This window comes from Pteronotus mesoamericanus, unplaced genomic scaffold, assembly GCF_021234165.1.
Source record: "Pteronotus mesoamericanus isolate MK-2021 breed Mesoamerican mustached bat unplaced genomic scaffold, CSHL_Meso_final contig_90, whole genome shotgun sequence".
Lineage (NCBI taxonomy): Eukaryota > Metazoa > Chordata > Mammalia > Chiroptera > Mormoopidae > Pteronotus > Pteronotus mesoamericanus.
This window is the reverse complement of record NW_026555277.1, coordinates 244,920-317,008: the sequence shown is the minus strand read 5'-3', so window position 1 is coordinate 317,008 and position 72,089 is coordinate 244,920. Positions and strand designations below refer to the sequence as shown.

At 41.9% G+C, this 72,089-nt stretch overlaps 1 protein-coding gene across 1 annotated transcript; it reads left to right on the top strand.

The window, feature by feature from the left end:
* Window positions 1-38,071: 38,071 nt before the first annotated feature.
* Window positions 38,072-71,729, top strand: LOC129080574 (nuclear body protein SP140-like protein). The gene is made up of 12 exons (XM_054586110.1): window positions 38,072-38,159; window positions 39,111-39,167; window positions 39,883-39,966; window positions 41,179-41,232; window positions 53,148-53,249; window positions 55,319-55,461; window positions 56,589-56,636; window positions 68,895-69,010; window positions 69,699-69,807; window positions 70,109-70,186; window positions 70,397-70,540; window positions 71,307-71,729. The coding sequence occupies exons 1-12, from the start codon at window positions 38,072-38,074 to the stop codon at window positions 71,421-71,423; spliced, it is 1,140 nt and encodes a 379-aa protein (XP_054442085.1). The 3' UTR covers window positions 71,424-71,729.
* The last annotated feature ends 360 nt before the right edge of the window (window positions 71,730-72,089 follow it).

Below are 72,089 nucleotides of genomic sequence, written 5' to 3'. Positions count from 1 at the left end.
ACAAGAAATACATGAAAACAGGTTTAGTTTCAACAAATAGTAAAGGAACAATTAAAATAATATCATTGTCACAATCAGATTAATGAGTATTAAAAATATTGGTAATATCAGGTAATGGCAACTGTGAAATGACCTAGATATTCATAGAAACATTTTCTTCATCTTAAAGCAGTCCCTTTAGCATATTTTGCAGTGCTGGTTTGGTGGAGGTATATTCTTTTAGCCTTCTTTTGTCTGGGAACAAAAGGAAGGCTTATTTCGCCTTCCATTTTAATTGAGAGCCTTGTTGGGTAGAGCAGTCTTGGCTGCAGACCTTTGCTTTTCATGACTTGGAATATTTCTTGCCATTCCCTTCTGGCTTGAAGTATTTCTGTAGAGAAGTCAACTGCTAGCTGTACCGGGGCTCCCTTATATGTTCCTACCCCTTCTCCCTTGCTTGCTTTAAGATTCTCTGTTTGTCTTTGCTATTTGCCATTTCAATAATGATGTGCCTTGGAGTGGGCCTCATTGGGTTCCTCTTAAATGGGACCCTCTGTGCTTGCTGGACTTGCGTGACTTTTTCTCTCCTCCAATTAGGGAAGTTTTCTATCATGACTTTTTCAAACAAGTTCTCTATCCATTCCTCATCATCTTCTCCTGCTTATATCCCTACTTTACTGATATTATTATGTTTCAGGTTGTCCTACATTTCCTTCAATGCCTCTTCATTCTTTTTGAGTCTTTTTTCATTTTTTTGCTCTTTCTGAGAGCTTTTTTCTACCTTATCCTCCAGCTTGCTGATTCAATTTTCTGCTTCATCTAGCCTGCTTTTGATTTCTTCTACTGTGTTCTTCAATTCAGAAATTGTATCCTTCATTTCCTCTTGCCTCTTATTGATAGTTTCTATGTCCTTTCTCATGCTGATATAGTTTGCAGTAAGTTCCTCATAGTTTCCCTGTAGGTTTTGGTAATTCTTTCTGGGTTCACTGAGCTCATTGAGCTTCCTTAGAACTGTTGTTTGGAACTCAATATCTGATAGTTTACTTGCCTCTATTTCACTTAGTTCTCTTTCTGGGGATTCCTCCTTTCTCTTTCATTGCGGGGTATTTCTTTGTCTTCCCATTATTTGTGAGACCCTTCTCTTTTGCTTCTGCCTCTTTAGTTGATCTGTCTTGATTTCCTAACTTAGTGGTGTGAACTTCTATGGTTGGAGACCGCTGGTTTTACTTTCTGGATCTGCCTCTGATGATGTCAGATGTTGACCCTGCCTGACCTTAGGCAGTCTGTTCAAGACTTCCAGTAATCTACTGTTTGTGGCTGTCTCCTTCAGCTGTTAATCTATTCTCTCTGTACTCAGCAGGCCAACTTAGACAGCTCCAGGGCAGAGTCCCTCCTTGGGGTGGGGTTATTGGGTCCTTTCACGCTGCTGCCATAAGGAGGAGGAGTCTGCACTGGGATCCCGCTGGCTACTCTCTCCGTTCTCTCCCCAAAGCCTCCGTCCCCAGTCTCTCCTCCAGTGTCACCAGACCTCTCTGTGCCCCCTTTAGCCAGGGTTCTACTGTCCGTGGCTGACACTCTGCACTCAGCAGGCAGCTTAGACTGCACAAGGCAGGGTGGAATCCCACATGGGGGTGGGGCTATTGGGTCCTTTGATGCTGGTGCTGCTCAGGGGGAGTGGTGTCTGCCTGAGGGAGATGGCTGCTGTCGTAAGGGGGATGAGTCAGCACCAAGATCCTGCCGGTTACTGTCTCAGTTCTCTCCCCAAAGCCTCCTTTCCCAGTCTCTCCTCAGGCGTCTGTAGACTACTCTCCCCCTCCTTTGCCAGAGACCAGGGTAAATGGCTGCAAATAAAAAATTTATGCGTTGGCCCTTTAAGCAGTTTTTTGCATCTCCAGCCGCCTGTCTCTGGCAGAGAGCAACCCTGCTGCTTTTCACAGCTGGCTGTTTCCCGTGTACTTTTTGGGCTCTGGTGCTGTGGGCTAGAGATCCCCACTTTTGGTTTAGACCCCGCTCTTCTCAGGGGGATCCAACTGGCCATTTCAATATCCTTCTGGTGCTGCCTCCTGTGGGTGCCCCACCTCCCTTCTCAGGTCTGTACCTCGCTCCTTACCAGCTAGAGCGCACTGAAGCAGATTCTTCTGTCTCCGAGGTTACAAGGCTCCTCTCTCACTATTGTTCAGTTGTTTGTTCCAGGTGATTTCTTCCCAATTTAGTTGTAATTCCAGGTTGGTCCTGGGAGTAGGTCAGTGTGACTTCCATTCACTCCTACACCATCTTGGTTCCTCATTGTGGCTTTAATTTGCATTTCTCTGATGGCTAGTGATGATGAGCAACCTTTCCCATGTCTCTGGGCCCTCTGTATATCCTCCTTGGAGAAGTGTCTGCTCAGGTCCTTTGCCCCTTTTTTAATTGGGTTTTTTGTCTTCCTGGAGTGGAGTTGTGTGATTTCTTTATATATTTTGGAGATCAAACCCTTGTCTGAGGTATCATTGGCACATATATTTTCCCATATGGTTGGCTCCCTTTTCATTTTGCTAATGTTTTCCTTAGCTGTGTAGAAGCTGCTTATTTTGATGAAGTCTCACTTGTTTATTCTTTTTTTTATGTCCCTTGCTCTAGGGAACATATTGGTGAAAATATTTCTGTGTGGGATATCTGAGAGTTTCCTACCTATGTTTTTCTATATGGCTTTTATGGTGCCACAGCTTATATTTAAGTTTTTTTTATCCATCTTGAGTTTATTTTTGTGTATGCTGTCAGTTGATGGTCAAGTTTCAACTTTTTGCATGTAGCTGACCAGATCTCCCATACCATTTTTTGAAGAGGCTATTTTTCTCCATTTTATGCTCCTGTCCCTTTGTCAAATATTAGTTGACCATAGAGACATGGGTTCACTTCTGGGCTCTCTATTCTGTTCCATTGATCTATGTGTCTGTTCTTATGCCATTACCAGACTGTTTTGATTACAGTGGCCTTATCATATAGTTTGATGTCAAGTATTGTGATCCCTCCTACTTTGTTTTTCTTTCTCAAAATTGCTGCAGCTATTCAGGGTCATTTATGATTCCATATAAATTTTTAAATGTTTGTTCTATATCTGTGAAATATGTCATTGGTATTTTAAAAGAGATTGCACTGAATCTATAAATTGCTTTGGGTAGTATGGACATTTCGATGATGTTAATTCTTTCAATCCATGGACATGGTATATGCTTCCATTTATTTGAGTCTTCCTTAATTTCTTTCTTCAGTGTTGTATAGTTTTCTGTGTACAGGTCTTTTACCTCCTTGGTTAAATTTATTCCTAAGTAATTTATTTTTTTTGTTGCTATAGCAAAGGGGATTTTTTTCTCCTGATTTCTGCTTCTCATACTTCAGTTTTGGTATACAAAAATGCCTTCGATTAATGAATATTGACTTTGTATCTTGCTATTTTGCCAAATTCACTTATTAGGTCAAGTAGTTTTTTGGAGGAGTCTTTGGAGTTTTCCATGTACACTATCATGTCTTGTGCAAATAATGATAGTTTTACTTCCTTATTTCCAATTTGGATATCTTTTCTTTCTTTTTCTTGTCTGATCACTGTGGCAAGGACTTCCAATACTATGTTGAGTAGAAGTGGTGAAAGTGGTCATCCTTGTTTTTTCCTGATCTTAGTGGGAAAGCTTTTAGTTTTTGCCCATTAAGAATGAGGTTGGCTGTAGGTTTTTCATATATGGCCTCTATTATGTTGATGTATGCCCCCTTTATTCCCACTTTTCTTAGTATTTTTATCATAAATGGATGCTGTACCTTATAAAAAGCTTTTTCTGCATATATTGATATGATCATGTGGTATTTGTCTTTATTTTTGTTTATGTGATGTATTATGTTTATTGATTTGCGAATATTGAACCATCCTTGCATCCCTGGGATGAATCCCACTTGATCATGGTGTATGATCTTTTTAATGTATTGCTGGATGCGTTTTGCCAATATTTTGTTGAGGATTTTAGCGCCTATGTTCATCAGAGATATTGGCCTATAGTTTTCTTTCTTTGTTATGTCTTTATCTGGTTTTGGGATTAAGATGATGCTGGCCCCATAAAAAAAGTTTGGGAGTCCCCTCTCTTTTTGATATTAAATGTTAGCTCTTTCTTAAATGTTTTGTAAAATTCTCCTGTGAAACCATCTGATCCAGGGCTTTTGTGTCCTGGGAGTTTTTTTTTATTACTGCTTCAATTTCCCCAGCTGTTATTGGTCTGTTCAGGCTTTCTGATTCTTCTTCATTCAGTGTGGGAAGGATATATTTTTCTAGAAATTTGTCCATTTCTTTGAGGTTTTCAAATTTCTTAACATATAGTTGTTCATAGTAATTCCTTACAATCCTTTGTATTTCTGTGGTATCAGTTGTTATTTCTCCTCTTTCACTTCTGATATTATTTATTTGGGTCCTCTCCCTTTTTTCCCTTGATGAGTCTGCTTAAAGGCTTGTCAATTTTGTTTATCTTTTCAAAGAACCAGCTCCTGGATTGGCTGATCCTTTGAATTGTTCTTTTAGTCTCTATGTCATTCAATTCTGCTCTGATCTTGATTATTTCCTTTCTTCTCCTCACTCTCGGCTTTGTTTGTTGTTGTTTCTCCAGTTCTGGAAGCTGGAGGGTTAGGTAGTTCATTTGAAATGTTTCTATCTTTTTTAGGTAAGCCTGTATTGCTATGAACTTCCCTCTCAGGACTGCATTCTCTGTGTCCCATAGGTTTTGGACTGTTGTGCGTTCATTTTCATTTGTTTCCAGAAACTTTTTGATTTCTTCTTTGATCTCACTGTTGACCTATTCATTGTTTAATAGTGTGCTGCTCAGTCTCCATGACTTTGAGTGTTTTTGATTTTTTTCCTTGAGATTGGTTTCAAGCACCTGTGGTATGAGAAAATGCTTGTTATGATTTCAGTTTTCCTGAATTTGTTGAGGCTTGTTTTGTGTCCCATCATGTGGTCTATGTTTGAAAATGTTCCATGTGCATTTGAAAAGAATGTGCATGTTGCTTCTTTGGGATGCAAGGTTCTATATATGTCAGTTAAGTCCATTTGATCCAATGTGTAATTCAGTTTCACAATATCCTTATTGATGTTTTGTTTGGAAGATCTATCCATTTCAGACAGTGGGGTGTTAAAATTCCCTACTATCAGTGTATTACTGTCTATACCTTTCTTGAAGTCCTCTAAGATTTGCCTTATGTATTTGGTTCCTCCTACGTTGGGTGCATATATGTTTACAATGTTTATGTCTTCTTGATGGATTCTTCCTTTGAGTATTATAAAGTGTCCTTCTGGGTCTCTTTTTATGGCCTTTGTTTTGAAATCTCTTTTGTCTGATATAAGTATTTCTACTCTTGCTTTTTTTTCCTGTCCATTTGCTTGGAATGTTTTTTTTTCCATCCCCTTACTTTCAGTCTGTGAAGGTCCTTTGTTCTGAGGTGGGTCTCTTGTAGGCAGCATATGTGTGTGTGGTTAATGTTTTCTTATCAATTTAGCTATCCTATGTCTTTTCATTGGGGCATTTAATCCATTTATATTTAAAGTTATTATTGATAGGTACATATTTATTTTTTCCCTTTGTACCTGTGACCCTCTCTTTCTCATTCTTTTTATTCATCTTCTTAAAGCAGTCTCTTTAGCATATTTTGCAATGCTGATCTGGTGGATGTGTATTCTTTTAGTCTTCCTTTGTCTGGGAAACTCCTTATTTCACCTTCCATTTTAATTGAGAGCCTTGCTGGGTAGAGCAGTCCTGGCTGCAGGCCCTTGCTTTTCATGACTTGGAATATTTCTTGCCATTCCCTCTGGCTTGCAGTGTTTCTACTGAGAAGTCAGCTGCTAGCTGTATCGGGGCTCCCTTCTATCTTACTACCTCTTTCTCCCTTGTTCCCTTTAGGATTCTGTTTGTCTTTGATATTTGCCATTTTAATGATGATGTATCTTGGAGTGGGCCTAATTGGGTTCCTCTTGAATGGGACCCTCTGTGCTTGCTGGACTTGTGTAACTTTTTCTCTCCTCCAAATAGGAAAGTTTTCCATCATGACTTTTACAAACAGGTTCTCTATCCCTTGTTCCTCTTCTCCTTCTGGTATCCCTACTATACTGATATTATTCTGTTTCAGGTTGTCCTGCATTTCCCTTAATGCCTCTTCATTCTTTTTTAGTCTTTTTTCATTTTTTTGCTCTTTCTGGGAGTTTTTTCTACCTTGTCATCCAGCTCACTGATTTGATCCTCTCCTTCATCTAGTCTGCTTTGAATTCCTTCTACTGTGTTCTTCAATTAGGAATTGTATTCTTCATTTCCTCTTGCCTCTTATTGATAGTTTCTTTGTCTTTTTTTTCACACTGATATAGTTTGCAATTAGTTCCTCATAGTTTCCCTGTAGTTTTTTGTAATTCTCTCTGAGCTCACTGAGCTTCCTTAGAACTGTTGTTTGGAACTCAATATCTGATAGTTTACTTGCCTCTATTTCATTTAGTACTCTTTCTGGGGATTCCTCCTTTCCCTTTCATCGAGGGGTGTTTTTTTGTCTTCCCATTATTTGTGAGACTCATCTTTTGCTTCTGCTTTTAAAATTGATTTGTCTTGATTTCCTGACTTTGTGGTGTGAACTTCTGTGGTAGGAGACTACTTCTTTTTTTCTTTCTTTCTGGATCTGCCTCTGATGATGTCAGCTGTTGACCCTGTCTGACTTTAGGCACTCTTTAAGAGACTTCCAGGAATCTACTGTCTGTGTCTGTCTCCTCCAGTTGTTAACCTAGTCACTCTGGCCTCAGCAGTCAGAGCCTGACAGAGTCCCTCCTGTGGGCGGGGCTATTGGGTCCTTTCACACTACTTCCACTCAGGGGAGTGGTCTGCCTGAGCAAGATGGCTGCTGCCTTATGGGGGAGGAGTCAGCACCAGGATCTCCCCGGCTATTCCCTCAGTTCTCTCCCCAAAGCCTCCCTTCCCAGTCTCTCCCCAGGCAGCTCCTGCTCACTCTGTCCCCGGAGCCCAGGACAGCAGCTGCCACCACAAATCTTTGCATTGGCCCTTTAAATGGCTCCCCGTATCCCCAGCCACCTGTCTCTGGCAGAGAGCACCCTACCATCCTTCACAGCTGGCTGTATCTGTGTGCTTCCTGGCTCTGGTGCTCTAGGCTGGAGATCCCCACCCATGGTTCAGACCCTACTCTTCTCAGGGGGATCCAGCTGGCCATCTCAATGTCCCTCTGGCCCTGCCACTCATGGGCGCCCAGCCCATCCTTTCAAGGCTCCACTGCAGTCCTCACCAACTAGGCTGTGCTAAAGCCAATTCCTCTGTCTGTTTGAGGTTTCAAGGCTCCTCTCTCACTACTGCTCAGCTGCTCTCTAGGTGATTTCTCCACAATTCAGTTACAACCTCAGATCGGTCCAAGGAGGCAGTCAGTGCGGCCCCCACTCACTCCTCTGCCATCTTGAAGTTCATTGTCCTGTTTCCTAACTTTAATGAAATCCATTGGAGCAACAATTTGCAACCCATCATCCAGATGAACCTGTCTAGTGGACAGTCCCTCCTGGGACATATATGAAACTATGTACTACTTCATGAGCTAGGAAACTAAGAGCACATTTCTTTTATGACTTGTTTATGATATGTTTGTTTTATGATTTGATTGATCCTCTTCCATATTTCAATAAAATATACACACAGACATACATAGTTCTTTCTGAAGCAGAAATTACTGGCAAAGTTTTCCTAGGGATGGTGCTGTTGGGAAGGGAGACGGATGTAGCCTACGAGAGGGGCTGGCCCAGAAAATTGTTTCCTTTTATGCCCCCGCTTTGGCTCCACCTCAGGGGCTGTGCAGGCCTCCTTTCTGTCTGTGAAAGTGGTTTCTCCCTCTATGGAGGAAGGCTGTGGGGGCAAAAAGCAAATATGTAATGTGCGGTGTCAATTCAGGGCTTAGTGGTAGTGTTTTCAAAACTGGGTATGAATGAGAACTTGAGAAGGAGGGGGAGGTGGGAGGGGCTGTTCTCACACTTCAGGTAGAAATGGCCGCCCAGGACTTTCACAGAATCCTACATTAGCTTACACAGAGCTGGCCACCAGGACTTCATCTGACACTGGGAGTGTGAGGTCCAGGCCTTTACCTTGTCTGATGTGCTGGGTCTTTTGAACAACCGGACCTTGGGAAATTTCAACCACTGCATTTACTGAACAGAAATTATTGTTGGACCTATTTGGTGGTTACTTTGAAGAGCAGTGTCTCTACCATTCTCCATGTGCCTAGAGTTACTTTACTGGATTACTCAGAAGAGCTACCAACGTCCAACCCACACGTTTTATCCTTGTCTGTGGGTGCAACTGTTTGCAGCAACAAGGCTCAATTGCCCATATATTTTGTCTTATGATTTAGGACAAAAGCTTTGCTAATTGGCAGATTTCAGGACCCATTACTACCTTGGTAGATCCTCTGTGCCTCCAAGAATTTCTTTTTCTCATTGCTCTGCTGGTTTCTTAAAAATTCAGTGTCACTCTTGGCACCACATGACTGTTTCCTGTCTCCTGTTGTGGGCTACTTATATATTCTAGTGACAGCTGCTAAGTTGTTATATAATCTGAAATATTCAGCCAGAACAATCATTTATTGTATGTTAATATTTGTTTAAAAAAATAACAAGTAATCTCTTTTCCCAGGTGAAACAATACTCACTTATTTACACAGTCAACATAGAGTTACTTAGTGCATAGAAATGCCCAATGTCCATAAAGAAGATTGAAATAATATCCCTGAACTCAAAGATTCTTTCAGCTTCATTGTCTACCATAGAAGTATTCCTGGAAGCAGGGGATTCTAGGGTACCCGAGAGGCAGGCAGTACTGTGACCATTTCTCAGGTCACTTTATAGTAGATCACACTTGTCTATGACCTCTGTGCCCTAGCTGGAGAAAAAAACTGAGGCTGCCTTAGGGGAAGGAGGTCAAGTGATTCTACTGAACATACACAAGCAATGCAAATGAGGTGCGCAGCGGTCTGTTTCCTGTGAAAAGTCAGCCAGGTTTCATCCTGGGATTTGGATGGAAGGGAGATGAGGGTGACCTACTGGAAGAACAATTTCAGTACCACAGACTTTAGAGTCATTTTATCTTTGGTGTATGGCCGAGAAAAGCTGCAGGAAGTTGTGGGTTTCTCCTCTGGGACAGAGGCATGGTTCCCAGGACCCTGAATAAGAGATGCAGACCCAGAAGGTGCTGACATACTTTCAGGAGCCAAGAGTCTGTGCAGAGGAGGAGGCAACTGTTCCAGCGAGAGTGCCCTCACTCTCGTTGATGACAATGTTTCCTAGGATAGATATTACAGGCCAACTCATCAGTGACTTATAACATCCTCATGTATTACTAACCATGCTGGCTCAGGCTAAATCTCAACTTAGGCTGTACTGGTATCCCCTGAAGACCTTTGAAAAAATAATATTGCCTGAATCCCACTCTAGACAAAATTTCAATTTAATCATTCTGAGTCATGACTCGGACATTAGAATTGTTAAACAGTCTCCAGATGATTTTAATATACAAGTTACCCCTTCTTTGATTTAAGGAGAATGCCAGTGCTTATGCGCCACCCAGATCAATTGATCAGATTCTCTGACATTGGGACCAGAATATTATTATTTTATATACTCTCTTCAGACAATTAAAATGTGCAACTGGGCTAAGAAAGGAAGAGTTAAAGAGATAAGACCCTACTTGAATAAAAGATTAAGAATGTTAGATTCTTACACACTCGTTACATTTATTATTTCCTTGTTCTTCTGTGAAGAGGGCCGCCACTTTCTGGAGAATGAGGATGGTCATCTGTGAGCCATTAGAGTGAAGAGAAGGAAAATGTCCCCAGGCCTCAGGCTGGAGCAGTCTCAGTCCCCACTGGACAAGTGATTCAAGATTTTCCCAGAGCACTGAGTGATAGCTCTTGGCAAGATGTCCTGTGGCACTTGCCCTTTCTCATATATGGATATTTTTTTAATTAAAAGAAATGACCAGAATCCTGATTCTCCCAAGTTAAGACTATTCACCCAAAATCCCTGAACAAGATTTAAAATAATTCTTAGTGACTTTTCATCTTTTATTACTTTCTTCAATAAGAGAAATAACATAGTTGTGTTTCAAATTACTCTGCCCATCAGTTTAAAGTACATTTCTGATCTTTGTGTGTTGTTAACCAAGATGTAATACAAATTTTGAGAAACAGACATCTTTTCTTTATGTATTAAGGTGGAAACATTCATTAGGGTCTCGGCATCCCTGTATGCCGTGGACCCTACCGGAACAATGGAACTAACAAAGGAAGCTTAAAAATTACTGTGAGAAGAAATTGGGATAGATTTGGTTTGGGATACAGTGAGAATATAGATCTAAAGGTGGATTTTCAGGTTTGTGGTAGAAGGTGTAGATTTTATGAAATGGAAGCATGAAGAAAGAACATGTAGTGGGTGTGGGTACAATAAAATACATTAACTTTTTATAAGAAGATTTTATTTATTTATTTTTAGAGAGAGGGGAAGGGAGGGAGAGAAATATCAATGTGTGGTTGCCTCTCATGCGCCCCTTACTGGGGACCTGGCCTGCAACCCAGGTATGTGCCCTGACTGGGGATCGAACCAGTGACCCTTTGCTTTGCAGTCCAGCACTCAGTTCACTGAGCCACACCAGACAGGGCAGAATACATTAACTTTTGACTGGATGAGTTTGGGGTGTGGTTAGAGGGCCCAGGAGTGATGCTGGGTAACCACAGGGATGAGCATGAAGGCAGAGGACAGGCTGGACATTTGGGAGCTAGAGACATGGTGATGAAACTGCAGCTTTGACTGTGATTTGAGCATCTGGGGCCGACCGAATGGCCAAAGAAGGAAACCCGAGGGATTTTAAGTGTTGGAGGAGGAGAAGGAGAGGAAGGGGAGGAGATAAAGCAGTGAGGCTGAGGGAGTAGCCCCAGGGGAGACATGGCACAGACCACACGGGTTTGGAAAAAGCAGAAGGGGTCACAACAGAGGAAGGTGGACGCTGTCACTCCTGCCTCCTCCTGCTCCTCATGGCCCACCTCTCTGCAACCCAGCACTCATCAATGGGTGGGCCAGTCCCCACGCTAACCTCATTTGTGTCACCTCAGATCGTCACAGGAGGGAAGGTATGTCCCCAATAGACCATGGGATAGACAGGATGTTTCCATCTGGGAGAGAACTGCCCCCAAGTGGTTCTCAAACCGTCTCGATTCTCTAACAAGGCAGAACCAGGAAAGCAACCAGGGACTTATATAGTCCCTGATAGTTCCTCATTCATATATAAATGCTGATTTTGACTTCTTTTTTAAAGTTTTTTTCTTTAATCACCCCCGTTCATCCTATTGATAATGGAGGGATGTCTACTGTACTGTTTTGGGGATGGCAAGTAGTGACATTTGTCACTGGGCAGGTGGATTGACAGGTGTTACAAGTCCCATCTACTCCCAGACCAAGGAAGGAGGGCAGTGCCCCCCGTGCAGGCCTCAGCAACCTCACCCTCAGGAACTGAGTGAACAACCAGGGGCGGGGGGCGGGGCCCCCTGGTTTCCACGGGAGATTGTGGCTGGCTTGTGTGAAAGCTTCTGTGGCTGACAGGGAAGTGAGACTTGACATTCCAGGATGGGTAAGGTTACTGGTAGTTCTTTGGAAAGGAGCATTGTTTAGTTGTGGGACCTTATCTGGGGAGCAGAGAGGGGAGGGGCACATGCAGATAGGTTGTGTGAGACCATCTCAGTGATAATACAAAGAGAGAAGCAGCGTTACAGGGAATCTGATGTCCTGATGAGGCGGATGAAGCCTGAGAAGTTGGTGAGTTGGATTCAAACCCCAAGTCTTTTCCTGTCTGCTCACATGTGAGAAGTTGGTCAGTCACAGGGTGAGGGGGAAGGTGTCACACAGTGCCTGTTCCTCTTGACCACACCTCAGCCACACTGAAAACTCACCAGAACATTTTGCAGGGGGAAAAACCCCCATCATTACCTCTTAGTGTCTAAGAGCAATACCAGTTTGGCAAAACTTCCAGAAGACTGGTGTGGGCATGTGTGAGTCGGGGCATGCCTATGGGCTCATTCTCTCCAAGATGTTCTTCATTCACTGCCTCCTCCTTTTGCAGAAATGTGAGTTCTTTCTCTTAAAGGTCTCTTGCCATTTATGGAGTAAAGTTTTTCTGCAAATTCCACATGAAAATTATGTGAGTAACAACAAACCATGAATACAGGCCGCCATGATGTTACTTGACCTTGACATGGGCTCCTGTGGGATTTGTGATCTGGAGCCCCCCGGGAAGGAGAGCATGAGCTGCCTTTATTTGCACCTTGGGTTTTGGTGGGTTTGGTAACAATCCACAGAATTCAGAGAGTGAACTGTGCCAGTAACTCTCCTATTGATCTACTTTTCTCCAGGTTTTGGAGGCTTCTCAATGTATAAAGAGACTGAGGATGTTGGACAAAATCAAGATGAGTCTAAATGAGAAAGACTACCCCCAAGTGGAAGGTTTTGTGATGGCCATGGACCTTTGCTTTCAAATCCCCAGAGTAAGTGGCTCTTCCTGCTTTGGTTTCATTTTCTTTCCATTGAGTCACTCTGCCTTCATTTCCTGGTGCTGGGGAATTTTAGTGTGTCCCTCATCTTATGACAAGCCTATACAAGCAACGTATCTGAAATTGAGTTGGTTTTTTAATGAAGGATTTAAGCTCTCTGGGGAGACTAACAGTGAGTCAGGGGGTGTGCCTGCAACCAGACTTAGGCCCCTGAGAGCTCATTCTTCTCAAAGGTGCCAGGTGCCCATTGAGAATAGTCACTTCCTTTCTGCTTCAAACCTAAGGAGAAGATCGCATCCTAAAGTCATGTTGTTCCTCTTATCTCTCCCCAAATACATTGTCAGACCTCTCAGATCATAAACTGCAGAGTCCTTTGAAATGAGTAAACCATATAGTTAACAGGGGTCTCCAGAGGGGAATAGAAGTGACAGTGTGAAAGGAAGATCACTGGTTTACTTCGACGTCTGTGGTATTTGATAGTCGTTAAGATCTTAGATTACTTTTGCAACTCTCACTAAGAGAAACAACTCTAATCTAAGGAGTAAGAAGAGTCCTCAAGTGTAGTAATGATTTCCCATTTCTGTCTTGTCAACAAGAAGTAACCGTGCTCTTAGGAAACAAAAGTTGCTGTTAGCGGCATGAGTTATTAAAATTCATCTGGTTAATGTAACTTAGGTGTTTAAGACAAGAGACCTGGTCATTCTCAATTGCAAAGTATCTAATGACACTGATAATGAGTGTCATTATTTTTGTCTGTTTTTCTTTTCCCAGTGCAATTACTCCGACTTGAGTGAAAACATATTTGAGATGAATTTCAGAGAAGTCTTTACTATTCAGGAAACAAATTAGAACAGTTTGCTGGAGTAGTGGGTGCTGTTGGTATCCTTAAAAGTCCCACTTTCAGGCAGATTTCTCATCCCCCTGCTGTTGTGAGAGTTGGCTGCAGATATTACCTCTCCCCCATGTATTGCTTTGGGTCAAATGGAGCCAGATTCACCTGAATGTTACAGCTGTTTGGTGTGGGGGTTGGTTCCCACCCCAAGGCTGAACCACTCATGTGGAACAATTCATGTCCCCGTGCTCCCCAAGGAATCAGACTAGAGCAATTGTCCAGCTATGAGTACATCCTTGCTTAGCTTCCCCCACCAATATATCCTCCTTCCCTTACCTCTCCTCCTCCTCCTCCTCAGAGAATTCTCACAATAAATCACTTACTTAAGAGACTTTATCCCAGGCTTTGCTTTTAGGGAACGCAAGTTAGCATAATGGTCTTAGCAAGCCAGGCCAAAGGGTAGAAGTTGTCCGCCCAATGGAGTCCTGAGTTGGATCACTGTCTAGCTAGATAATTACAGGCAGAATATTGATAGTACCTGGGGTGCTGAAGCAGTGTGGTTGCAAAAACATTCACCTGCAGGAAATGGAATGAGGTATAGGGGAAGAGGTATACTGATGCAATCATCTAGCATTAACAAATAAATGCATAGTATCTATAAGAACTATATAATTTAGTGGCTCTTTCTAAGCACCACAAATTGGTTAAAAATTGAGTACATGACTTCCTTAAGTATATTAATTATCTCTTGTACCTGGAAGGCAGACAGTAGGGAAGGCCTGGCACAGGCTCTAATTTTAAGAACAGCAGAAATTCAGAGAAGGCTGAATTCTAATCTGAGGGTGTCCTGTCAAGTTAAAGTCAAGGCCCTGATAAGAAAGCATGAAGCCCTGAAACTCAGGAATAGGGCTTTCTAGGTAGATGCCCCTGAGAACTCTGAACTTTAGATCCTTCTGAACCCAACAGTCTACAAACTCATTCCCTGTCCCTGTTGATAGACCACTTTCTTAACCCCATCTTGCCCAAATTAAGAATATGGAGCATTCTCTCATCATAAACACACTAGGAATATACTAGATGAGCCTTCCAGCTGAAGACATGGTTTACTCCCGCAGGGCTGCAGAACTGTCCACGTGTACCAGCAGGTGCTAAGAGATTGTGTGTGGGAGTGGATCCTGGAAAAACAATGTTGGAAGGTAGCACTGGTGGGGAGGAGTGCTACTCACATGGATGCACTTTCCTGGCTACGGAGTTTACTTAGCTCGGCAAGGTCCAAAGCCTATGATTCTAATATGCTCCTGGGTAGCTTCTAGAGGCTTGCTATAAAGCACAGTGCACACTAGATGAAATGAAAGAAGAAATACCAGATTTATCAGAGCCAAGAAAAAAATAGGGTGAGAAAGCCTTAGGAAGATGGCACAGCCCTACTCTCTGCAGCTGGAAAACCCACCCACCAGGGTACTGTGTCCTCAGAAGGCTTCAGAGACACCACCTTCACAAGGCATATAAGCAATGCACTGTTGACAGGTCAGTTGGGACCGTCCTCTGTAGGCTGGGATAATGTAGGAATGATGTGCAGAGTTGGATTCCTGAGTAGCACATGAAATGATAGGATTCCAGAGCAATCGAAGCTATGTGGCAGCATTTAACTGTCAGAGCAAGGTGAGTAATCTTTGTAATGGGCAGCATGCTTAGAATGACAACCAGGAACCCTGGCCCATAGGAAATAACGAATAGAAGATGATGTTCTTACAGGCAAGGCAGAGCAGCCAACAGGACATTGCTTCACACTTATCATCAAAAGAGACCAAAAATAGTTGATCAGATGGTTCAGCTGCTACCTCAATGAAAAGACAACATTCCTAGCCCACTTCCCAGTCATGAGCCAATACTTGCCCCAGAACATACTGATGGAAGTGGAGGCAGTTTTTTACAAGAAATGAGTGTGCAAATGTACACAGTAGTAATTCCTTAGTTCTTCACCAAAGGAAAATAATGGCCAATTAGTCAAGTAATCATATGCAAGACAAATGAAATACACAGAAACATTAAGGGTTTTTTATACAGTATATCAATTGATACATGGGGACCCAGAACATCATACCCTGTTAGAGAACATTTATAAGAGTAAGGTAATGTCCATCTAACAGTGAGTCTACTCAATCCATGGAAACACAGAGCAGCTATTTCCCAAGATTTTAAATGTATAATCAGGACATACATAGGAGTTGGCCAACCTGTTTTTTTCCCCATCATTCCCTAACCTATAAAATAACAATGACTGTCCTGGGAAAGACCAGATGGAAAGCCCTGAAACTGAAGTTTTACATGATAAGAAAAGTAAGTTGAAAACAATGTCATGTTTGTGGAGAAAGAGGAAATGACAGAGGTTGGTGCCATCTGCAAAGATTTGAGGATGCAAGGGTTATAATACCTGTTACATCTCCATGTGATTCAGTAGCCTGGCTTGGGCAAAATTTGAGGTGATTTCTGGTTACTAGATGACTACCAGAAACTCAAGCAAAGGTGGGGCTTATAGCACCCTGCACTCAGACCTTGGTGGACTACATTCATCCTTGTAGAAGTCCCCCAATAGAGGGCCCAATTAGTGGTCTGCCCTTTTGCAGAGCAGAGGCAGTGGTACCATCTGGTCAGAGAGATCATTTGCCAGTTTTACCTGACTTGGTTCCCCGGAGAGACCATACCAACCATGGAGTCCGTTCTACTATCCTAGCCAATAAAAGAAGCAGTTTTGCAGGTCTACTCAACTGTTCCAGTCTGAGATATTTAGAATCCTTGGCCTTAGACCCCTGGCTCCCATGGCAACAAGTCTTTGTTTCAGCTGATCCATGGAGCCAGTCTATAACTCTATCTAGCAGGAGAGCCCACCCTATGACCCTGTGCAATTGATTAACACAGCCTGTGGCCTCACCCATTCATGGAGCCCAGCCAGTGAGCCCACAAATCATAGATCATATTTGTAACCCCACCCAATGAGGGAGGCAAGAGAGTGACCCTGCCCAACTATGGAACAATCTCTATCCCTACCCAACTGTAAGATGCAACTGGAGACCCTTCCAGTCAGAATCTGGCCAATTACCATATCCAACAGCAGAGCACAGCCTGTAATTTAACTAATTTTGAAGACCAGCCTGTAGCCCTGACACTCCAGGAAACAACCGTTGCTCTCAACAGACCTCAAAACACATTCCAAGGCCCAGTATAACTGAAGCCCTTCTTACTGCCCCAACTGAACACAAAATTCATCCAGAGGCAACATCTGGCTAGGAAACATATGGTACTGACACATAAAGAACACATAGACAAATACAAAATACTGGAAAAACCAGAAATATATCCATGTATATGTAGTTCACTAATATTTGACAATGGAGCCATAATGATTAATGGGGAAAGGACAGCCTCTTCAATGAGTAATGTTGGGGAAAATAGATATTCATATGCAAAGGAATCAGACTTGACCCTATCTAAAAAATTAACTCAAAATGGAATTAAAGACTTATATATAAGGTGGAAAACGCCTAGAAGAAAACATAGGGAAAGAGTTTTCTGACATTGGTCTTGACAATGATTTTATATAGGGTCTGGCACAAATAACACCCCCTTTCTATTACAAAATATTTTATTACAAAGTCATAAGCATATAATTCTATAACATAACAATATCACCCTCAAGCACACTATAGGACATTTTAGGTGAAATGTTCAAATTAAAACTATAAATTATAACACCCATATTATGACCCTACCAACCACACGCAGGCAGGCGTTACTTCTGCCGGACTGTAATGGCACCAAAAGCACAAGCAACAGCAGTAAAATTAACCAACTGGGATAACATCAAACTAATAAACTTCTACACAACAATAAAAATTAATCAGCAAAATGAAAAGGCAATCTGTAAGATGGGAGAAAACACTTGTAGACCAATGTGCACTGAATGAGTGTTTTCCAATTGTTTTTACCAACTGCTTAACGTACTTAATTCAAGAGTCCAAATCCCCAAAGAGAGCCTGTCTGGCCAGCTGAAGGGCCAGTGCCTGGATTAATGTGCCCTCCACTCCTGCACACAAAGGGTAGAAGTTGTCCACCCCATGATACCAGTGTTTTTGGAATGGAGGGGAGGAAACTGGAGGGCCAGGGAAACCATGATCAATGGGTGACACCCACCCAGAGGACCCCAGCGGCGGGCCCTGCTAACAGAAGGACTGGGCCAGTCCCGGGCCAGTCAGAGGGGCTGCAGAGCCTGAGGCTTTTTCAATGGAGCAGGTTGCATGTGGTCCCATTGCCCTGTGCTGTGGAGATAAAGGCTGAGATGGTCACCATGCTTGAAGGGAGAGTGTCCACCCCACCCCACTGGACAGTCAAGAACAAGGAAGGTCACTAAGTTGTCTTACCTGTCTGTCCCGTTTTCCTAGTCTCAGATGTGGGCTCTTTGCTGAGATGCTGGGAGCTCAGCGGTGGTCGTACCTGGGGGGAGTGTGGCTGCAGGGGGACCTGGAACCCCCGAGGCCCTGGGGCTCTCGGTAACCACTCGTCACTGAACCTTCCAGAGGGGCTCCTCTGGGCGTCAGCACACACCTGCTCTGCTTTGAGGGAGAGAAGTGCCTTCAGTCGAGAGGAGGGGAGAGGGGTTCTCCTATGCTCTATGGGGGACTCAGCCAGCAAAGTCCCCCCATTTGCCGCGGATAGAATGAGTCATTCCAGACATTGTTTTCCTTTCAAGGAAAGGGGAAGGGGATTCCCGCTAGTGGGGAATGCACCAAGCTCCTGTGCTCAATGGCTTTTATTGAGAGGGTTGCAAGTAGGGGATAGGTAGCAGGAATGTATTGGTAATCTTATTACATAAGTAACTTAAGTTTACAGAGAATGGGTGATGTTTAAAGAAGACAATGGTGGGAACACATTGAATTGCTTGGGTCTGAGATGAGCAAACATTATGGTGCCAGATGGGATTTGGGTCAGGGTCCAGGAATTTTGTAAATTTCCTTCCCAGCCTTGAGGTGGTTATCTGGTATAAGATTAACAGAGCTTGAGGGAGAAAGAAAGCCTGCTTCAAGGAGTGTAATTTATTTCAAGGCCTGATTTCCCCCGGGGGCCCTTGGAGTTATTATTGGGTCCTGCCTGTCTCCGCATAACCAGTGTTCTGGCCAAGCCTTATGGAGCCTCTTCCAGGCCCCAGCTTGCACATGACTATAGTCCCCAATACCACTCAAAGCGCCCCCCTACAATCCACTCTGTGTAAACTGGGTGGGGAGATGGCCCTGCAAAGTTTCACAAGAGCCCGTGTCAGAGTTTAGCAACTGCATTAATAAACCATGAAAACAAAAAACAAATTTTATAATCATCACTCAATCTCTTCCTTTAACAAAGAGCAATTATTCTTAGACTCCTCAGCAACAACTTATATGTCTCACACTTACAGAGAGTTTGTAAAGTATTAACTTGAATTGCAGTTCTAGAATAAACACTGTTTTTTTCTCCAGGCATATTATTTGCTCTGTTATTTTGTTGATAAACAAGCCCACTCTAAGTAGGCATGTGTCTGTGCTCCGGGAGCAAATGACTACAAAGTGTATGTAGCCTGGCTGCATGTCCCCTAATAAATAAGTGCCTCTGGGGCTCTGCACAGCAGCATCTCTCCTCCGTGGTGGGCAGGGGCTCAGGGGTCTCCAGAAGCCAAAACAAGGCTGGGCTGGGACTGAGTAGAGCTGCTCTGCTGCTTATAAGTGAGGATGAGAGTTCTGCTTCCGATCTGCAGGAGTGAGTCCCTAACGAGCCATCCTCTTGAAGAAAACAGCTGGAAGCTCTGGGCAATAATCAGAGAACCATGCTTGAGACTTCAGAACAGTGAACAAAGACAGGACAATCCTGCAGAGAAATCAAATCTCACACGCGGCCAACACAAGAGATGTGTCCAGTTCACTGTCTCTGGGCTCTGAGAGCAGCCACAGGCTTGTGGAGTGGTCAGCACTTTGGCAGAAAGTCCACTTCCCCTGTGGTCAGCAAAGCGAGGCAACCAGGCTTTCTGGGGAGCAAGAGGGTAATCCCAGAAAAAAGAATGTCACAGAGAAAACTGTTTTGTCTGTTAACTCTCCCCAAGTCTCCCTACCTGAGTTCCAAACCAAATGACAGGCAAAAAGGTGAGACAGATGATTATCTACATTACATACCAGTTCTCTTCCTGGTAAAAGCTGGATCAGGGTACCACTTGGTTTAGATGTATGCCAAAAATAATCCCTAAATCTGAACCCCAGAATTGGACTTCTCCATATAGCCTCACACTGCTACAATCAAACGCACACGCACACACACACACACACCCACCCACCCACCCACCCACAGGCCAGAGGCCACTGTTCCTGTGTAACTGAGCTTGGGGGAGCACAGAGTCCTGGCCTCTCCAGAAGGATGAGCCCAGGGAGACCACTAGGTAGCAGACTCACATTTCACAGAACTCCCAGAAAGAGAGTCTCCCCAGTAAGAAGGGTGGGTGGGGGAACCCAGGGTCCTGCTGGTTGTGGGGCCACCTCCTAGAAGGAGACATTCATTCAGGGCCTGAGTGTTCCCACTTAGGTCCCAGTGCTCCCCCTCCATTCCTGCATCCACAGAGGCACCTCGGGTCTCCATCCTCAGCCCAGTGGCTGCTGTTGCTGCTACTTTGCTTCCTCCTGCCCATCAATTTTCAGATCTGAACTCCCTGCCTCATCTCAGGGACAAACCACTGTCCCTGCAGGGTCTCCGAGGCTGGAGATTCAGCCCACCACTGACGTCTGAATGGAAGCTGCTCCGGGTGAAGTAAGGAAGCCTGTCCCCTCACTGCATCCTCTGCCCCATGTGCCTCCTCAGTCGCTGCCTCTACTGCTTCCCATGCTTCCAGGCCCCGTAGCTCAGGCAACTTCCATGAAAGCACGAATTGTCCCTGTTGGCAGTGCCCCTTGCCCCCATGGAAAGTGCCCCAGGCACTGCCTTCTTTCCTTCACACCAGCCTAGCAGGACTGTTCAGGGGTCCACCTGCTTCTGAAGATGGTCTTGTCTGGGTCCTAACACTGGTGAGTCTGACCCTGTTTTATGGATAAAAAAAAATCTTTGCTTCTCCACAGAGGCCTCCTGACCCCACAGAAACCAGTGCTGTTCACTGAGTGGGGTGTGTGCCCCGCTTTCTCTGGCCCCAGGAAAGAGTCTCCTTCTCTTCAGCCAGGGCAGCCCCAGTATGGGAGTGTCCATCCAGGAGGGGGCAGCTGTGGATTTCTGTGGGGAGTAGGACCAATAAAATGGCAGTGGTCCAATTAAGACAGTATGAAGTATCTAAAACAAAGTGGAGTCACTTATGTCAAACAGAATGGCTTTCAGTCAGCCGTGACACTTTGGTTTGAGAGGAAAATTAACTAAATCAGAATAAACACATCTGGCAAGGAGACATGTCTGCCTACATGGTCAGAGCAGACACGTCTGGCAAGGAGACACACTTAAGATATCTGCACGCATGGTCAGAGGAGCCTTGTCTGCAGAGCAGAGCCAGTCATAGGCCCCTGGGGAAATTCCACACTTGGCATCAGGGGCGCCAAGACAGTTATTGAACAGATCCATAAGGGCGGAGTCCACCACTCTCAAGGTATAACTGAGGCAGACCACTGCTGAGACCGCTGAGCTCCACGCCCCAAAGTGCGGCTCCATGCCACTCTCATCTCCCTTGGCATCGGCTGCCTGCTCTGCTGGACTGAGGGCTTCGCCTGCCCTGCTGCCCACCTGGCTCCCTTGCCCGATGCTGATGGCTCCCTTGCCCCCCGTGCTGTCTCCCAGACCTGCAGACTGAGACTCTGGGACTCAGTTTTGCTATGCTCCATTGACTGCTGTGTGTGTGTGTGGGATGTTCCCTCTTAGATTGTTAGAATGTGAGTAGGATATTAATGTATGTTGATGTTCTACTTTGAGTGGCCTGTGCTCCATAAAAGCTGAGTGAATGACATAGCTACTGTGTGTGACTCTTGTCTATTCCTTGGTGCCAGGCTGCTCACAGGCAGCCAGCCAAGCGGTTGTCTTATAGGAAAGACTGTATCATGAACAAGACACTTGTGACAATTTCGCACCCCAACAACCGCTACCCGCCTCTCATTCATGGGGTGATCTTGGTGACTCTAAGCAGACTCAGGGCAAAGCTGGCCCATTTATGCCAACACCCAGCATGATGGGGACCTAGTCTGCCTGCTGAGGGGGTGCAGGTCCTGAAGGTCCCTGTTTGGGCCCCAGCTGAGGCTGAAGGTGGACTCTGTCCTGCAGAGGCTGCTCCAAGTCATCACGGATGGGGAAATAAAAATAAGCTCTTCCAGATATTTCTCTGTCTGCCAGGAGAAGGGGTGTGGTGACTCCTTCTAGCAGAGAATACCCTGAGCCCCTGTGTCCAATGGCTTTTACTGAAAGGGTTATCAGTGGGGGCTAGGTAGTAGGAATGTACAGGTGATCTCACTACATCAGTATGTTAATGTTTACAGAGAATAGATGGTGTTTTGAAGAAAACAAGTGACAGGAACGCACTGATTTACATGGGCCCAAGACAAGACGAGTAAACATAATAGCATAAACATAAGAGCACCAAATGGTTTAGGGTCAGGGTCTGTGAATAATGTAAATTGCCTTCCCAGCAAGAGCTGGTTATCAGAGCTTTTGAGGGAAAAACAAAGCATGCTTCAAAGATTTTACTTCTAGGCCTGATTTCCCCCAGGAACTGCCTGATCCAGTTTAGGGCTGTCTCCAGTATTGTTTCAAGCCTGAGACAGGTAGGGGGAGGGAACTGCCAAGAGACAAGGAGAATTCTTTCAGATAGAATGAGGACTCCGAACTTGTCCAAGCCGAGGGGTGTGGGTCTTTTGTCTTTTCTCCATGTTTCCCAAGTCCTTCCCATTATGGCCCATGCAACTGTGCCTGTCTTAGGTTGCCCCTGCCTTCGAGGGGTCTTGCCTGTCATTGACTAACCAGCCATCCTTTGGGGCCAAACAGGGTGATATGAGGGATGCAGGGGCTGTGCCCCTGCTGGGGGGAAAGGCTTAGTCTCCACAATGGCCTATTTTCCCAAGGCCTCCTTGCTTAGCTCCAGCCTTGGGGCCCTCGGCAGAGCTACAGTTCCTGAAACCAGATGGGATGATTCCCAACAGCTGCTGCCCAGGCACAGAAGAGAGAGAGAAGGGGGACACTGGAAAAGACAGGCGTCATCTATGTCCTATGTCAGACTATGTCTGGGCAATGAGTCCTACAGAGGTCGAGAGCACAGGACAGCCATGTCCTCCAGAGGCTCAGTTTTCTAGTCTGCAGGGAGGGGGATCCCAGTGTGTGCAGCATCCGGGACACACTGAGACCCTGCCCACTGGTGGAGGGCTTGCTTCATCAATGTTCTGGAATCTTCCCAAGGCGATTAATATTCACTCTTTTGGGGGAAAGAAAGAACATGCATAGAGAGAAGGTAGAACCTTCCCTGTATCTGACATGTAATTGGGTGAGAACCCTTAGTCTGGAGGGAGTCAGACTCAGGGACCAAACATGGAAGCCATCGCTCTAAGAATTATGCTTCTCCAGCACTGTTTTTGAACACCAGGACCAGCTCAGTTGGCTCTTGGCTTTCCATAAGCCTGGGTGAAGATCTGAAGTTTCTCTCTTTCCCAACAGCCTTCTCCACATAGACAAAGGGCAGCACGGAGTTCATCCCCACCCCATGCAAGCTCTGCACCCTCTTGGAAGGTTGGTGCTGCCGAGGACAGTGGGTTCACAGGTTGTTTCGGTGTCTTTGCTCAAATAAGGGGCCTACAGGGCACTGGCTCTGCTCTCTCTGGAAGACCTCGTCCCTGGCCTTCCAGGTCCTGATTGTCCCTCCTTGTCCTCCATTCCTGCTGCCACACATCCTGATGGCTGAAGACCAACACTATGGGGCTATAGAAAGGGAAAGGCCCCATAGGGCAGCACGTGCTAGTTAATTTCACTTCTCTTTTTGCCATTTGGGTGGAGCCTTTCACGGTGAATCAGTTACTTCCTGCCCAGAGCAGGGCAGCTGCACTGAAAATAGGCAGGAGACACTGGAGGGATCAGAGGTCCTTCCAGGGCCCAAGGCAGGATGATGGCCACACCAGGCAGTGACCTCAGCACCAGGTCAGTCTCTGTCTTCTTTCCTTTATCTTCCTCTCCAGCTGTCCTGCTGCTTTAGGCCCATCATTGGACACTCATGAAAACCTTGACCTTAGTCCAGGTGTACAAGAACCCTCACGTGCAGTGTAGTGAAATGCAGGACTACGTAGTGATGAAATTGGATCTTTAACCTGCAGAGGGACAGTCGCCGGTGTGAGTGCAGCTGCCACCGCCCACAGGACCCTTGTCTCACACCTACTGCTCCGCTGGAGGGCCACCTGGACTGGATTGTGCTTCCTGAGGTTTTGAGGCAGCGATTTCTTATTTTCTCATGACCTTTGAACCCCCTTTGTCCCTCAGACCCCCTCTAAATTCACCTAGGTCATTTCAAAGAGGGTACTTTAGAAAACATAAAATTCAGGGTAAGCGTCTGACTCTTCAAATCTGGGAGCCTTGGTCTCCTCCCTGACCTGGGGACGGGTCAGCACTGGGCCTGTTCCCGTCTCAGGCTGGGGGTCTGGCTCTCCCTCCAGGGACCCTGGTCTAAGGGAGTCAGAGGAAGAGGAAGGACGGACATGACAAAGACAAGTGCAGGCTAGTGTTTCATTTGTACTTTCATTTCTTTTTCTGGATGGGTTCTACCTCTGGCAAGGAAAAGGCTAGAAATTTTTTCACATTAATTACCCTGTGGATCTATCTCATTCTTTTTAAAGGCTGAATACTACTGCATGGAATCCATAATTTTTATACCAACAAGCACTGAAATATAATTTTATGTTTCCATGTTTTTGCATGTATCCAAGTCTGTCTAATTTCAAAAACAAAGTTGTGAAATTGTTGAGGGTAATAATGCTTACTTGTTTATACAGTAGATCCTGCTAAATTGCTTTTTGTTGTTGTTACGGCTGAATCACTCTGTTCTCCAACCACTGGCATCTCTCCACTCCCAGACTTCAGAAAGGAGCTGGACACAGGGGTGCAGCCTGTTAATTTGCTTTCTCTGACTACAGGGGAAGTTGAACGGGTTTTCCTGTTTACCATCCATTTACATTGTTCCTTCTCTGAATTGTTGGTTTATTTTTGGCCAATGTTATTAAGATGATTGTCCTTCCTTCAGTGATAATGGAGGGTTTGCTACTTAGTTTGAACTTTATAAATACATTTTTCTTGTCTTTAACTTTATTTATGGTGACTTCTATCATATTAAAGCTTGAAAATTAGAGTATACAATTATAGTATTAATTTTATAAGATGGATTCACTATGATTATTATAAATAAATAAAAGCGATACAGAAAGTTACTGGTGAATTCCATGCAGCTCCATTTAAACACAGTTCTTGTGTTCTATAAGGTGGCAGATTCAATTTCACCTCTATTTCAGGGATACTTCTTTCTCCAATATGTTTGAAAACTTCTTATTTTTCAAACTTCGGGCAAACTTATTCTTTCATTGATGCAACTTAGCCCTCACAGCTTTATCTGCCCCCTAAACTTTTATTCCTTTAGTTTTTCATTTTGTGTTCATAATGGTTGTCTCAAATTTTTCCTCCATGACAATCATCTTAATTTTAGCTTTTTTTGTTTCTTATAATTTTGTATTTGAAAGAATTAATTGTGTTTGTTTTTGAGAGGGGGTCTAAATTTCCTTCCATAGCTCTGAAAGCTCAACTTTATACCACTTTTGTTACTAAATCAGCCCCTCTGCACACTGTCACCTAATTTATGCAGGTGTTTGTGTGACGCTCAGTGCCTTGGGGACGGCCTCCGTGACCCCTGGGTGTCCCTCCAGGTCGACCCTGTCTGCAGGTTGGTGTCTGTCCTTCACTTTCTTTCTCACCTGCCTGCGTGGCTGTACCGTCCATTTCTCTCAGGCTTGCCCTCGGCACCATCCTCACCTGGGTGAATTTTTTTACATCTCCTGTCTTTCTGAGACTGAATTTCCTGGCATCTAATACATAGTTAGAAGGCCTTATCCTTTCCCTCATCCGTTTTTCTGAGGTGCCACCCTTGGCTAACCACCCTCGTGCCCTCTGCTCTGCCCCGCTGCCCCGTCCAGTGCCCAGCGCCCACATGGGCAGGGTCTGCTCTGCGCTCTCTCCCTGCCACTGGCCTAGGAGAGCCTCTCCTTGTGCCGGACTGACTGTCATCGTGACGGCAGCTTCATGTGAGCGCGCGACAGCTGGCAGAGTTCGTCTTCCCATCCCCTCCTTCTTCAAAGGGTCCTGGCCCTTTGCATGTCCAAACCAGCTTGTCCAAATGTTGTTGAGATTTATTTCAGGATGGTAGTGAATCTGTGGATCAATTGAAAGAGATTTGACATCTTTATAATATCATTTTCTATCTCATTAATTTAGTATATGTATACTATTAATTAAAAAATTATTTTCTAATAAAATTTATAGCTTTCCCACTAGAGGATTTATATTCATTCTGCTATATTTATTCATAGACATTTCAAACTCTTAATCTGCATAATTTAAAATCAACTTTCAAGCTGCCAGCTATGAAAATATAAATATAATTTAAACTTTGCCACTTTATGATTTTAATAACTTATAATGTTATAATATATTAATCTATACTTGATGTTTTTATTAATCAATATAACTATGAGCATCCATCTAAATTAGTAAAAACAAATAGGTATGTACTACTTTACTAGTATGGATTTACTATAATATAGTCAACCATTTACCCAAATGGAAAATCAGATTGTTTTCAGGTTTGGTGGTCATATTAAGTTTTTATTGTAGGTTTTTGCTACTGAAACAATGTTTCAATACATGCTTTTGTACCTATGGGTATCTAATCAAAAAAATATTTATTTGTGCCTTGTGTGTGTCTGGTACTCAAGAAAATCAATAAATAAAACAGATAAAAATCTCTGTGCTAATGCAATATAAACACACATTTGGGGGAAAGATGACAATAAGAAAATAAATACTAAATAAAATATCGAAGTAATTAATTTATTATGTTAAGGAGGGATAAGACACGGTCAAAAAAGGAGAGAGAGCTGGTTTAAGGGATGGGGGTGTGTGGACAGGGTGAAGGGACTGTGGTTTAGATTTCAAGTAAGTTGGTCGAAGCAGGTCTCATTGAGAAGGTGATATGGAACAAAGACCTTAAGGAGATGAGGCAGTGAGTCCATGACATGGGCAATGAACATGCTATGCAGGGGCAACAGCCAGAACCAAGTTTCTAGGCCTGAAATGTGCCCTGTACAGTCAAGGAACAGCAGAGAGGCAGGTTTGGCCAGAGGAAGTGAGCTAGGGGAGAGGGGAGAAGGGCTGGGTTATTTCAGGCCCCTTGAGTACTGTAAGAACGTGTTTTACTTCTGGGAGAAATGGGGCACTGCTGAACGTTCTGAATTCTAGTTTCTATAAGATACACACTGGTGTTTTTTTTTCCCATAGGATAGTTCCGAAAGTGGGTCTGACTGCTGGACCAATATGGAGCGAATCTTAAAATTTATTGCCATATCTTTCCTGAAAAGTCTGTAGCAGTTCCTGCTCATACCAGCAATGAGTGGCTGCTTCTCTGAATCTTCTCCCATGGTGCATTGCCACTCATGAGATCATTATTTGCCAATCTAATGGGGAAAAAAGATTTCTCTTTGATGTTTATCTTGTCTGTATGCATGTGTTTATTGGACATTTTAGTTTTCTCTTCCCTAAATTGCCTGTTCAGGTCCAGTTACTCTGACATTGTAAATCATATTTTATGAACTAACAAGTGAAACAGATCAAGGACAGGCTGACAGCTGTCGGGGAGATGGGGCTGAGTTGGGGGGTGGAATTGAGCAAAGAAGAAAAGAAGGAGGAAAAACTCATGCCGGGGGAAGGGAGGTGGGTTATAGGGCAGATACGTGGTGATGGACAGAGGTGTGACTTGTTAATGTCTTAACTTTCAGGTGATTATGAATATATGCAAGTATATTCCTGTTGCGTTAGAAACAGTATTTATTGTTTTCAATATGTCATTGCAAATAAAGTCTGTTAGTTTCATATTCCTGTTTATTAATTCATGTCCCTTGGCAAATTCTTTCTTTACTTCTTAAGGATTTTAGTCAGGTCTCCAGGGTTTCTCTGTATGTAACTACACAGCATACAATGCATCTTACTAAGTATTCATACCAATGACTGCATTTTATTATCCTATTTCATTAGCTTATATATACAGGGATGGAAAAAGTAGGTTTGTGAGTACAAAAAACAGATTTTATTCTTGTATTATTATTAATTATTATGGATTATATATTTATTTCATATTATTTTCCATATGAACCACTGTAAACCTACTTTTGCCTATCACTCTATGTGTGTGTATATACATATCTATACACCTTTTTTTATTTGAATGACTATCATTTTAATGTTTAATGCAGTATTTTTACTGCTATTTTTAGAGACTTTATATTGTGCCAGCCTTCATCTACATCACATACTTTTCCGAAAAATAGCTGCTAGGTGTTTTTGAAATCCTTTTTAAAATTATTTACAGATAAAATTATGTACTTCTCTTCTACTTTTGTATATTGTTGTAATAAACTATATAAAGAGGTTTCCAATATTCAACCATCTTTGCTCAATCTCAGTCTATTAGTTCCTTTTTTTCTTCTTTTTCAAAATAGCCTCTAACTGCAAGTTCCATTTTGTCTCTTACGTAACAGAGTGCTTTTGTTTTGTTTTATAAACTCTCTTGGTGCTTTTATTCCCCCACATACAGTCTGTTTAGCTTCTACTAATTATAACTTTTTGAGATTTCTTTTGTGACCAAGACTGTGGTCTGTATTGATACACATTTCAAGGATATGGAAAAAAATTGTGTTTTCTCTTTTTAGGACAGAAGAATAAATAATATCTTCCTTGATAATTTCTTCAGAACCTGTATATATTTTTCTTTTCTAAAAGATTTTAATTATTTTAAAGAGAAGGGAAGGGAGGGAGAAAAAGCGGTAGAGAAACATGGGTGTGAGAGGGAAACATCCATCTGTTGCCTCTCATATGCAGTTGACTGGGGGCCATACCTGCATATGCCCTGATTGGGAATTGAACCTACAACATTTTGGTGTGTGACTGATGCTCCAAACCACTGAGCCTCATGGCCAACAGTGGCATTTTAATGAGAAAGGACACGAATGCTTTTCTCCAGTCTTCAATCTTTAACCAGAAACTTGTTTGTTACAAAATTTGATGTAATAATATAACATTATTGTCCCTGATGCATGTTAGATACTGGGAAGAAAGAGTAATTTTCTTATGGTTTGAAAAAGGAAGCTTACGGGTCTTCATGACTTTTAGGAACACAAAATGTCTATCAAAACATTATTTTCAGAGAAATAAAACGACCAACTAAGAAGCAGAATTACAGACTCAGATCTGCAACTACTTTCACATGAAAGAGCAGCCATTCCTGAAATTCAGATGCCTAAAAAGATTCATTATATATAACAATTGCACAGATAGATTATATATTTGCAAAAAGCAGAAGTCCCAGGAGAAATGACTGATATTCTTAAAAATATCAGTTTGTGCCTTATATATAATTATAAAATCATATCTTGTCATTCTAAACTAGTTTTATAATTCAGGCTGGTATTTCTCTTAACTCTGTGAGAGAGAATGCACATTGTTTTTATCTTTTTGATATTGGTTTCTCTTAGCTGGCAAATAAGATGCATTGTTAAGCTTAGATTTTATTGTTATTCCATTGTTTCTTATTCCTCTGTGGATGATCTGTTTAGTCCATTTCACATTTGTACAAATTAAAATACTTAAAAAAAAAAGCCTAGGTATGTTTAAGACAAAATAACTTGAGACTTCTCGCCAAGATGATGGTGTAGGCAGATGTGTTTTGCCCCTGCACTCAACCATATCACAATTACAACTAAAATAGAGAAGAACCATACTCAGTACTGTCTATAATCAAGTTAAATGGGAGTCTGACAACTACAGAATTAAAGAAACCTCATCCATCCAGACTGGTAGGACAGGTGCAAAAAGGAATGGGTTGGTCCCTCACCCACATGTGGTGGATAAAAACTCAGGAGGGATATCTCAGGAGTGAGGAGTCCCAGTCCCATGCAAAGCCCCGCACCGAAGCCCAGGACTCAAGTGCCAGGAAGAGAAGTGCCCACACCTCCTTCTGCAAAGCCCAGCAGCAGTTGAGTTGATGAAAGAAACTGCTAGAGCCCTGAGTGGTTTCTCTTAAAGAACCCACACAAGGACTCAGCTTCTCAGACTCACTCCCTCAGCTCCAGCACCAGTGGCATAAATGGAGGAACTAAAGTATCTGCCATCAAGGCAAGCAGAGACAATTGTCCCTTTTCTAAACCCTACCCACACAGAACCAGCAAGCTGGTGCCATATCTGAGACTCCACCAACCTGGCTAACATTGTCTGACCCCCTTTGGAGACTCCCGGTGACCCTCCCCCACCCAATTTAGAGGCTCAGCCAAGATGATCTTCCATATGAGTGGCTGGTCGTGGCTCATGCTTCACAACTTCCTCAGTCCTCCCAAAGAAGCGACAGCTGGCCTCAGTGAGCCCCAGGCCCAACACTAGCAACAGCCAGCCTGGATTCACAGCTCGGCTTTGCCTGGGAATCTCCAAGCCCAGCACACGTAGTAGCCATCTCAGATTGCTTTACAGCTTAAGCAGGGTGGCCCTGGGAAAAACACAAGTGGGCCCTGACCGTGACCTGCACCACCAGAAAACCCCAGGGCCAGCGCACCCAGTGGACAGCGACAGACCGCTTGGAGGACCACCACTCTGCCTCTGCACAGCTGATCCTCCACGGGAGGTGGAGGTTGTTGGTCAGTGGTCATAGCCAACCCTTGCAACTGACTGGTCTGGGTAAATCCCTCCAGTTGACTTGCCAACTAACGAAGGCTCAACTACATGAGGAGGGTATACTCAGGCCCCACTACAGTGCACCTCGAGTACCCTGCTCAGAGGGTAGGGGAGGCTGTGCCACTGGACCCTATAGGTCGCTTAGTACATTAGGCAACACTACAAAGACACCGAGTCTAAGCAGCTCTACCTAATGCTTAAAAACAAACACAGGGAGGCTGCCAAAACAAGGAGAACATGGCCCAAAAGAAAGAACAGATCAAAACTCCAGAAAAAGAGCTAAACAAAATGGAGATAAGTAATCTATTTGATGCAAAGTTGAAAACACTGGTTATAAAGATGCTCAAGGAACATAGTGAGGACATCAATGGTTGGAAAAAAAAATCCAGTCAGAAATAAAGGATATACTAATTGAAATAAACAACAATTTACAGGGAAACAGCAATCATGTGGATGAAGCTGAGAGTCAAATCAATGATTTGGAACATAAGGAAGCAAAAAGCAGCCAATCAAACAACAAACAATCAAGAAGAAAAAAGAATCGAAAACAACAAGGATAGTAAAAGCAGCCTCTGGGACAACTTGAAGAGGTTCCAACATTCACATCAAAGGGGTGCCAGAAGGAGAAGAGAAAGAGCAATAAATTAGAAATGTATTTGAAAAAATAATGAATGAAAACTTCCTTAATTTAGTGAAGGAAATAGACATGCAGTCCAAGGAGCACAGAGAATCCCAAATAAGACGGACACAAAGAGGCCCACTCCAAGACACATGACAATTAAAATGCCAAAGGTTAAAGATAAAGAGAGAACCTTAAAAGCAGCAAAACCCAAATGCTGGAAGCAACCTAAGTACCCATACGTAAAGGAGTAAATCAGACAACTATGGTACATTTACACAATGGAATACTATGCAGCAGAAAGAAAGAAAGAAAGAAGTACTACACTTCACGACAGCATGGATGGAACTGGAGAGCATTATGCTAAGTGAAATAAGTCAGGTGGTAAAAGACAAATAGGATATGACCTCACCTATAAGTGGAACCTAACCAACACGACAAACAAGTAAGCAAAATATAACCTGAGATATTGCAATAAAGAACAAACTGACAGTAACCAGAGGAGAGGGTGGATGGGAATAATGGGGGAAAGAAGGGGAACGGTCATCAAGGAACATGTATAAAACCCATGGACAAAGCCAAGGTTATTAGGATTGAGGATTGGAGATGGGGGCGGGTGGGCAAAAATGAAGAGAACTGTATTTGAACAACGATAAAAAAACAAAACAAAACAAAACAAGCACACAAGAGAAAAGCATTTAGTTACCTACAGGGGAGTTCCCATAAGACTGTCAGCTTATTTCTCAAAAGAAATCTTACAGCGTAGAGGGGATTAGCGAGAGTGATTCAAAGTCATGAAAAGTGGGGACCTACAGACACGATTGCCCTACCCAGCAAAGATATCATTTAGAATCGAAGGGCAGATAAATAGCTTCCAAGACAAAAAAAAAAAAAAAGACTCTAGCAGTTCATCATTACCAAACCATTTATATATACAATGTGAAAGGGACTTATTTAAGAAAAAGAAGGTCAAAACTATGAACAATAAAATGGCAATAAATATATATCTATCAACAATTGAATCTAAAAAACAAACTAAGCAAACAAGAATCGAGACAGAACCATGGATAGAGAGAGCTTTTAGATAGTTGCCAGAGGGGAGAGGGTATGGCAGAATGGGTAAGAAGTTGCGGGGATTAAGGAAGACAAATAGGTAGTTACAGAATAGTCATCGGGATGTAAATTACAGTATAGAAAGTGGAGTCAACAATGAACTAATGCGTGTGACCCATTGAAATGAACAATGGTTGGGGAATAGCCTGAGGGATTGGAGGGTGCTGGATGGAGGGGGGCAAAAGGGGAAAAATTAGGACATCTGTAGTAACATAACCAATAAAAAATGATTTGGAAGAAAAACAAATAAAAAGACAAAAAGACTTTCAACAGCATTGATAATGACAGACTGGAAGTTTTCATTACTATGTACGTCTTTCTTATCACCATGCTTCACTTTGCAGGAGCCGTGGCGATCGTTTCAATTCTATTTGTTCTAATCTGAACTCTCAACCCCTTATTTTATATAGGTTGGTTCTTCATAGCCTGTCCTTCATATATAAAATGTTACGGCATATAAAAACCTTGATGACCATTTTATCATGGAATCCTTTCTCCCTAGGATGTCTGCAGAAGAACAGGTCATATATAACACCGTTAAGGAGACTGCAGGCAAGCTCTTCAAAAAATATAAGGTGGACATTTCAGGTGCAATAAAAACAACATTTCCTTTCCTTGAACTTCTCCGGGATCGTGGACTCATCACCAATGAAATGTATGCTGTAAGTGAGGTTTACTTTTTCACGGTCTGGTAAACCAGCCGCAAACTAAGTTATGCTTTGATATCCTGGAATCAAACGTCAGAGCACAATGGTGCACCTGGGGAGTCTGCTGTGAGTGGGGACCTTCTCGTGTGCTGCTGTGAGTGTTCCCATAAGGTCAGGAGGGAGGAGAGGAGCAGGCGTCGCTGTGGAAGGAGCAGGGCTCCGTGTGCCTCCTACGGCGTCTGGGGAATAGCCCTGCAGAAAATGCTGGGTCCACAGTTGAATAATGTGTTGCAGGAGTCATACATACAATAGATTATATTAGAAAACAAAGTAATTTTAATGAATGGATGAATAAGCTTTATGATTTCATTTAATGAAATAATAATTGACACAACATTCCATTTCAATGAATATCAATTCGAGTATTTAGATGTGAGAGCATTAGAATTCACAGAGATTTAATGTCTTGTTAGGACAAATTTGGAAGTAAATGCTTGCTATTTTTTCTCCAAAATGTTCAGTTCCCTTTCCTATCTTTTTCTTTTCTGCTGGGATTTCCGGAGTATTGGAATTTAGGTTAATTTTGGAAGAGATGTAGGTGGAGATGCAGAGATGCAAGGCTTCTCTTTCTCTATGACTAGGCTTACTTTATGGCAAAGTCCACAGGAAGGGAAATCACCACCTGGTGGCTTCCCTGGGCCCTTCCAGGCCAAGTCGTCCTGGGCAAGGGACAAGGGTTGTCCAGTCCCTAGAAAAGTAGCTCACCACCTGCTAAATCTGTTCTTAAAACATTCGACCAGGCTCTGGAAGGGCTACACATCACTTAACGTGAACCCAATTTTGTTCTTCAAAATTGCTCCTTCCACCTACTGTAAACAAGAATAAGAAGATCAAATGGGTATATTCAAGAAGCAAGGGTTTAGTTGTTCCACTTAGTAGTCATACAAATATGGACAAATTCTAAAATTTTACATCAGAAGATACTATCTAGGGAAATTGTAATACATTAACAATAAAATCACTTTCTAAGGCTCTTCCTCGTTTATATTTTCCCATTCATTATGTTTTAAGGCGTCTCAAGAATGTTGCAAAACACGGCGTTCTATAGACGAAATCTTATATGATCTTCTGAGTGAATTGGAGGAGACCTTTGACCTGCCCCTTCTGGATGCTTTGTTCAGCAAGGTCATCATGGAGAAGTATCCTGATTTAAAACACATTTACAGAATCTTCAGAAATGGTAATTAGGTTTGTTACCGACTTTTTGATATCCAGGACCAATGTTTTCCCACAGGTAAATACTGAGCTTCTACCATGTGTCACATACAGTGCTGAGCAGTGGGGCTACAGCGCTTAAGAAAACAGACCTATTATTCACTTCTCAAAGCTTATGATAGAATGGATACAGTACAACACCCACCGAGAGGTCTACTTAACTTGGCAGTTAGACTCACAGGACAAAACAAAGCCACAGTGGCATCAAATGTACTTAGAATGACAAATGACAAGAAACATAACATCCCTAAAGGGCGGCATCAGTTGCTGTTTCTCTGTGGGACCCCCAGCAGGGGCCCACCCAGCAGCTCACTGAGTGGTCTACTACCTGCCTCGAATGACAGCTTAGCTGTGGGTGCAAGATCCACCATGTCCCAGCCACACCGTGCCCAAGGGAGCCAGTGTCTCATGTTACAACTCTGTAGGCATAACTTTCAGAGACTCCCATGAGGAACAGCCAAGTTATAAGAGTCAGTACATTGGAGGAAGACTAAAAATGGCTTATAGTTCATATCTACTGTAATTTACCTACCTACTGTCACTGTTTATAACTCTAAGCTCAGTGTTGCCTAGAAACACAGAAGAGAAACCACCTTCACCAGGTTTCCAGAGTAATGAGCAAGAAAGTTAACCCCTAGTCAAACTTGCTTTCAAAGAAGGAGAAAAGGTTTTATTAACGCATTCTCCACAACACATGTGGAAATCATTAAGCTTGTAATTTGAGGTGACGTCACTATTCTGGATGGGCACCTCTAATTGTCGTCTTCTCTTGCCCTCTCTTCAGAGATACCAAACATAAACTATTTCCTAGAAAATGGACCAGAAGAAAACCGGGAGAGATCTGGTATCCAACTAAGCATTGAACAAGGTGATTGCAACCAGATAAAAGCTGACTCTCATCTGCTAGGAGGAAAGGAGAAAGGGCGTCGGTCCCTGAGGCCTGAGTAAAGTTTGGGAAGCAGGGGAGAACTTCTGAGGTACAGGGAGGGGTGTATGCATGAGCATCGGACCAGAGGTTAATCCTGGAGAAGTAGCCGTGGCAAGAGATCATGGGTCCATTAACCAAGACAAGGGGACAGACACTCAGATTGTCAGGAAAGCAGATTTGATGAGAATGCTGAGCTGCGAGTAACTGATTTAGAAAGACTGAGTAGGAGAAGATCCGTGTGAAGCTGTGAAGTGCTCGGAAATGTGGGCAGACTCAACATCACATAGGAGATCCTTGATGAAGACAGAAGGCAGGACTGATTTAAATGTGGGGGATGTTGTTTAAAAGCAGGAATATTCAGGGAGATGGCAGCCACAGGGAGAGAAGAGGGGGAAGTGGTAAGATGTGGAGGAGGGGATGGTTGTACTTTGAGAGAGGAGGAAGGGAAATGAAAGACAGGAGAAAGAAGTACAGGACACAATAAAAGGACCAGAGTATTAAGAGCTCACTTATTGAACATTTACTCATGCAGTTGTGGGCTTAGTGTGTGCAGCTGCCCTTGGTGGCTGGTATCACTATCTGTCCATCTGCAGAGAAGGAGACAGAAATCTAGGGAGACCATGCATGCAGTTGGCTTGGGATCAAATATGCAAGATGAACCCAGGCATTCTGAACCCAGAGCCTGTGTCCCTAACTCTGTGCACACCAGATAGCCTCATGAAAAAGACAGAAACCTGAGAAAAAGAATAGGGAAATACATGCCGACTGAGGCAAACAGAAAGAAGCCTACCAGGAGCTGGAGGAAGTGCAGAAGAATCAGACCCTGAACCTCGTGCAAAGTTCAATAAGGCAGAAAAACAGACCAGCAGAGGCAGGATGTGGTGTGAAAGGAAGTGGGGATGAGACAACAAGACTTTGTCAGAAGTGAGGTAAGGTCACCAGTCAAAAGCAGCTCTCAAAAAAAAGGTTCATTGTGGCCTTAGGTGACATGAAAAGCCATCTGCAGTCACTGAGTGGAGTGTGAACACTCCCAGTGAGATGGCCCGACTGAGGCCGGCGGCGCAGCTCACACGAGTCCGTGGACCCCCTAGGTCCAGGTGGGCTGTGCTGTTTTCTGCGGGAGGGGATCATCATGTCCTGCCTTGTAAAGGTTCACATGGCACTAGGGGAGAACAGAGCAGCCCATACTTCAGTTTCTGAAATAAGTTTCTAATTTCTGCCCCCAGGAGCTGGTGAGAACTCATACCCAAGCCTGCTCTGGAGCAGACCATATCCTTTGAATCACAATGGTGTGTTCCTAGTAACTGTTTTATGATCACGTGCTGTTCTGGTCTTATTCTGGCATGTGCTGTTGGGGGTGGGGGGCGCTGAGGACTGATTCCTTTTAGTGCTGATTGTCCAGAATAGTCATTCTTTGCACCTGCAGCTTCTCCAAAGATTTAGACAGCAGAGCCTTCATTTTCCTGGTTGCTGGGAGGGCCGCTCCTTCCGTTCTCCTTAAATGCACTTACTGCCAGCTCCTGCCACCCTGGGCCTGGACCTATTGCCCATGCACCTGGCTTCACAGTCCTCTGCCTCTGCCTCGCCTGACTCTGGCTGCAGCCTTGCTCTCAGGTCACATCCAGCGGCGGCCAGCACTGCACAGGGGAGTGGGGGAGGGGCGGTGAGTGCTCCCCCTGGGCCAGGGCCTCTCACCTGGGGGGTCCCTCACACAGGACCGTGGACACCGTGTGCCTCCCGCGCAAACCCTCTCCCATCGTCTGCGGGCAGCAGGCCTGGGGCTGCTCCACAACTTCACGGAAGGCGTCATGATGTAGCCGCCACGGGGATGTGTTATTGGAGAAAGGATGTTCTATATTAGTAATACTTTTTTATTTTTAACAACAACCTTTCGCAATGATTTTTGGGAACACCATGATACTTTTTGCAAATCATGTTTACTCAAAAAGTTAATAGTTAAGGATATAAAACATCCAACATGCACCTATCCATGTTCTTAGCACTTCATCTACCCATGAGCTGGTGGGAACGGGAGGGGTGACGGGAAGGAACAGTGATGAGTAACACACACACAGACGGGATTAACCGTGTGTGTGTCTGTGTGTCCATCAGTGTATGTTACAGTGATACTATAACCCAAATATTTTAAACAAACCACCAATACATGTATCCAGGAGTCTGAGCCAGCAGCACAGGAGCAGACAAGTCTGTGTCTCCTGCCCCTCCCTCCAAGAGGGGGGCTCCAAGGAGCTGTGGATATTGCACAGGAGTGCACCAGGGCCCAGGTTCTCTGTTAAAATTGTGGCGATTAATTTTGTGAATCATACTTTACATAAATTGCTTTGCTTAGAAAAAGAGCACTAAATGAAAAAAGTCAAGCTGCAATAAAAGGAATGGGTACCCATTCATGCACTGTTGGGGTTGGTGGGAGCAGGGTGGGATGGGTGGACAATATTGAGAATGAGCAGAGAAGGTTCACGTGGGGCAGGGGGTGCACAGGTCCTGGGTGGTTTACTCAGAGATTCATTCCTTATCCTTTCCTGCTCTGCTCTGCCCTCCACCTCTGGCCACAGACCTCTGCAGGCTCGCTTGCCAGCTCCCTGTACTGTGCCCTGCTGAGTCCCTAACCCGGCAGACTGGGAAGAGACTGGAGAGTGGGAGCAAGTGAGAAGCTGGGAAATCTTGCTGTCACTTTCTCGGGCCTCAACTCTAGCAGTAGCTGCATCTCCCCCATGACACCGCTTCCCACCAAGCAAGCCAGCCATAGTCCAGCTTCCCCCTACCCAGTGGCCTTGGGACATGACCTCGGCACAAGGCCCCACCCTTAGTCCCTTCCTCTTGACTATTTTGCATACCTTACTCTTGACTATTTTGCGAGCTGCCATATTCTTCCATTTAGCTTCTCAGCTCTTCCATCAGCTGTGTAACTCATCATCTGGATTAAATTCCCTCTGCACTAAAAGCTTAGAGAAGTTTGTATTGCATTTTCCTCTTGTACCCTGATTGATGCAGGGAGTAAATAAAATACGTATGCATCAACACATGGTCTAGGTACAGCTACATCTGATAATGGACTCTCAAGGCAACTCTCTGAAACAGAAGAGATAAATGCAATGGAAATAGGTACAACCACTGGCAACAATGATGCACTAGAAAGCCAGCCAGCAAATGAACAACCTGCCCAAGAGCTTGATCCAGCAGGTAAGACAGAGATGCTGGGTTTGATGAGTGTGGAGGGGGACAGGCAGGTGGAGGGACTCAGTGTGGCAGGTAGATTCACAAGAGTTGAACTTCGGTAATGATGGGAATGCTTAACATGGAGAAAACATAAAGACAAAATTGATATAGAAGAGGCATTCATGGGTCACAAAAACAATTAAGAAATACAATAAGAGAAAGTAGGAAACATTGTAGAGAATGGATAAACTGCAAGTTTACAAACGCACAGCAGGGCCAGGCCTAGGGTGAAGCGGGAACCCAAAAGCTCGTGTGAAGGGCATCTCACTCCCAGCACCCCCTGAGCTGTAGACAACTACTTGGCTTCACCCTGGCCCCTGCTGGGCCCAGGGGCACAACGATAAAATCAATGTAGAGAGAGAAGGATGAGTAGAAAAAGATACAAAAGGAAATGAACATCAATAGGTAGAAAAAATGGGGAGGCACCAAGAGAACCATGTCGAGAATGAATAACGGACAATGAGTCAAAACCTGATGGAGTGTGGACCAGGTAGACAGAGAGAGGACCAAGCACTGTGTGACTGGAGGTCAATAGAAGGCACAGGGGCCTGCTTCTCACACCACTGAGAAGGCAAGGTGTCCACAGTGATGAAAATGGCCCAGGGGCCCTCTCAGATAAAAACTGGGTGCTAATTTGAACAGTGGAAATAAAAATAAAAACAAAAACCCCAGAGTTAAGAGAGGCACAAAAGAAGGGCAGGGCTGAGAAGCAGGAAAGGAGAGGGTAGGGAGCTTTCCCTGCAGTAGAATCACAGGGAGAAGGACTTCCTTGCAGTGAAGGTGCTCACAGAAGGTGCTCACTGTCTCTGAAGAGACAAAGGAAATTCTTTATTTTTGCAACCATGGAATCCCAGTGAGTTCTGACCCTATAGACTCAGTGAACATAAATAAGGAAACGCCTTTTTTTTAATTTAGGAACCAAATGGGAAGCCCAAGGAAGGACTGAGTGTAACCAAGCATTTGAGATAGTTGGTAAGGCCGACTGAAAGAGCGTGTGATGTGAATCACGGTCCTGGGCAAGGGTCTGGGACGCGTCACAGGGCCATGAGGCAGCCCTGGTGGCCTGAATTACAGGTAGGAAGGGGAGGGGACCAGCGCCTTATGCAGCGAGCTCAGCAGAAAAATGTCCCCAGTAACTGGAAAAATATCTAAAACAGAAATGGTTGCCTTAAGCATGATGTCAGGCTATTTCTGTGCAAGAGAGGAAAGTGACCGTTGTAGGAGTGAAAAGAAAAGGGAGAAAATAAAAAAAAAAAAACCCAAGATATTCATTAGAGGAGAGAAAAAGGAACACGTGAAGACAAGGAGAGTTATAAAGATATGCCACCCCCAGGCATAATTAATGAAATGGTTTGAACCAATGAGAAAGTGAAGAATTAAAATGAGAGTGAAAGAAGAGGTAGAGTGGGGGAGGGGAGGGGAGGTAGAGTGAGGGTGGAGGCGGGAGACAGGGCGACCGTGGGGTAAGAAGGGCTGCAGGACGGGCACAGCTGCCCTCTGTGCCTGAACCTCTCCCCCTTCCGTGCAGGACCTGGAGGAACCTGCCGGTCACACACCTTAGGGCACAGACCGGGGGGACCTGAATTAACTTAGCTTCTCAGTCTTAGTGCTCTTGTCGTGGGCTTTCCTCCCCATGGTTTCTGTCGTCCCTCCCTGAAACTCTAAGGGGTTTTTGTCTTCTGTGCAGTGATTAGTGATGAGGACTCTGCAGAATGTAGAAATAGAGAAGAGCTCCCTGAAGCCTCCATGTCAGCAGAGAAAAGGAAGCCCGGTAAGGAGCTGCGAGCTCAAGGCGTGGGCTGCAGGGATCTGTACTGAGAGATAGTGTTTCCGGAGGCATCTGTTCTGAGTTCATGCTGCTCCGTGGGTCCAGTTCATCCTGGATCCCATTCTCTGCCTCTTACTTGACCACTCTGGGATGTGGAATTCAATAAGAAATAATTTTATTTATATTTTTGAAGATAAGGCTATTTATTGATAGGTCCTATTAATCTGTGCACCCATATATTGATTATATAGTAGATAGGCTAGCAAAGGAATAAGCTTTTTAAAAACTTAACTGATATGACTATAAAGTGTTGGATTTATGCAATTATTTTTCAATAGAAGAGAAAAACAAGTATGTCTTTATTGGAAGGTCATATTATTATTTGATTGCAAACTTTGAATAGTGCAAAAAGACAACTCACTCATCTAGTGTTAGCAGAAATGGATAAAGTATATTAAAACCCAAAGTGTTTTTTTGACAGAGCTCTTCAGCAAGTCATGACATAGGAGTATAGTGACTTTCAAAGGAGTATAGTGACTTTCAAAGGACCTTTGCAAATAGCGTCTTGCATCTCATACTCCTGGGGAGAGAGTTTAGTAGCCACAATGTATCTCCAGCTGCCACTGCACTTGGCCGTGAGGCTAGTTCTTTCCACACCTCTGAGCTCCTTACCAGTCTCTATGTGTCTTCCTCTGTAAATCTTTGGTTATAATACTTCAGTTCAGCTAGACTTTAGTTGGTTATTCTCATTAATTTCTCTATAATTTAGCTGTAAATTCAGTTTTAGCCAGGAGCAGTTGAGTGTAGCTTCCACCTACTCTGCAGCCATCTTGAATACCCCATCCCCAGCATATATTTTTGATGGATGGCCATTTTTCAACGTGTCGAAGGTATGTGCAGTGATTTTGTATGAACTTTTCCACAAATTTCCTCACAAAAATATTAAGATTTAAATAGGATATGATACCTGTTCTTACTGCTGAGTACAATGGGATTTCAGAGTCTTTTTTAAAGTGCTGTTGAATAATGAAGGAAGACCCAGGGTCAATTTGGAGTCATATTTCTCAATTTAATAGGTTTTCAGTTCCTTTTGAAGAAAGAAACATAAACCAAACACCCTGATAAATTCAAATCTCATGCAGTATTAATCATCCTAATATTTATAACTTCTATTTATTCATTCCTGTTTTCTCACCACCTGTTTTTATTTTCTAGGTCCTGAGGATATTGGAAAAACTCTTAACTTACAAAAAGCCAAGAGACAAAGAAGTAAGAGTGAATAAGATTTTACTTGCTTTTAATGTGAGAAATGAGTCTTAAATACCAGAGTTTCATCATCATTATTATTTACAACATTGCAGTAGGTAGAACAAAGCCTCCTCAAAGATGTCTATGTCCCATCCCTGGAACCTGTAATCTGTTACCTCACATGGCGAGTGGGCATTAAAGATGTAATTAAACCAGGGGCCTTGACATGGGGAAGATTATCCTGGGTTACCTGGGTGGCCCCAATATACTCCTATAGGCCTTAAAAAGTGGAGACTCTTTCTTGGTGGTGGAGAGAGGAAGCAGTGAGTGTAGCGGAATGGCCAGAGAGAGGCAGCAGCGCTGGGTTAGAATATGGAGGAAGGACTAGGGGATGCGTGTGACCTTAAGGAGCAGGAACAATTAAGGAAGCAGATTGTCCCCGACAGCCTCCAGAAAGGAGTGAAGGTCTGCTAAAAACTTGATTTTAGCCCAGTGAGGCAGTGACAGAATTCTACCTGACATTATTGTAAGATGATGAATTGTGCTGTTTAGTCCACTATTTGTATTAATTGTTAATGGCAGCAACATGGAAATAATACAGACTCTGGTTCTTAAAAGTGGCTTATGGCTATAAAACATTCCTAAAAATGTGTCAATAGCTTATGGACAAGGAGCAGGGGCTGGGAGAATTTTAAGTTGAAAGATTAAAAAAAGTCTAGGTGGAGTTTTTTGCAGAAATGTGGATACTGAAGACCTAGAGAGGACTCGGAAAGAGGGATAAACATGGGAAAGAAAGCCTATGTTGTCTGAGAGAAAATATAAATTACCCAGAACAGCACAAATATGGAGGCTATTGGCATGACTGGTAAGGCCTCACGAGGAAATAACATGTTTTAGAACACTTACCCTGGCTGGTGTGCCTCAGTGGATTGCGCACCGGTTGCCGATTTGATTCCCAGTCAGGGCACATGTCTGGGTTGCTGGCCCAGTCCCTAGTAGCAGGTGTGCATGCAGCAACCACACATTGATGTTTTTCTTCCTGTCTTCCTCTCTTCCTTCCTCTCTGTCTAAAAATAAATAAACAATTTCTTTTTAAAAAAAGAAAACTGGAGGAAGAAGGTTCTTATTAAATAGTGACAAAAATTATAGCCAAATCTTTTTCTGCAGATATGCTGAAAGCAGAACTTTCTGGATATACACTAAGGAGATTTCTAGGTGATGAAGATGCAGCTGGTGTCTTTTTGCTGCTTACAGTAAAATGTGAGAGGAACGAGATAAACTGAGGGTAAACCTGTAAGGCAAAAGGAAACAGGACGTGGTAATTTGGAAAATTCTAAGCCTATTCAGGTTATGAAAGATCCTAAAATTACAAGAGTCACTGTCAGGCAAGAGTGCTCTGTGGAATGACTAAGAGGGTTTCTGTACAACTTTTTGCCAGAGCCTCAGAAGTAGCAAAAAGTCAGAGTATTCCGTCACAGAAAGGTTTTGATGAGATTACATATGTGGCTCACAGGTGCCCTCAGCCATCCCAGCAGAAGCCAAAAATAGGTATGTGATTATGTAGGGAATATCTGTGGAGGATCCTTTTGTCTAAGGGAGCCAATCCCCATGACACACGTGGGAGCCCTATAGGGTTCTTGAGAATTTTTATACCAACAGAAACAGAGCTGTCCATGTGTGTTTCCTGGAACCTGTCATCTGTTTCTTTACATGAAGAAGGAGACTCTGAAATGTGATTAAGTTATTGGTCTTGAGATGTGGAGATTACCTTGGATACTCTGGGTGGCACTAATCAAATTAGCTATTTCCTTAAAAATCAGACAACCTTTGGTGCTGTGCAGAGGAGTGTGTGCCTATGGAAGAATGATCGGGGAGCTGTGATGTGGCTGTCTTTAAAGAGGAAGCCAGGGGACAGTGAGCCAAAACCTGAGGGCAGCCTTCAGAAGCTGTAGCACAATTACACTTGTATTATAAATCTAAATAAAACTATTTACATGCTACTTTTTACTTGAAATCAGTACACTGTGCACTAGACATTTTTCCAATAACTATAAAAGTTTTGCTTCATTCCTGTTTTAATTTGCAGTACTATAATTTCAGCATATTTGAGCATTTTTCATTGGTTATTAATTATTTGTTTTTCTTCTACAAATGCCTGGAATATGCCTTACCAGTGTTGTTGTTATGTTGGTCATTTTTTTAAGCCATGCTAAACAATAATAGGTAGGATAATATATTGCATAGGTTATATTTTGCATATATTTGTTAATATTCTTGTCTTATTTGTTGTCATTTATAGGCTTGTAATGGTATATTTTAACCCAAAGAAGTTTAAAAATTTTATGAAATTTAAGTCTGTCAAAAATTTCCTTTATGGTTTCTAGGTTTTATATAAATTTTACAAAGATATTTTTATCTAAAGATTTAAAAAATTCATATTAGCTTCTTTTTAATATTTAAATCTGTAATTCACACAGGATTCACCTCTTTGTATAAGATGTAAAATAGTAGTTACAAGAATTACGCCAACACTTTTTTTTAATGAATTGAAATGCCCTTTCACGTGCATTTCCTTATATTCATTGACCTGTGAATAGTGTTCTACTCTGAAGAACTGATCTATTTATAATTCAGTACCAAATTGGCTTGATCACAAATGTTCAAAGTAAACTTTGCTTTCCTTACTCATTACATTTTCTATTGCAAAAAAGAAAAGATATATTGAGGAGAAATAGAAAAAAATTAGATTTCTGAATTTCAGTGATGCTGTCACAAAGGGTAAAATTTCCTTCTCTTTAAGACAAAGTATTGTTTCATTGTGTAAATGTCCTGTAGTTGATTTATATACTTATCTACTGACGGACACTTGGGCTCTTCCAAGTCTTGGCAATTGTAAACAACACTGCAATCAACATAGGGGTGCTTATATTCTTTCAAATTAGTGTTTTGGGTTTCTTCAGATAAATTCCCAGCAGTGGAATTGCTGGGTCAAAAGGCAGCTCCATTTTTAATTTTCTGAGGAAATTCCAGACTGTTTTCCACAGTGGCTGCACCAGTCTGCATTCCCACCAACAGTGCAGAAGGGTTCCATGTTTTCCACATCTTCGCCAGCACTTGTTTGTTGATTTATTGAGGATAGCCACCCTGACAAGTGTGAGGTGATATCTCAGTGTGGTTTTAATTTGCATCTCTCTGATGATTTGTGATGATGAGTATCTTTCGACTGTCTTTTGGCCACCTGTATGTCCTCTTTGGAGAAGTGCCCATTCAGATCTTTGGCCATTTTTAATTTGATTATTTGGGGTTTTTTTTGTGTTGAGTTTTATAAATTCTGTGTAACATTTTGATGTTAATAGCTTATCAGAGGTATTGGTGAGTGTTTCTCCATTCAGTGGACCGTAATTTTATTTTGTTGATGGTTTCCTTTGCTGTGCAAAAAGTTTTTAGTTTGATGTAGTCCCATTTGTTTATTTTTTCTTTTGTTTTCTTGCCTGAAGAGATATATCAGAAAAAAATGTTGCTACGAATACTATCTGAGATATACTGCTTAAGTTTTCTCCTAGGATTTTTATGGTTTTGAGTCTAACACTTAGGTCTTTAATCCATTTTGAATTTATTCTTGCTTGTGATGTACTACTTTCATTTTACCTACTTTCATTTTTCTGCACATTTCTGTAGATTTTCACAACACCATTTATTGAATAAACTTATCTTTAGCTCATTGTATGTGCTCACTTCTGCTGTCAAATATTAATTGACTATAAAGGTGTGGGTTTATTTCTGGGCTCTCTATTCTGTTTCATTTTTCTAAATGTCTGTTTCTATGCCAGGACCATGCTATTTTGATTACTATGATATTATGGTATAGTTTTATATTAGGTAGTGTGATTCTGCCAAATATGTTCTTCTTTCTCAAGATTGCTGTTGCTATGCGGGGCTTTTTGTGGTCCTATATAAATTTTTGAAATATTTGTTCTAGTTCTGTGAAATATGTCATTGTTATCTTGGTAAGAATTGCATAGTATTCTGTAGATTGCTTTGGGTAGTATGGACATTTTAATGATGTGAATTCTTTCTATCCATAAACATGGTATGTGCTTCCACTTATTTGTATCTTCTTCAGTTTCTTATAATTTTCCACATACAGGTCTTTTTCATCCTTGGTTAAATTTACTCCTAGATATTTTATCCACTTTGAAGCAATTGTGAAATGAGATTTTTTTTCTTAATTTCCCTTTCTGTTAGTTCATTATTGGCATATAAAAATGCAACTAATTTATGGATATTAATTTTGTATCCTGCTACTTTCCTGAATTCATTTATTGGTTCTAGTCCTTTCCAATGTTAATGCTTTTTCATTTTTTCTTGTTTGATTGCTATAGCAAAGACTCCCAGCACTACGCTGAATAAGAGATGTGAGGCAAATGTTCCTGTCTTGTTCCTGATATTAATGTGAACACCTGTAGCTTTTACATATTTAGTATGATGCTAGGAGTGGGTTAATACATATGAACTTTATTATGTGTATGTGCCCTCTATTCCCACTTTTCTGAGAGTTTTTTTTTTATCATAAATGGGTGCTGTTTTATCAAATGCTTTTTCTGCATCTATTGCTATGATCATCTAGCTCTTATCTTTCATTTTGTTTTTGTGGTGAATCACATTTATTGATTTGTGAAAGTTGCACCAACATTGCATTCCAAGAATAAATGCCACTTGATCAGGGTGTTTGACATTTTTGACTTATTGTTCTATTTGGTTTGCTAATATGTTGTTGAGAATCTTAGTGCCTTTGTTCATCATGGATATTGGCCTATAATTTTTTTTTGTAGTGTCTTTATCTGATTTTGGAATTAGAATAATGCTGGCCTCATAAAATGAGTTTGGGAGCCTTCTCTCCTCTTTAATTTTTTTGAAATAGATTGAGAAGAAGAGGTCTTAGTTTTTTCTGAATTGTTTGGTAAAATTCACCTGTGAAGCCATCCAGTCCAGGGCTTTTTTATTGTGAATTTTTATTAGTGTTGCAATATCACTAGATGTAATCTGTCTATTCAGATTCTCTGATTCCTCCTGACTTGGTTTTGGAATATTGTTCATCTAGAAATTTATCCACTTCACCCCGGTTGTCCAGCTTGTTGGCATATGGTTGTTCATAATATTTTCTTATAATCCTTTGTATTTCTTTGGTGTCAGTTGTAATTACTCCTCTTTCATTTCTGATTTTATTTATTTGAGCCTTCTCTCTCTTTTTCTTGGTGAATCTGGTTAAAGGCTTGTCAATCTCGTTTATCTTTTCAATGAATGAGGTCTTGGTTCCATCGATCTTTTGTGGTCTTTTTTAGTCTCTATTCAGTTCCCCTCTCTTTTTTGTTATTTCCTTTCTTCTACTCACCTTGGGCTTTGTTTATTGTACTTTTTAAAGTTCTTTTAAGTGTAAGGTTAAATTGTTTATTTGAGCTTTTTCTCGTTTGCTTGTTCGTTTGGAGAGAAGTCTGTAGTGCTCTGGATTTCCCACTTAAGCTTTGCTTTCTGTGTGTCCCATAGATTTTAGAATGTTGTATTCTCATTTTCATTTGTTTCAGAGTATCTTCTGATTGCTTTCTTGATCTCATTGTTGACTCATGCATTCTTTCATGTTATTTAATTTCCAGGTATTTGTGTATTTTTCAGTTTTATTCTTGTGAATGAATTTTAGTTTCATGGCATTATGTTCAGAGAAAGTGCTTGATATGATTTCAGTTTTCTGAAATTTACTGAGACTTGTTTTGTGTCCTAATATGTGGTCTCTCCTAGAAAACATTCCATGTGCACTTGAAAATAATGTGTATTCTGCTGCTTTGGGGTGAAATGCTCTGAAGATATCAATCAAATCCATTTGATCTAGTGTTTTGTCTAAGGCCACTCGATCGTTGTTGAATTTCTGTCTGGAAGATCTATCCACTGGAGTCCATAGGGAGTTAAAGTCCCTGACAATGACTGTATTTCTCTTTATCCATCTCTTTTATGTCCATCAAAATTTGCTTTATGTATTTTGGTGATCTTATGTTGGTTGCATAAATATTTATCAGGTTTATATCCTCCTGTTGGATTGTTCCCTTTATCATTATGTAACATTCTTCTTTGTCTCTTACTATAGCCTTGGTTTTAAAGTCTATTTTTTGGATATAACTATTGCTAGCCCAGCTTTTTTGGCCTTTCTGTTTGCATGAAATACCTTTTCCCATCCCATTACTTTTAGTCTGTGTGTCTCTTTCAGTTTGAGGGGCATCTCTTGGAGTCAGCATATATATAGGTCTTCTTTTCTCATCCATGAGTCATCTTATGTCTTTTGGTTGTAGCATTTAAGGCTTTTACATTTAAAGTGATTATTCATAGATATGTATTTATTGTCATTTTATTTTTAACTGTTTTCCTCTATTTTTTTCTCTTTCTTCTTTTCCTTAAAGCAGGCCTTTAACATTTGTTCCAACTGGTTTGGTGTTCACAAACTCCTTTAGGTTTTTCTTATCTGGGAAGCTCTTTATTTCTCCTCCAATTTTAAATTGCTGGGTAAAGTAGCTTGGTATAGGTCCTGGTGTTTCATCACTTGAATATTTCATGCCAGTCCCTTCTGATCTGAAATATTTTTGCTGAGAAATCAAATGACAGTCTAATGGGAACTCCTTTTTAGGTAAATAATTGCTTTTCTCTTGCAGCTTTTAAGATTCTCTCCTTGTCCCTAAGCTTTGCCATTTTAATTATGTGTGCCTTGATATGGGCTTCTGGGTCCATTGTGTTTGCGACTGTCTGTGCTCCATGTACTATGTCTCTTTTTCCTTCACCAAGTTTGGGAAGTTTTGGTCATTATGTCTTCGAATAGGTTCTCGATCCTTTGCTCACACCCTTCTCCTTTTTGTATCCCCACGGTGTGGATGTTGTTATACTTCACCTTGTCCCAAAGGTCCCGTAAACTCTCTTCTCATTTAATTTGCTTTTCTTTTGCTGCTCTGCTTGGGTGGTTTTTCTACCTTGTCTTCCAAATCACTGACTTGACACTCTGTTTCATCTAACTTACTGTTTATTCCTTCCAGTGTATTATTTATTTCAGATATTGCATTCTTGATTTCTGAATGGTCCTTTTGTATAGCTTCTATGTCTTTTTTAATGCTGTTGAGCATCCTATAATCACTACTTTAAACTTTGTATCTGATAATTTGCTTGCCTTTATTTTATTTTGCTCTTATGGAGAATCCTCTTGTTCTTTCAGTTGGAGCCTGTTTCTTTGTTTCCCTTTTTGGCTGCCTCTTTGTGTTTCTATGTATCAGGGAAATCTGCACAGACTCTTGGATAGCCCTGTGTCAGATGCTGCTTGTGACTGGTCTTCGGCAACCTGTTTGGAGTTATCAATGATTTGCAGCTTGTGGCTCCCTCTGCTGGGCCTGGGTGTGTGCCAAAAGAACCAGGCTGCACCCCAAGGCCCACTTTTACCAACACGGGGCCTGTGGGAAAGTCTGCTAAAGACACAGAGCTCTCAAAGATCTGTCTCATCTTACAGGGTTTCTGTTAAGCTTAATCACTGAAAGTGCCCCAATCTGTACTCCTCAGCAGCCCAGCTGAAGCTCCACAGTGTAGGGCAAGAGGGATTCCTGCATATGTGGCTATTGCTTCCCTCAGGCTGATGTCACATGGAGGGGAGTGCTCTGCCTGAGAAAGATGGCTTCTGAAATATGGAGAATGACTGAGCACAGGGTCTCCTCATGCAGCTCTAGTCCACTCTGCCTTCTCTCTGCCAGGGCCCAGGGTAAGGGGCTGTGAATGAAATTTTGTGCATTGACCCATGAAGAGGCTCTCTGCATTTCTAGCCCTCTCTCCCTGGCAGACAGAAACCATGCTATGTTTCCCAGCCAGATGTCACTTACAGCCTTTTCCAGTTCTGGTGCTGTAGGCTGTTGTGCTGACCTTGCGAACACCCTTGGGCCCCTGAAATATCCCTCTGGAACTTCAGCTTCCACCTGTGGGAGACCAGTGAGTCTTTCACACGCCTGGACTTTCTAATAGTCTTACTGTAGTGATGTGGTTTCTTCAGTAATTCCTTGGTTATAAGGCTTCTCTTCATCTTTTGTTCAGTTGGTTATTCATGATATTATTCTATAATGTAGTTGGAATTCCAGTTTGGTCCTGAGAGGAGGTTAGTGTGGATTTCACCTCCTCTGCCACCAGCTGAGATCCTTACTCATTAAATCTTAATGCCAGCTATTAGGAAAATAATGAGCTATGCTATTTTACCTGGACTATGATGTCTCCGAGAATGCAGATATTAGTAAATTAGGAATTTAAAATGGGTATCTGGAATACAATATGAAAAATTGACTTCATTAACTCTTTAAAATTTGTTGAAAGTTCTTTTGGAACCAAATATGTGGTCAATATTTGTAAATGTTATAAGTCCCTTTAAAATAATATACATTTGAACTATGTGTTGGCTCTGACTTCTCGATGTATACATATTTTTTATGAAACCCACTGTTTAAATCTCCTGGATCTACAGTAATAGATTGTCTTTGATCCATCAGGTTTGTATATAGTGATGTGTTAAATTTTCCAGGTGATTGAGTATTTGCCAATTCCTTCTTGTACTCTTGTTTTACTTTAAATACTTTGACACTATTTATGGTTGTTTTCACTTACTGGGTTTTTTCTTTTAGAGTCACAGAGTGTTCCTTTTCCTCCTTATTAATGGTTTTTGCCTTTGAATCTTTTTTCAGAGGGCTGATACTGTTACATTAACTTTTATATTTTCTGTTTTTTACCTCTTTTTATTAAGCCTTCCAATGCAACTTTGTTTTATGCCTCTTATACTGACTTTTTGTAATCTTCTCGGATAATCCTAATCTTTTAATAGTTAAGTTTTATTTGTTACTTTTATTATGATCCCAGGGAGGGACTGACATATCTATATTCTTGCTAACCACACCTTTTATGTATTTTTGTGTCTCTTTTCTACTATCTGTTGATTGAGGTAGAATTCTACCCTTCATCTTTTTTCTGGTGTTGGAAATTGGAGATAAAATTTTGGAATGTCTTTAAACATGCCTTCATCTCAAAGAACGTCAAGGAGTTAGCATGGATTCCCTCAAATTACACATTCTGTCTCTATCATTTAGCTATTGTAGTTTCACATTTTGCTGTTAATCTTTTTAATTATAAATTTTGAAACTATTACCATTTTGCAGTCACTATTTACTTGCATGAATTTTTCATCATTTTATGCACTAATCATTGTTTCTTTGCTGGCACCTCTGGTTTACCTGAAAATATTGTTCACTCTTTTATTGAGGGTCTTTAAGGGGGAACACTGCCAAGTGTGATATGTGAAAATTGGCCTTTATTTTGAAGGAATTTTTTAATCGATTAAAAATTCTAGGTGAACATTTATTTCCCCTCAATATACTAATATGATTACTGCATTGTCTTCTAGAATCTACTGTTGGCTAATGAATATTCTCCTTGTATTTTAACTGTCACTTTTTTAAACTAAAAGCTTTAGTAAGCTTATTTTCTTGCCAAGATCTCTTTTTCCAACTATTGAATTATGAAAATTTTAAAACTTCCAAAAACTTGGGAAATTTTACAGTAAACATAGATTCACAATTAACATGTACTGTACTTGCTCTGTCACATTTCTGTCCCTTTATCCATTTCTCTATTTATTAAAAAACCATCCTCAAAATTGAAGCATTTTTAGCACCAAACAATAGTATACTTCCCTCCAAACACTTTAGCATGTTTATTATATTAGCTAGACTTCAATATTTGTATTTCTTTTTTTCTGAGATAAAATTTACAATAAGATGTGTAAGTATTATCTTTCTTTCAGTACTGATTAAATTCCTGTCCTGTAAAATCCAAATCTTTATAAAAAGACAGAACATGAGCATCATCCTAGAACTTTAGAAAATCTTCTCTGAAGAAAGGAGGCATACTCTACTACCCTGGGATATTTCTAAGGAGAGAGATATTTTCTGTTTCATACTAGTCAGAAAACAAATTTGCCCCCTGACCTGGAGGGCTACGTTAACCCTGGCTTCTAAAACCTAAAACTGTTTGCCGCTCACCCATCCTTGACAAGAGACTCTGGGCACGTGGCAAGCCTAGGACAATTGCCTCCCAACAAATTGGCCTCACACAGCTGGTCCTGGCAGTTTCCCCATGAGGACACCAGTCCACCAGCCACGATGATTAATGGGACCACCGGACGTTTGGAACAAACTCGCTCAGTTGGTTTCCTTCAGTATTTAACAAATTTCCTAAACCATAGTTGTTTTAAGTCTCCCATACTCACCCCACCGGTGCATGTCACCATGTTTGCATGAGACGCATGTGAAGGCCTGGCTTTCACACAGGAGGTACAATCCCAAGGGCACACAGGGCGACCCTGAAAGACAGGCACTTGCCGTTGCTGAGGTTCCTAAGGGGAACACAGCCGCCGGGGTAAGGTGGGCCCCTGGCCAGCTGGGATCCTTACAGCTCTCAGCTCTGTCAGTGCTGAAGGGGGTTTGGAAGGAGGTGGGGACAGGGAAGTCTCTCCAATCTGGCCTCTTTGTTCATAGTGTCCAGATGGCATTTGTCACCACTATGCCCCACCACTGAATGACTGAGAGTCAGTGTGGGGACATTGTCCAGAGTCACTCTGCATGGGGTGTCAGGTACTGGCAGCAGCCCCTGTTTCCTCCTATCAGATGCTGAGTGGCCCTCAGCATCCATGTGGTGAAAGACCTGGACCAGGTGGTTTCCTTCTGGAAGGAGGACTCAGGGCAGCTCTGAGTGACAGATGTCATTAATGCCTCTCCACCTCCCATACCTCCTCGGTGTTTCCTCTTCAGGTGCCTGGATCTTTGTTCTTCCTGCACTGTTACGAAACCTGTGTGTGCCATTCCAGTGGCTGTAATTTCCTCTTTTTTCTAACAATCTCCTATTGTCACTCAGACTTTTCATCAAGAAAAATCAGATACAAGCCTGGCAACAACATTTCCAAAAACTAAAAGCAAAATTAAATATGAATCACCTGAGCACTCTGAAGGCTGCACCCTCCAGGCTGGACGGGCAAAATATGAGGCGTCATCCCCAGCAAGGGTCAGAACAGAGTCCATCATTTTCAGAACTGGTCTCTATAACGCCATTAAGCCCCCTCCACTTCTCTCCTGAACACAATGCAGGAAGGAGCTGATCCCTTTTGGCCTTCCTCAGAAATAGCTGCCTTCAGCAACCAAAGAGCCATAATAGGGAAGTGTGTGGACAAGGGGAGACACAAAGTTAGATGATCAGAGCATTGGGTGTAGCTTTTGATAAAGGGCAGACCATTGTCAGACTGCAAATAGCCTAGCCAGCCATGCAATTTCCAGATTGTTCTAGAACTCCCTGAGCTCCCTTTTCAGCTTTGGAGGAAGCTGCTGTGGGGGAGGAATGAGGCAAAGCAGCGAACACAAACAGCAGACACCGTGTCCATCAGGTCGGCCCATCGCTGTCCTCTCTGCCCCTGAGTCAGAGCTCACACAGGAAGAGGCCTGTACGGTCTGGACTTTGTCTGCAGCGACCTGAGTGCAGGGAAATAGCCCCGGTGCAGAGCCCCCTCCGACCAGGGCAGCAGCTGTGTGTGCCACTGTCACCCGAGAATCAGGGGCTGACCACATGGGGGGGAGCTGAGACAGTCTCTTGTGGATGCCTGGTGTCTCTGCTACAGCGTTCTGATTGGGGGGGTTTCAGAGGTGAAATGAAGGTAGATGATCTGATGTTATGTATCAAAAGTGCCACTGAAGGAAAGACTCTGAAACTCTGGAGACTTGTGGAATAATGTTTTCTAAGTACCTCTATGACTTTATGGAAATGACCTCAACACAGGAGAAAGTTGTATGTGTGCAATTGTGAAATGAGATGGAATGAAGAATCTTCTCTTTCAGTTTCAAAACTGCAGGAAGAAGATGTGGATTATTGCTCTGAAACACTTCCCGTGAGCTGTGGACAGATGAAAGGCACATTATATAAGAACAAGATGAAAGGAGGTAGGTTTAATGGCATACTTAATTTATAATACTTATGCAAAGGAATCGCAAGAATTAATGGAATTACTCATGTGAATTTCACATCACTTAAGAAATTGATCTTCCACTGTGGCTGGAAAGAAGACAAAAGGATTCCTAAGATGATATGTTTACACTTTAAACAATGGCGCGTATTATTAGGTGCTCACCTCCATGAGCAAGTGCCCATGAGGAAGCCCAAAGAACGAAAGAGAAGTGCAGGATCGTCCATCTCTGGGTAGAAAATGCTGCACTTTTTTCTTTGAATCCGATATAACAGGGAAGAGGACCTCTGCCTGCAAGCTCCCCTCCTGTGTCCCCTCTGGATAATCACCGCCAGGACAGGGTGTCAGGTGTGGTGGGGAGATCACAGGGTTTAGAGTCAGAAACCCTGAGTCCCAGCCTCAGCCCTGCCCAGAGCGGCAGTGTGAAGGCTGGGACCTCCCCGAGCCTGAACGTTCTCATCTGAGAAACGGGTGACAGGTACAAACCTGCCTCCAGGTGTGACTCTGAGAGTTAGTTCACACAATGAATATAATGTGTTTTGTGGCTTTAACATTAGGAAGCTTTTCAATCGTTGTCTATTATGATGAACTCATATAAAGTTTCTCTTAAAATGGGTAGTACAAACCAATTAATATAATTGTCTGCAAATTAACTATTTTTTAAACAGCTTTACTGAGATATAACTCACATATCATACAATTCACCACTTGGAGTATAAAATTCATTGCTGGATTTTTGTTTGTTTCTTTTATTTGTTCATAAGATTATGCAACAATCATCACAATCTCATTTTAGACCATTTTGTCTCCCACTAAAGAAAAGAAAACTCATGCCTCTCAGTCGTCAATGCAACTCACCCCACTGCCTCACCCTCTGCCTTAACCCAGGCAACCACTAATCTATTTCCTGGCCTATACACTGGACTATCTAGGCATTTCATATCAATTAACTCATATAACATGTGCTTTCTGCGACTGGTTCTTTCATACCATAATGTCTTCATGGTTCACCCGTGTAGAAATATGTATTACATTTCCTTCTTTTGGATGCCAAATACCATAATACTCCATGGTCTGGATTTGCCATATTTTGTTTATCTATCCTTTTGTTGGGGTTTTCTACTTTTTGGCTATTATGAAGGGTACTTTTTTTGAACATTCACATAAAGTATTTGTGTGAACGTATTTTTAAAAATTCTTTTGGGTATATATCCAGGAGTGGAATTACTGAGTTACATGGTAATTCTATGTTGAGCTTATTGAGGAAAAACTGAACTATCTTCCACAGGATTTCACCAGTATATATTCCCACTGGCAAAGTGTCAGGGCTCCCATTTCTCTACATTCTCACCAACACTTATTATTGTCTTTCTTTCTCCTTATGGCCATCCCAGTGCTTATAATGTAGTATCTCATTGTGGGTTTGACTTTCAGTTATTGTGACTGTCTATTATGTATAACTTAAATTTTCCACTGAGTAATATTTCCCAATTATTTTAATGTTAGCTACTCATGATTTCAGGGATGGAACACCTCTGCTCAGCAATGCCATTACACTTAGATGAAAGCTGGTGTAATGGAGGGCACCGACGTTGCCACGGTGCCATTCTGAGCAGCAAGGCCCCCACTTGAGATCTTAGTCCACGGGAGGTTCTGCTTCCACGTTGCCGCAGGCCACCAGAAAGAGTCTGGCCTGTTTCCTTATCTCCATAATTCAAGAGCAAACGGAAATCTTCTTCTTGTGCAAAGTCGCATGCTTTTCCTTGTAGGTGACTTTAGAATACTTTTCTACCGTTGAGTAAATGTTAATGATCACTTTTTGTTGTTGTTGCACAAAGATCAAAGATATGTGTGCACAAGGCAGGACATCTTGAAGGGGATATATAGATGGGGTTTTGAATTCTGATAAATGAAAGGGGAGGTCAGACTCTCCTGATATTGGTCTTGAGCCCAAATTGGGAGACCTGAGATCCAGGGCACTGGGAGGCCAGTGTCTGAACTGTGAAGACAGAGAAGTTTCAGGACCAACTTATCCTGGTCTTACAGGCACCACAATGAAGTGTATAAAGACAGAAGACGGAAACTGGTTCACCCCCAGGGAATTTGGAGTTGCAGGAGGCTATCAAAAATCAACTCATTGGAAGAGGATTGTGCGCTGTGGTGGAAAAACCCTAAAATGGCTGATGAAGGTATTTCAGCGATGCGCAGGAGGGGCGACTTTCCTTGTTGTAGTCGAAGATAAGGTCACCGATTGATCACCCAATGTATGTTGAGTTATCTCCAGATCCCTGAGGCCCCTGACTTTATGCTTCACTAGGGGAGAGTTAGTTGCCTGACCCTCCGACCTCAGTACAAGGGAGCCTGTCAATTTCTCAAAGGGGCTCTGCCAGGGTAGGTTCAGGAGCTCCAGCAGGTAAAGGTCATTCTGACTCAGGGGCCTGCAGACAACTTCGGGCACTAAAAGAAAGAAGACTGTAGGCAGTCAACAAGTGAGCAGAAGATACTCCAGAGAAAGAATAGCATGAAATCTAAAACCACTAGTAACTAGGCTCTGTGGGTTGAGGTAGACGCATTGAGTGTGATATGACCTCATCCACAAGCTGGGGCTGTGTGCAGAGGGATTTAACGTCAGGCTAAAGAGTTAAAATTCATAACATAGTGCAGAACCAGGGAGGTCTCCTGAGGTGTGACATGACATATTTAAAATAGTATCTCAGACAACATGGGGACTTGAAATGACTTCATTGTCTTTCAGCCCAAAGAACCTATAGTCAACATACAAGGCTCCCAAGTCCCTCCTGTCTGAATGTTCCCTGACTGACCTGCCCTGGTCGTTCCTTCCCTGGGCCCCCTCAACTTACCATTAAGGCCCTTCTCATGTTGTTTTATTCTTACCCTCCCATGCATTCCCTTTGACTCTCTACCCACACTAGGGTTTGTCCTTCTTTGTGTGCCCAGCGTTGTCCAGCTGCCTGTAGGTGTGTGACCCGTGTGTGTCGGTTGAATAGTCCTGGTGTGAGGAGGCAGGTGTGAGAGGCACTGGTGGGAATGGGGAGGAGGGGAGAGGTGTCAAAGAGATTGTGAAGGCAAACCTCTGAAAACTTAGGAAAAGAGCACATGAGGAAGGAAACGTGTTCTGAGGAGGATTTTCCAGGTTCCATGGATGAATTCTAGAATAAATACAGGTGAGGAGAGAGTGTTTTGCATTGAGTTGATAGTGTGAGGTCCAAGAAGAAATATTTAAAAGGAGGTTAATGCCAGACTCACAAAATATAAACACAGGCTAAGCATATACTTGGATCTTTTTATCTTTCAGGAAGGAAAACTACATATACCACCTGGAAAATATGGCAAGGAAGAAAAGGTGATTATCTTTTCATACCAGTTCTTATTACATAACTGATTTTATATGTACTGCTTTATAAGCAGTTTTATATATGCATTTTTAATGGTTTCTCAATTGTGTGATTAGCGTTGTTTCCTCTTTTCTTCTCTCCTACCTATTTCATTTTGTTTATTCATTTTGCATCCATCAGAGTTGCTCCATTGAACATCAGTTTGTATGTGAGATTATCTGTGAAAGCTAAACCATCTGATGTTTAGATATTAAGGAACCATGAAAATAGACTCACAGAAGAGTTATAGTTAAAGATATTGTATGAGTGTCAAATGTCATGCCAACATGTTTATGGAATACATAAAAACATTGCTTAAGAAGTTCAAGAGGGTCTTCAGCTCAATCCCAGATTTTGTTCATATTTTTTACATCCCCTTCCATTACTAAATGAAACATACACACAGATAAACAGAATTCTTTCTCAATTGGAAGTTATTTGTCCTTTATGGGGATGGTGCTGTTGGGGAGGGAGCTTGTGGGAGACGGATGTAGCCTACGTGAGGGGCTGGCTTGGAAAATGGTTTACTTTGATGCCCCCCAGTGGCTCCACCTCAGGGGGTGTGCAGGTCTCCTTTCTGTCTGTGAAAGTGGTTTCTCCCTCTGTGGACGAAGGCTGTGGGGGCAACAAAAAAATATGTGCAGTGTAGATCAAGACTGAGTGGTAGTTTTTCAAGACTGAGTATGAATGAGAACTTGAGAAGGAGGGGAAGGTGGGAGGTGCTGTTCTCACACTTCAGGTAGAAATGGCTGCCCAGGACTTTCACAGAATCCCCCATTAGCTTACACAGAGCTGGCCAGTGGGACTTCATCTGACACTGGAAGTGTAAGGTCCAGACTTTCACCTTATCTGATGATCTGCAAATTTGGAACTAAATATCAGTCTTTGGGACTTTCCATCCACTGAGTTTACAGAAGATAAAATATATTTAACATTATTAATTCAGAGCTTACTTTAAAAAGCAGTGTCTCTACCATTCTCCATGTGTCTAGGGTTACTTTATCTGGATTACCTAAAAGAACCAAGAACTTCTGCCCAATGGGTCTATCGTTTTCCATGGTTCCAACACTCTGTAGCAACAAGGGCCAGTTTCCCATGAAGTGACTCAAAGTGGCAAATCTCAAGACGCATTACTGCCTTGTTGGGCTCTCTTGTCTCCCTGAAATTCTCTTGCTAGTGGTACCCCCAGTTTCTCTAAATTTCAGCATGGTACCTAGTACCACATGACAACTTCCTGTCTCCTGATGGGGGCCACGTACACTTTCTGGTGACAGCTGCATGTTGTCAACTAATCTGATCTACTCAGCCAAAACAATCATTGATTATATATTCATATTTAACATGTAATAGACATACAAAAACATGTAATATCTCTTCCCAAGTGAAAGAATACACATTTATTTACTCATTCAACATACAATTGACTGCTTATAAATTCAAGATGTCCATTAAGGAGAGTTGAAATAATATCCCTGACCTGAAGGATTGTTTCACCTTCATTGTGGACCATGGAAGTATTACTATAATCAGGGATTCTAAGGTAGCCAAGAGGCAGGCAGTGACATGACCATTTCTCAGGTCACTTTCTAGGGGATCACACTTGTCCATGACCTTTCTGCTCTGGCTAGAGATAAAGCTGAGGCTGCCTCAAGGGAAGGAGGCCCAGTGATTCTCCTGAACACACACAAGCAATGCAAGTGCAGTGCGCAGTGGTCTGTTTCCTGTGAAAAGTCAGCCAGGTGCCTTCTTAAGAATTGGATGGAAGCAAGATAAGGGTGACATTCTGGAAGAGCTGCCATACCAAAGAGCTTGGATTCATTTTATCTTTGGTGTGATGCCCAGAAGAGCTGTAGGAGATGGTGGATATCTTCTCTGGGATACTTGTATGGCTCTCAGGACACTGAGGAGGCAACTGTTCCAGCAAAAGTACCCTCACTCCTGTTAATGATAATCTTCCCTAGGGTAGATACTACAGGCCAATTTAACAGTGACTTATAAGATCCTCATGCATTGCTAACCACACTGGCTCAGGCAAAGTCTCCAAGTAGGATGTACTGGAATCACCTGACCACCTTTGTAAAATAGCATTGCCTGGATGCTATGTTCTATAAAAGTCTGAATTAATCAGCCTGAAATATTACTTGTGTGTTATCATTATTTAAACTTTATAGATGATTCTATTACACAAGTCACCCATTCTATGACTTAAGGAGAACACTAATGCCTGTGCTCAACCCGGACCAATTGATCAGAATCTCTGACATTGGGAACAGGACTCTAGTATTTTATACACTACCCTCAGGCAATTCCAATGTGCAGCTGGCATAAGAAACAAAGAGCCAAAGAGAAAAGGGCCTAAACTTGATTAATGATTAAGGATGCAGGGTTCGTATGCATTGGTAGCAGTTTTTATTTCCTTGTTCTTCTGGGAAGAGGGTCTCCCCTTTCTGGAGAGTGATGATGGTCATCTGAGTCCCTAGAGTGAGAAGGAAACTGTCCCCAGACCTCCACTCTAGAGCAGTCTCAGTCTCCCTTGGGCATGTGATTCAGGATTCTCCCAGGAAATTGAATGGGAGCTATGGCAAGATGGCCACTGGGTCTTGGTCTTTGTCATGTATAAATGTTTTTAAAAAGCCAAAGAAATGACCAGACTCTAAATTTCCCCAGCACAAGAATTTTCACTAAAAAGTCCAGAACAAGATTGAAAATAATTGTTAGTTAGTGACTATTAATCTTTTATTACTTTCTGCACTAAGAGAAGTAACAGAGCTATGATCCAAATTCCTATGCCCTTTTGCTTCAAGAGGGACACTTCTGATCTTTGTGTACTCAGCCAAGATGTAATACAGACTTTGAGAAAGAGGCCTCTTTTCTTTATGTATTAAGGTGAAACAATTCATTAGGGTCTCAGCATCCCTGTAGGCAGTGGACCCTTCTTGGATGATGGAACAATCAAAAGAGGCTTACAAATTCCTGTGCAGAGTAGGGACAAATAGGATTTGGAATATGAGTAAAAGAATAGACCCAGGATGGACTCTCTGGGTTTGTGGTCAAAAGTGTACATTTTATGAAATGGAAGCACCAGGAAAGATCATGTAGTGAGTTTGGGGACAGGAGAATACGTTAAGTTTTGACTGCATGAGTTTGGGTTGTGCTTTAAAGTGCCCGGAAAGAGATGCTGAGTGAGCACAGGGATGTGCACAAAGGCAGGGGACAGGCTGGACATCTGGGAGCTGGAGGCATAGCAATAGACCTGCTGATGTCAGAGTGATTTGACCATCTGAGGCCGACCAAATAGCCAAAGGTGGAAACCTGGGGGATTCTATGTAAGTGTTGGAGGAGAAGAAGGGCTAGAAAGGAAAGAGACAGAACAGTGAGGCTGATTGAGTAAACCCAGGAGAGTGATGGTGGAACTGAACAAAAACGGAAGTTCAGCTGCATGTTGCTACGAAAGCCAAACTCATAAGGAAGATGCTGGTGCAAAAGGCAAGAGGATTTTTTCAGGTGCTGCATGACCTTGGAGAATGGTGGACTCCTGTCTCAAAGACCATCTCCTTCTACCACGCAAAAAGTCCATCTCCTCAGCAAGGCCAAGACAAAAGCCAGTGTCCAGAATTGTCACTCTGTTTTCAAGTACATTCCATTGCAGCCTGCAGGTGGCTGCTAAGCAGTGTTGGTCCCCATCCAGGTGGTTTAGCACTTTCCCAGCTGCTCCCACCAGTATCCTGTGTGTAGGGCCCACATGGCCATAGGTGATATGGCTACTAGGGCTGCTTGGTCAGGTACTTCCAGGAGAGAGTGTGTGAGCACACAGGCGAGTGCATCACCAGGTGGGTCAGAGGAGACTCCCTCATGGTTCCAAGGACTACGTGGATGCTAAAGGCCACATGGCCTTAGAGAGAACAGGCCAGTCCACCTTGTGAGAGCAGGTCAAGAGCATCGAGAGAACTTCTTTGTTCCTCTAGGATTATATTAGGTTTTGTGCAGGACAAACCAGGTGCTTTCTCAAAACGACCAATCAAATTCCCAAACTTTCATGTGCTTTGGGTGGGTTCATTCCCAACCAATTCCTTCTTTCACCTTGTTAGACAGACAGGCCTCTTTGGTCCAACACCTTCCCATGCACCATTTTAAATTCTATGGCACTGGAGTCTGCCTTCTCCTGGTCCCACCCCCAAACTACTACAAGATTAGGGGTAAGAGCACGGGGGAGGGCTTTTTTTCTTTTTTAATATAGGCATGTGGTCTTGGACAAAGATGCAAAGAAAATTCAAGGGAAGAAAGTCTTTTTAATAAAAGGAGGGGGAAACATTTTATGTATCAGGACCTCTGTCTATGCTTGTGCAGTTGAGGTAAGTATTGAAAGATCTTAACAGATGTAATAACAAAGTATGACCAGTGCTCACAATTTTTTCATAACAAATTTTATTTCTAGGATGAAGAGGCATGTTAGAAAGCAGAAAGAGCATGAACTTACTGTGAAGGTAGACCCGGGTGTGGGTCTTAGTTTAGGCACTCAGTTCACTTTGGATTAATTACACAGGTCTTCATGTTCTGGTCTGTGAAGCCAGGCTAAGCATGCCTATATTGCAATGTTGTTGTGGCATAGATTAGCAAAAATATATTTAAAGCCATTGCACACAGCTGGCACTTATATGTTTATGTAAAATAAGGGCACTGACTGAAGCCAGGCCAAACTGTCTGGTCTTCGGCAAACTATTTAACTTCTCTGTGCTTCCTTTTCCTCACTTGATGATCATCATATTAATATTACACACCTAATGGAACAGTTGTGAAAATTTTTAAAGGATAATAGTCAAAGTCATGTAAATTGCTTACAGCAATGCAAAGCACATAATAAATGCTAAATGATGTTTGCTGTAATTACGATATATCTTGGACTGGAAACACCTAAAGGGAAGAAACTGTTCATCGCCTTAATACCTAGACAAAGATTTTGGTCATTGTTGTCAAGACAGTCTAATGTCTAACTTTCTTTTATCTATTATTTTCCTTATTCTGTATTTGAAATCTGTTATGTCTCATTTAGCAGTTTAAGTCAATTTCCTAATTTGGAACTATACAAATGAAGTATATTTGCATAAGTTGATAAAAATGTCTTTTCCAAATTATCTGCTTCACAATTTTTAGCATTAAACCATAAATTTCTTTCCATGGACCATTGTCTTAATAGGCTTCCAATTATAAATGAGACTTCAATGTAAGACCTAGTGATGGACATATTTTTCTGGAGAGCTCTGACACTGTGGAAAAATCATTAGATTTGGCATTAAATACATCTGAGTTTAGACTTAGCTCTGAAAATTACCAGCTATGTTATATGAGAAATGTCAGTTATTTTCTGTGGTCTTATTTCATAATATGCAAAAGGCATGACTGTGGAAAAAAGTAGTGTATCTACCATTGTTCCCTGTATATTCTGTGTGACACAAAGACATATATACCTGATTCTAACATTTGGTGAAGTCATTAATATTCACAGTTCTAGCAACAGCTTGCTGGAATTTGCATTATGACTTGGCTGCCTACTAGCCTGGTGACGTTGGCAAATTAATTCACCTCATTATGCCTCAATTACCTCATCTATGAAATGGAGATAGTAAGAGTGCCTACCTGAGGGGGTTGTTTTGGGGATTCATAGAAAAGTTTTAGCATAAACTCATTATCACATTTGGAATATAAACACCTATTAATACAACCTGGAGAAATGTAGGGGCTGAAAATCAGAGAGTATACAAACCAAACGCTAGAATGAGAAATGGTGACATCAACATTTTGTGCAGTAATACCACGAAGAGTATACCTCCCAGCTCAAATTCTGATGTGCCAAATCACCTGCGTAGTGCATCTCTTAGACATTATGAATTTTCTGAATTTTGAGAACTTTCCCATGGTAGGAAAGTGTTTTATAAACTTGCAATGTCTCAGAGCAGTATAGGGCACAGAATAGGTGTCTTTTAAAGGGTGGAACACGTGAAGAAAACCCAAGCTTTGTTTGGGTAGTGGTACAATTTCTAAGTTTCTAAAATCTGTTACGTAGTCATACTAAATTAGAAGTCACTTTACAAATAGCTGTGAAAATTGAAATTGATTTTTATGTCAAGTATTTTAAAGTCAACACAGGAAAGTATTTAAATTATGTCGATAAAGACTTTTTAATATACTCATTTTCATGTAGTTAAGAAACTAGGGTTTTTCTTATGTCACTTGCTCTTCAAGTGGGGCAATTCTATTCTGTTCCATATGCTATGAAAGCAAACAGAAGAAAGCAAAATAAGTCAACAAAAAAATCTCACTTTTGATTATGTTTGATTCTTTTCAATATTTTGTCTTAATATTTCACTTAGGGTTTTTAAAAGGGAAAAATGCAAATTTTTTAACTTTTATACTGTAATGATAATTAGACCTTAGCACCTCTTTGGGGATATCTAGATTTGTAACTTGTATTTAATGCTTCAGTAAATCTAGAATTTGAACATTTTACAGCAGGTTCCCTTTTTTCCCTTAAGATAAAAATGATAGTCTTTGCTGATCTGGCAGCTGTCAACTGAAAAGAAACCTGGGGACTTTGAGATTATTGTGGCTGAAAAAAGTTGTTTTTTTCCTGTTAAATTCAGAGAGGTTTTTTTTTAATTTTTGTGAGGGGCATGTTATTATTTTAATGATATTTATTGATTTATGATATTATTTAATGATATTTTAATGATATAGATCTTTGGTGTGTAAATTCTGAGAGTTATTAATCAAAGAATCACTGCATTTGAAATAAAATGGTCTACATTATTATACCTTAATGTATAATAGATTTAGGTCTTAAATGTACAATAACAACTGTGGTATAATGATGAGTATGTCAGCCCACTGACTTTCAAAATTTTGTAATAACTTAAAGCTTTTGTTTGTACTTTTTAACCCCATAAAACACATACTTGTCAGGAACACTAAAAAATTATAATATATGTAATAAAAATGGTTTAGAGAATAATAAAATATATATTCACTAGATTAAGATAGAAAGTAATGCAATACTTTCAGTTTAACCCCTTCCTGATCACATATATCAATCTTTTCCCTTTCCTCACCTTTCACACTACTAACTTCTTATAAGTTTGTGGATACTTTTACTGTGAATGTATATATTCCAAAGCAATCTCTCCCATTGCTCCATATGTTTTTAAGCTTATGTGAAAGACATCATGATTTCTAAGGACAGGTTATATCTCTTCATTCTGAAATTATTTTGGGTGCCCTTAAATGCCATTTTGATTTCACTCACAAATTCTTTACATATTGAAATATACATATTTTTCTGATTTCTTCATATTTTACTAGCTATTGCTATGTTTGTTATATTTTAAAATTGGATAGTTCTTGCACTAATATTCCTATGTCTCAGAGTTTGATCTCATGGATATTTTAAGCAATAAAATAAAGCAGACATTGAAAGTTTTGTCATTTCCTCTCCAATTCCTGTACCTTTCATTTTATTTGTTTTTTTCATTTTTCATTTTTTATCATTATTTTTAAATTATAAATCATGTGTATTCTATTACAGTTGTCTCAATTTTTACCCCTTTGCCCTCCTCCACCCGTTCCACCCGCACCCCCGGCTCCCACAGTCAGTTCCCACTCTGCTGTCCATGTCCATGGGTCATTCATACATGTTCTTTGTCCAGTCCCTTCTCCTTCTTTCCATCATTGTCCTCGTTCCCCATCCCCTCTGGTCACTTTTGGTCTGCTCCATGTTTCCATGCCTGTGGTTTATTTTGTTCATTAATTTATTTTGTTGAATAGATTCCACTTATAGGTGATATCATATGGTGTTTGTCTTTCATCAACTGGCTTATTTCACTTAGCATAATATTCTCCAGTTCCATCCGTGTTGTCACAAAAGGTAGGAGTTCCATCTCTCTCTCTCTCTTTTTATTTATTAAATGCAGGTTGATTTTATTTATTTTCTAAGTGTCAAAGTTAATTATAAAATATTTAAAAAATTTAAAACCATTATAAAGTTTCAGCAATTAAACCAATATGACATTAACACAGAAATAATCAAGCAGATCAATGAAATATAAGGAGCATTCTAGAGACAAATGTATATATCTATCTAACAATGTAATATGTGATTAAGTTGATATTTCAAATCAATGGGTAAAATAAGGCTTATTCAAAAAATAAGGTGCATGGACTACAATTACTTGAAATAAAACAAATATAGAGCCCTATATCATACATTATACAAGAAATATTCAGGCAAGATAAGAATTCAGGTGAGATAAGAATAGAAGAAAATAGAACTAATATTTTTCATGACCTGAAGCAAAATATTCAAACCCAGAAGCTATAAAGTAACTATTGACAATATGACTATATTAAACATTTAACTATATAGTAATATACATATAAAAAGTTAAAGGACAAGGAATAGAATAGAAAAGTATATGCAACACATCTAAAATATGGTTAATAGGTTGTTTTTTTTTTAGGGAAAATGTTCTACAAACCTTTAATCAATAAATGGAAAAAGAATATCAAAAAATCATTTAAAGCTTTTTAAAAAAATAATAGAAATAAGCAAGAAATATACTAAAACAGGTTTAGTTTCAACAAATAATAAAGGAACAATTAACATAACATCATTGTCACAATCAGATCAATGAGTATTAAAAATATTGGTAATATCAAGTATTGGCAACTGTGAAAGGAACAGGGTATTCATAGAAACTTTTCATTCATCTTAAAGTAGTCCCTTTATCATATTTTGCAGTGCTGGTTTGGTGGAGGTATATTCTTTTAGCTTTCTTTTGTCGGGGAAACTCCTTATTTCACCTTCCATTTTAATTGAGAGCCTTGCTGGGTAAAGCAGTCTTCATTGCAGACCTTTGTTTTTCGTTACTTGAAATATTTCTTGCCATTCCCTTCTGGCTTGCAGTGTTTTTGTTGAGAAGTCAGATGCTAGCCATACCAGGGCTCCCTTATATGTTACTACCTCTTTCTCCCTTGCTTCCTTTAGGATTCTCTGTTTGTCTTTGATATTTGCCATTTTAATGATGATGTGTCTTGGAGTGGGCCTCTTTGGGTTCCTCTTGAATGGGGCCCTCTGTGCTTCCTGGACTTGTGTGCCTTTTTCTCTCCTCAAATTAGGGAAGTTTTCCATCATGACTTTTTCAAACAGGTTCTCTATCCCTTCTTCATCCTCTTCTCCTTCTGGTATCCCTATTATACGGATATCATTACGTTTCAGGTTGTCGTGCATTTCCCTCAATGCCTCTTCTTTCTTTTTGAGTCTTTTTTCATTTTCTTGCTCTTTCTGAGAGCTTATTTCTACTTTATCCTCCAGCTTGCTGATTCAATTTTCTGCTTCATCTAGCCTGCTTTTGATACCTTCTACTGTGTTCTTCAATTCAGAAACTGTTTTCTTCCTATCCTCTTGTGTCTTATTGATAGTTTCTATGTCTTTTTTCAAGCTGATATAATTTGCAGTAAGTTCCTCATAGTTTCCCTGTAGTTTTTGGTAATTCTCCTGAGCTCACTGAGCTCATTGAGCTTCTTTAGAACTGTTGTTTGGAACTCAATTATCTGGTAGTTTACTTGCCTCTATTTCATTTAGCTGTCTTTGTGGGGATTTCTCCTTTCCCTTTGAGTGAGGGGTATTTCTCTGTCTTTCCATTATTTGTGAAACTCTTCTCTTTTGCTTCTGTTTCTTAAGTTGATCTGTATTGATTTCCTCACTTCGTGGTGTGAACTTCTATGGTAGGAGACTGCTGTTTTTACTTTCTGGATCTGCCTCTGATGATGTAAGATGACATCCCTGTGTGACCATAGGCAGTCTGTTTGAGACTTCCAGTAATCATCTGTTTGTGGCTGTCTCCAGCTTTTAATCTAGTCACTCTGCACTCAGCAGGCTTCCTAACACAGCTCAGGGTGGGGCAGAGTCCCTCCTGTGGGTTGGGTTATTTGGTCCTCTTATGCTGCTGCCGTATTTGGGAGGAGTCCGCACTAGGATCCCGCCGGCTACTCTCTCCGTTCTCTCCCCAAAGCTTCTGTCCCCAGTCTGTCCTCAAGTGTCGCCAGACCTTTTAGCCAGGGATCTACTGTCTGTGGCTGCTACTCTGCCTTTTTTCTCTCCAATTATCTGGCTATCTTTTTGCATGCTCAGTGTAAGAATCTCCTGCTGCCTCCATCTTAGCCAATGGATGGGGGTGGCTTTCCTACTGACTGTTCCACAGTCATAATGGTACACCACTTGTGTGTAGAGTGATCAAAAATATCTGTAGCAGAAAAATGCGAACACTATCATCCCTATTTCCTCCTGCTCCTCAATGACCCACTTTCCTCCCACTCAGCACTCCAGTCCCCAAGTGATTCTCATTTCTCTTGCTGCAGATGGTCACAAGAGGGTAGGAGTTTCTCCAATAGACTGTGGGATAGACAAGATGTTTGCATCTGGGATAGAACTACCCCAAGTGCTTCTCAAACTATCTGGATCCTCACACAGGGCAGACTCTAGAAAGCAACCAGAGGCAGATATACTTTCTAATTGTTCATGATTCACATGTAAATGCTGATTATCTGTTTAAAAATGTGATTTCTTGTTTTATTTATTTATTTTTTAATTTTAATTTTTTTTCACCTTTATTCTTGTTTTCTTTGAGGCCCTATAATTTTTCCATACTTGAATCTTCAAGGATCTACTATTGTTTTTAACTGACTTGCTTTTCTGTAGCCTTTAGAGAATGTTCACTCAGATCTCACAGTTGGAATTTCCTACTATATGATTTACTTTGCTTCAGTGACTGGCTTCCTGTTTTAATCACCTCCTTTTCATCGCATGGACATTTTGGGTGGTAGCAAGTATTGCCATCTGTCACTGGACAGATGGATTTACAGGTGTTTGTGACTCACATATACTGCCAGACCCAGGAAGGGAGGCAGTGCCCCACCCCCGCAGGCCTTCCCCAAGTTGCCCTCAGGAACTGACTAGACAACCAGGGCTGAATGGGGCAGGGTGGGCCCCTGGTTTCTGTGGGAGGCTGTGTCTGGCTTGTGTGCAAGATTCCATGGCTCACAGGGAACTGAAACCTGATATTCCCAGGTGGGCAGGGTTACAAGTGGTCCCTTGACTAGGAACATTGTTAACAGAGCGACCTTATCTCTGGGAGCAGAGTGGGGAGGGATGCATGTAGACAAGGTGTCCAAGGCCCTCTCAATTTTATCAGATGTCACAGCAGCACATAACACCGAGCTTCCATATTACTCCATCACCACATTTTCTTCATGAACAAAAAGCTCAATCACAGGCCAGTTCGTTGTCATGAATACATGTGTTTGTATATAACACGGTATATCTTCATATCTGCTCTATAAATTTATTTGGGTTTAATGAGTAGGAGTTATGCTACAAGACTTGGATGCAAATACTGTCAAAGTTCATCTTCTGCCAATTAAATTAAATCTGGTTAAAGGCCACATGTTGAGCCTGTAAGAAATCCAGTTTCATTGATTGTGGGGGTGGGTGGGGACTCACCATTCTTTTTGCAAAACAAGGCCATTGCCACTCTCCCTGGCCACTCACAGATGGAACCTCCACATTTTGCATGCCAAGCTGAGTCCTGTGGCATCTTCCCTGTGCTTCCAGAGCCAAAGAGCGCCATCCCTCTTGACATCTCCCGGCTATTGGTGCCTACGGTCTCTCCAGAGCTGAGACACTGTCACAGGTCCAGGGGCCCTCCAGGCTCTGATCCATAGTCCACGAACCCCTCTCAGGCCTTTCAACTCATGGGGAGCCTCCAGCCAAGAAAACAAGATGACGACATGCTTTCTTAGAAGCTTATTCCATCGTATTAATTTCTCAGTATATCACCTTTCTGTGGGTCGTTTTGGCCATTGTGTTGTAGGCAAATGGATTTAACACTTTATTACTGCACATTGGTTTATCTACAAGTTAATTATATGATTCAATTCTGTAGAAATCATTGTCTAGTTTTGTTCCTTTCTGTGTTAGAACCTCTTGGTTTACAGAAAAAACTTTCCTGGTCTGACACACAAGTCCCTTCTAAATTTCAATGAGAAAAATAATTCTTCCTCTGAAATCTCCACTCAGAAGCACATAACTGTTCTTCCAGGTTTAAAAAAGGCTGTGATTCTAGAATCTAAGAGTGGTGCCCTCTGGGGTCTCAGTGTGGATGCATTGTTTTACCTTCTAGCTTGAAACGTCAGATGTATGTGAGGTCTGCTGGTATGGAGAAGACCTCATCCGCTGTGATACTTGTTCAAGAGTCTTTCATGGGTCCTGTCACCTCCCACCAGTGGACACTAAGAGGTTTGTGGGATGCAGCCCCCCGTCTCTGTATGGGGTCCTTCCTCCTGCCATGCACATTCCCCTTGGGGGTCCTTCCTATTGTTCTGGTGGGGAAAGAGCAGGGCTGGAGGTCCGGGGTCAGCAGTAAGGTCCAGGAGCTGCTGAAAGACGCTGGCAGCAGGAGGGGAATGTTCTCCTCTCTTTTGGGGAGGATGAGGCCAGTGGTTGGGCTCTTTGCCAGCAAATCACTGCTGTCCATTCCAGAACTTCCTAAGCATGGACTCTGGGTCACGGTAGTGGAAGCCAGCTGTTTATGTTGTCTGCTTATTTAGAAAAGGCAACAGACACGAACTTCTGCCATGTTCTCAAGTGGCTGACTGAGGCCCTAGGCCACTAGGAGTTAAGGTCCCGTCTCTGGCACTCAGGCCTGGTGGGCAGGCCTGGTACTCCCAGCAGCTCAGACGTGGAAAGGAGAGCCCACCACTTACCCTGACACCTCCCTGTATGTACTGAACCCTCGCTGGTATCCTGGATGAGAGGAAGGTCATCATCTCAGGCCTTACATGGCAGACCTGGAGACTCTGGAGAGTGTCCCCTTCATTCTCAGTCTCTGTCCCTCAGCCATTCCTGAAAGGGGAACAGTGGCAGCCCCGGGAACGGTGGCTGTTTCTGAGACGTTGCCCTGCTCACTTATGCTTTGCTCATTCAGGAGACCGTGGAGTTGCACCCTCTGCAGGATAAAGGAACCTGCAGGAAGGCAGCCAGTCTACCATGAATCTGAGGTGCTGAAGAGACCGATAGGGCCTGAGGAGCAGCTGGTGAGTTGATTTGAACCTGGAAAGTTCTTTTTTCCACTCCCATGTGAGAAGTCAAACAGTTAAAGGGTCAGGGACATGATGCCAAAAGGTGTCTGCATTTCTGTCCTGGTCTCATCCACCCTGAAACCTCACTGGGACTGGCATGCGGGAAAAATCCCTCCACCGTTACTTGTCTGTTTCCCAGAGCCCTACCTGTTTGAGGAAACTGCTGGAAAACTAGTGTGGACATGCCCCTGCCTGGGCATACCTATGGGTCATTCACTCTAAGTTACTTTTCATTCAAACCCTCCTTCTCTTGCAGAAATGCGAGTTCCTCCTCTTGGAAATCTATTGCCATCCAGACAGCTGCTGTCTTGAGATAATTCAACAAGATAATTATGTAAGTAATAAAAATAAACCATGATTACAGCTTGTCCATTGTCACCTGGTGTTAGCCTGTGATCTTGTGGGATTTGTGACCTGAAACCCATGGAGTGGGGGCAGGAGCTGTTGTTATCTGTACCTGGCATTGGGCTGGATTTTGCAGAAATCCAAACAAGGCGAACATTGCACTGTATCACAAATTCTCTCATTAATTTTTTTTCTCCAGCCCCTAGAGACTTTTAAAGGCATGGATCATTCTATGATGTTGAAGAAAATCAGGAAGAATCTACGTGAGCGCTGTTACCCCTGCGTGGAGGGGTTCGTTAGGGACATGCGCCTCATCTTTCAGAGTCACAGGGCATTTCATAAAGTAAGTGTCTCTCCTGCTTCCATTTCCTTTTTTTCTCCATTTAGTCATTTTGCCCTCATTTTTTGATGTATGGAAACTTTACAGTTTACCTCACGCTATAACAAGCCTATGTAAGCAAGATATTGGAAAGCGAGTGGCTTTTAAAATTCAAGACAGAGCATAGAAGTGAGTTCCTTGGTGCCCCTGCAACCAAAGCTTCAGACCCCTGAGCGCTCATTCCTCCCTTCAAAGGCAAGAAGTGCCCACTGAGAACAGAGCATCCTCCCCTCTCTGAACAAAGTCAGAAGTGAATTGCGTCCTAAGGTCACATTGCTTCCTATGTTGCCCCAGATATTATTAATCCAATATCTCAGAAATTTCAGACTCCAGTTTCCTTTGTATGTTAATGAACCACATAGTTAACAGGAGTCAGCAGAGAGAAATACAATGACAATTTGAGAGAAATATCACTGATTGTACTTAGACTTCTGTAATGTGTTATTGTTACAAAGCTTCAGATTACTTTTCTAATTATCCCTCAAGTAAAGAACTAAAACCAAATGAATAAGAGTCCCCAAGCATGGTAATGATTTTCCATTCTTGCCTAGTTAATAGTAACTAACTGTGCACTCAGGACACAGAAATTATTCTTAGCCATATGAGCTTTTAATCTTCACCTGGTTAATGTAATTCAATTGTGTTTTAGGCAAGAGTTGTGGCCATTCCAAATTGCAAGGTGTCTAATGATAGTGATAATAAGTGTCATTATTTTTGTCATTTTTTTCAGGATCATGCCTTGTACTTAATGGGAATTAAGTTGGAGGCCAAATTTGAGCAGCGTTTTAAGGATGTGTTTGCTATTCAGGAAAGAAAACAAGAACTCATAGAAAACAAAATTAAATAAGAAGACAATGCAAGAAGAAAATTAGAACTTCAAGAAAGAAAAAGAAACTATCAAGAAGAGAAACAGACATCCTAGATCCAAAGAAGACAACAATGACATGGAAGAATTGAAGAGAAAGCTTCAGCACCAAACTCAGTTAAGCAGAAGAAAGAACCAGTGAGCTAGAGGAGAGGTTATTTGAAATCATCCACTCAGAGGAGCAAGAGAGACTGAAAAAGGGTGAAGAATGCCCCCAGGACTTAGGAGACATTATCAAGGGAACATATATGCGTCATGGTGCTCCTAGAAGTCAAAAAGAAAAAGAAAGGAACAAATTGTCTATTTAAAGGAACAGTGATTGAAAATTGGGGAAAGAAATGGTCATCTATGTTCTTACAGCCCACTGGCCCACATAGGTGAAGTTTATTATTTTTGTTAGTTTTAAGTTTTTTTGTTGTTCAATTTCAGTTGTCCCCATTTTTCCGCCATTTCTCTCCCCTGACTTGCCTTTTAGAAGGGCTTCATGGACAAGTTTTGTAACCGAATGTCAAATTTTAAGACAAAGAGAGCGTTTTGAAAGTAGCAAGAGAAAAGTTACTTGGTACATACAACAGATCCCCCAAAAGATTACAAGCAGTTTTTGAACAGACACTTTGCAATCATGCGAGAGTGGATGATGTATTGAAA

Bases quoted from the DNA above. Each gene is read 5' to 3' on its own strand.
- LOC129080574 (XM_054586110.1), top strand. From the start codon at position 38,072: ATGGAAATAGGTACAACCACTGGCAACAATGATGCACTAGAAAGCCAG. The intron at 39,967-41,178 runs GTAAGGAGCTGC...TTTATTTTCTAG, and splicing joins AGCAGAGAAAAGGAAGCCCG to GTCCTGAGGATATTGGAAAA. The intron at 56,637-68,894 runs GTGATTATCTTT...TTTACCTTCTAG, and splicing joins AATATGGCAAGGAAGAAAAG to CTTGAAACGTCAGATGTATG.